The sequence below is a fragment of the Corylus avellana genome, chromosome ca5 (genome assembly GCF_901000735.1).
Source record: "Corylus avellana chromosome ca5, CavTom2PMs-1.0".
Lineage (NCBI taxonomy): Eukaryota > Viridiplantae > Streptophyta > Magnoliopsida > Fagales > Betulaceae > Corylus > Corylus avellana.
In genome coordinates this window covers 27935490-27995649 of record NC_081545.1, presented here as the reverse complement: position 1 = coordinate 27995649, position 60160 = coordinate 27935490, and the positions used below count along the sequence as shown (strand labels likewise).

At 37.2% G+C, this 60160-nt stretch overlaps 1 protein-coding gene and 1 pseudogene across 4 annotated transcripts; both read left to right on the top strand.

Moving 5' to 3' along the window:
- The first annotated feature begins 5878 nt into the window (after positions 1 to 5878).
- On the top strand, positions 5879 to 7639 carry LOC132182076 (very-long-chain aldehyde decarbonylase CER1-like; annotated as a pseudogene).
- A 21121-nt stretch (positions 7640 to 28760) lies between these two features.
- Positions 28761 to 58613, top strand: LOC132180277 (uncharacterized). 4 transcript variants are annotated; one of them, XM_059593036.1, is made up of 17 exons: positions 28763 to 28891; positions 29412 to 29712; positions 29831 to 29933; positions 30194 to 30301; positions 31470 to 31651; positions 34364 to 34559; positions 37498 to 37755; positions 41629 to 41775; positions 45835 to 45913; positions 50834 to 50947; positions 51047 to 51216; positions 52510 to 52628; positions 55910 to 56033; positions 56133 to 56204; positions 56284 to 56410; positions 56604 to 56718; positions 58269 to 58613. In XM_059593036.1, exons 2-17 carry the CDS (start codon positions 29441 to 29443, stop codon positions 58528 to 58530), a joined length of 2448 nt encoding a protein of 815 aa, XP_059449019.1. In that variant the 5' UTR covers positions 28763 to 28891; positions 29412 to 29440; the 3' UTR covers positions 58531 to 58613. The 4 variants fall into 4 exon arrangements, with proteins under 4 accessions (XP_059449021.1, XP_059449019.1, XP_059449018.1 ...); XM_059593035.1 differs by having other exon boundaries at positions 28763 to 29029; XM_059593038.1 differs by lacking the exon at positions 58269 to 58613 and having other exon boundaries at positions 28761 to 29029; positions 56378 to 56410; positions 56604 to 56695.
- The last annotated feature ends 1547 nt before the right edge of the window (positions 58614 to 60160 follow it).

The following is a 60160-nucleotide window of genomic DNA, read 5'->3' as shown; positions in this document are numbered from 1 at the left end:
GTGTTTAGTAAGTAAATGCATATACACATATTTTATGTTTTTTTTTAATTTATCAATGTTGAACTTGTGCAGGCATACTTTTACGTTCCACCCGAGTACAACTTGGAAGCAGTAAAAAATGAAGCATTTAAGGATATGGGCTCCAAGCTGCGGACTTGGAGGCACGATCTAAAAAAAATTTGTGCCATTACGGAGGAAGATACGCCGGACACTATACGGGCAAGATTGGGGGGACAGACGCTAGGCGAGTACAATGCCGTCGACCTGGATATCTTATTGGAGAGATGGTGTACCCAGGAAAATAGGGTAGGTCATGAGTTAAATTCTTAGTGTTGTGTACTGTCATTTATTGTAATTGTATTGGTATTAACATATTAAAAGTGTTAACTGTGTAGGAGTATGCGGCGAAAATGAAGAGCTTGCGAGCATTAAATGATTCACCACATTGCACCGGATCAATGAGCTATGCCAGGTTGACACATGAGGAGGTACGTGTGTAATTTATCCTATATATATCTAACATTATATCATTTGATATATTTAAAAATAAATGTATGTCCTATTTTAAATGCAGGCTGAACGTTTGGGCCATCAACCTACTCGTGCACAAAATTATGTCAAGTCACACACGAAGAAGGGCGGTGGATATCCGAATGATATTGTGAAGGAGAGATGTGTATGCTATTCACTTTTCATATGTTGTTTTGCTTGTATATTTGATAAATTATTTGCGATTAACAGTTGTGCGACCCACTGACTCAATAATTAATGTGACATTCAGGAAAAGATGAATGAGCTTATACCCACCGACCCTGCAGCATCGTCTAGCATCACAGAGGGAACGGTCAGGTGGGCGCCAAACGACGCATTCGCCCAGGCAATGGGAAATAAGCCTGAGTATGCCGGTAGGGTTCGGATGGCCGGACCAAATATTCTGCCTGTGCGGGGGACCATACACTCATACTATACACCGTCACAGGCACGGTCAGGAAACGTCAGGTACTCCACGATATCACAAGACACACTTGATAGAGCGCTTGACGCGGAGAGGGCGAAGCACAAGGAAGAGATGGATGCGTTGTTGGCCGAGAACAATGCGCGGGTAGCCCAGCAAGTGGCGGAGCAGATGGCTGAGAACAATGCGCGGGTAGCGCGACAGGCAGCTGAACAGGAGGCTGAACGTCAGGCAAGGTTTGACGCCCGTTTTCGCCAACTTGAGGAAATGATCCGGTTTCACACCCCACCAGACAATGCTTCCCCACCCTTTGCATGGTGCGATCGTCGGTCGACAGTGGATCAGGTACTGACTTTTTTTAATAGTCAATTTAGTTTTATAACTGTCCCTATATATATATTTAGAATTTGGATATGTTGTAGTCATTCTAAATAATTAATGATGTTGTAAATATTGCTTAAATTTGGTTTATATATCATGGTTGGTTTGGTGATGGATGTGGGTTAGGGTTTTGCATTTGAAGTGTTTATTTGTATTATGCTGCATGCATTATAAATATAATTCAAATTGTTGGCTTCAATTTGGTCTAGTATGAAATAGTGTTGGTTGAGATAATTATTTAGAGTTATTCATGCACGTATAAATGGATATAACTGCATGGCACGAAGCAATACATGCATATCAATATCATCAAGACCAGTTCTTCATAAACTTAATTTTGTAACTCTAAATATAAATAGATATAAATGCACTCAATGCTAGAGAGGGTGCTTTTCCTTTGTGTTTATCATCTCTTCCATTGAACCCCCAACATTAATAACTTATATGGAAGTTCTATAATTGCAATGGAAAAAAGAAGAAGATCATATGTCTCACATAATTGTCATGGGAAAAACGAAGTTCATTTTCTCATGTCTATATATTATTGATTGCTCTGTGACCATGCATATATATATTGACTTAATTTTTTTCAATTTTTTTTTTATATGAATTTTCTGCTAACTTCACCGTTTTACCTATTTTAGTTATATCATTTACTGTGGAATAATTAACAATTGAGTTAGGTGAATATTCGGACATTTTTCTTTCACTTTACCGACGTGATTGTTTGTATTCGGGCTCAACGATTGTTTGTATTATCATCTGCCGTTAGTGGATTTTATTTGTTTGGTGGTTGTTTTATTGGTGAATATTGTTTGTTTTATCATTTGCAGGTAATGGACATCGTCGAGAGGATGCTGTGGATGTCAATGATCGATAGTCTGGTTGAGAATTTGAGGCTATTCACAGTTGTGTATAAGTTGGTGTAATTGTATTTGTGATTGGTGTATATTATGTTAGTATGTGACATTTTTGGTGTGTTGAAGTTTGTTTTGGTGGATAGTTTGTTATTGGTGTATATTGTGTTAGTATGTGCCATTTTGTGTGTGTTAAAGTTAGTTTTGGTGGATAGTTTGTGATTGGTATATATTATGTTATTTGCGTCATTTTTGTGTGTTGAAGTTAGTTTTGGTGGATAGTTTGTGATTGGTGTATATTATGTTATTTGTGTCATTTTGGTGTGTTGAAGTTAGTTTTGGTAGATAGTTTGTGATTGGTGTATATATATTATGTTATTTGTGTCATTATGGTGTGTTGAAGTTAGTTTTGGTGGATAGTTTGTGATTGATGTTAATGGATATGATGTATGTTATTTGATGGAAAAATTGTATATTATTTGCATGGATTTGATGGATAGATTGAATATCAGGTGAACCGTAACACAAAATTCGGGTATAGTCCTGAAATAAATCACAAAAAATATAGAGGGGGAGGGAAAAAAAAATTCAAAACGAACCAAATTTGCCGACGTGTCAATTTCTGACACGTCAGTAATTACTGACGTGTCGTAATTTGACACGTAGGCAAATTTGGTTCGTTTTGAACCAAATTATTGACGTGTCAATTTTTGACACGTCAATAATTACTGACGTGTTAGTTATTGACACGTCAGTAATTCTTGACGTGCCAAAAATTGACACGTCAAGAATTACTGACGTGTCAACCACTAACACGTCAGTAATTCCTCACGTGTCAGTGGTTGACACGTGAGGAATTTCCTGACGTGTCAAAAATTGACACGTCAGTAATTCTTGACGTGCCAGTTTTTGACACATGAGGAATTTTCTGACTTGTCAATTTTGACACGTCAGAAAATTCCTCACGCGCCATTCTGGCACGTCAAAAAATTTCCTAACGTGTCAACAAATAACACGTCAGTAATTACTGACGTGTCAGCAATTGACACGTCAGGAATTATTTTTGACGTGTTAAATTGAACACGTCAAAATTTCTTGACGTGTTGTATTTAGCACGTCAGTAATTCCTGACGTGCCAAAAATGACACGTCAGGAATTCCCATTTCCTGACACCCACATTCTTCACGACCGAAACACATCAGGATAGCCCCGTCAGGAGGGTTTACTGACGTGTCAGACGACCTGACACGTCAGTAAACCTATGTCAATAAAAATTTTGTTTTTTGTAGTGTATTCCCCATCATTCTCTATTTTCCCTTTTTTAAAATCATCTATATATATAGAGAGAGTTGAACTTATATCAGGATGAGCCTTAAAACCCCATTTTTACTGCCCCCAATCAATAATTGACCGGCCATGCGTGTTTCTGTTCTTTTTCTCATTTTGATTTACTGTGTTCGTTCTTACTTTCATTTTTTTCATTTTTCTTAAATTGATGACGTGCAAATGGTGATTGGATGCTTTAAAATGGTTGGTTTACACAAGGACCTGATAGTAGGGGTTCTCATATATATACACTCTCTCTCTCTCTCTTTCTTAAATTGATGACGTGTCAAATGGTGATTGGATGCTTTAAAATGGCTGGTTTACACAAGGACCTGATAGTAGGGGTTCTCATATATATATATATATATATAGAGAGAGAGAGAGAGAGAGAGAGAGAGTGTATGTATATATATATATATATAGTATAGAGAGAGAGAGAGAGTGTATGTATATATATATATATATATATATAGAGTATAGAAAATATAGAGTGAGTGGGTAGAGAGCCAAACAAATGAACTTAGAAAAATTTTCAAATTGACGTGGCAGACCTTGAGTGGCAGACAATGAAGAAAGAATTGTATTTTTTTAAGGGGTAAATACTAAATAACCCCCTGGGATTTCACTTAATTTTTTTTTTCTCCATAGGGTTTATTTTTTATCACAGAAGGTCTTTCTAATTTTGATAAAAGACCAAATTTGTTCTTCCATCCATTAACCGTTAGTTGACCAAATGGAACTCCATGTGGACCAATTAGAAGCTAACATTTGGCATAAATGGCCACGTCATCAGTGATGACATGGCACCTAATGAAATTCTTTATTTTTTTTAAAAGTAAAATCAAAATTAAAAATATTTTTTCAAAATTTTTTTTTTATTATTATAAAATTTAATTTTAATTTATTTAAAAAAAAATAAAATTTTATTATAAAATATCACCGATGACGTAATACTTATGTCAAATGGTCGCCTTTTAATTGGTCCATCGCGGAAATTCGTTAGGTCAACTAACGGTCAATGGACCTAAAGAATGAATTTAGTCTTTTATTAAAACCAAGACTTTTATGATAAAAAAATAAACCCTAGGGAGGAAAAAAAATTATGAACCCCAAGGTTATTTAGTATTTAATCTTTTTTTAATTTAAAAACCTTTACCACCTAGTTTGAGACGCCTGATTAATTTGTTTCCGGCTCTTCTAGCATCTCTCATATATATATATATATATATATATATATAGTTTGTAATGTTAACATGAAATTTTTTTAACAAGGAGTAATTGAATAATTGGTTGACATGAACACGCATGAATGAAAGTTCATAGAATTTTATGAAATTTCCCCCCCCAAAAAAAAAAGAAAAAAAAAAAAAAACTATGCATGAAGCTTCTGTTTGAAGCTTCTTTACGAAGCTTATTCTTTGATTTTTTCTATAATTAGGAAAAACCCTTCTTTTCTTTTTTTTTTTCTTTCTTTTTTATTTATTTATTTTTTTTTTTAAGTGCGTTTTGAACTTTTTTAAACAAAAAAAAAATTAAAGAGCGGGTTTCTAATGTTTCAAGAGAGATCCCCGAAGTAGATTCAAAGTTCACTTTAGCACGTTTAACCCTTTTTTTCTAAAAAAAATTCTCTCTTTCTTTCACATATAGAAAAAAATGTAATGCTATAAGGAGGGACATAGTCCTCTTAAATGTGATCTGACTTTTAAAATCATCAATAGATCAAAATTCAATAATAATTATTTTAAATTCAATGGTAATTTTAAAAGTCAAATCACTGTTGAGAAATAGTCTCATATTGCTTGTGGACAAGATCTTGGTATGTTTATAAGGAATGAACAACTCTCTCTTATTGAACCAGTTTTCTGAGATGCATTAGGCTCATGAATATTCTTCATGGTATATCTTGGGCATGTTTATAAGGAATGAGCAACCCTCTCTTATTAAATCGGTTTTATGAGATGAGTTAGGCCCACGAATATTTTTCATGGTATTAGAGCCTACCACAAGACAAATGTGGGCCCACATTACTTACCCCATGACAAGGACCAGGAAAAATATCGGCCTGCACGTAAGGGTGTTGAGAAATAGTTTCACATTGTCTGTGGACAAGATTTTGGGCATGTTTATTAGAAATGTGCAACCATGTCTTATTGAATCGATTTTATGAGATGAATTATGCCCACAAATATTCTTCAATCACATTTGAGAGGACTATGACACAAATCCGTGCATGTAAGCATATGACAAATCAAAGCCATATCGTTGATCATATATTAATTATTAGAGATAAAATATTAACACACTATATAATTTGTACAAATGTTATAGTTTGTAAAGTTAGTAATATGGTCATGCATGCATGACAGCTGTGATCCATCCGTTTGCTGAACACATAGCGTATTTCACACTCTTCGTAATCCCATTGTTGACAGCAGTGCTCACCGGAACTGCCTCTATTGCATCCTTCTTCGGATACGTCACATATATTGATTTTATGAACAACTTGGGTCACTGCAATTACGAGCTCATTCCGATGTGGCTCTTCTCCATCTTTCCCCCTTTCAAGTACCTCATGTATACGTATCCGGCTTCTATGCGGTAGTGAAGGCTACCGCATAGATGCGGTTATTCAAACTATACGGATCCCATGTATACCCCCTCGTAAGTCTCCTCTCCCACCTATACTTTTTGTTCTAATCTATAATTTTTGTTATCTCTATTATTGTTGTTTTGTTTGTGTGAATTTCAAGAAATTATGATCTAGAATATTTGACTCAACAGGTATCATTCACTGCATCACACCCAATTCCGTATCAATTATTCTCTTTTCATGCCTATATATATATATATATGATTACTTGTATGGGACCATGGACAAGTCCTTAGATACTCTTTACGAGGCTTCACTAAAAAAACCTAAAGAGTCACCTGATGTGATACATTTAATGCATCTTACCATGCTAGAATCCATCTATCATCTACGGCTAGGATTTTCTTCCTTGGCCTCTAGGCCCACACATCCAAATGGTACATGTGGTTGATGTGGCTTGTGACATTATTATGGTCTTTGTTTCTAACCTGGAGCTATGGCCGTACGTTTGTTCTAGAGAACATGACCTTCCAAAAGCTGAAATGGCAGTCTTGGTTGGTACCAATATACATATACAAGTAAGAAAGATTCATTTCTATGACTACTGGATTTGGCTTGTGTTATGTTTTGATACATGCGTTTTAATTTCAACGAGTTCAGTTCTAGTTAAAATTGAGCCCAGACCAAACTAGATTATTTTTGGTCACATTCAATTTGATTCAGCTAGTTGTTTTTGTTTTTTAATTTAACTTCTTCCTTTGCTTTTATTATTATTATTATTATTATTATTATCTTCTAGTACATGTTACAATGGCGAAAGGAATCCCTCAACAACTTGATTGAAGAAGCTATACTAAATGCTGAAGTGAAGGGAGCTAAGGTGCTAAGTTTAGGTCTTCTAAATCAGGCAAGTAAATCTAACTTTCATAAAAACAGAAACTATACTTATCTTAGCCAAAAGTCTTATTTTTTATATTTTATGATCCCCATCATGAGCTCATCCTATTGGAAATATTGAAAAAAAAAAGAAAGAAAAAGAGACATTCATTCTTTATCATAGTATTTGATCGCCATTTATTTATGTAAATTTTTGTAGGGGGAGGAACTTAATAAAAATGGTGAGCTTTACATCCAAAAGAACCCTCAGCGTGGAATAAAGCTGGTGGATGGAAGTAGCTTAGCAGTGGCTGTGGTACTAAATAGCATTCCAAAAGGAACAACTCGGGTGTTTTTAAGGAGCAACCTAAGGTTGCTTATGCCATTGCCGATGCTCTATGTGAAAGGGGTATCCAGGTACGTTTTAACAGTAGAATTCTTGCTCAGCCTAGATTGCAATGTTTTTATTTTTTCTTTATTAAAATTTTTTTTTCTAATTGTATCAGGTGGGTACCATACAAGGATGAGCATGCGAAGCTTCAATTAAGGCTCACCACAAAGTCGAGAAATAACTTGATCCTTTCATCAAGTTATGCTGATGTGAAGGTAAAATGTGCAACCCATTTCATGATTGCTCGCGACAAATACAATTAGGGATACTATATCTTTTATTGTAAGTTTTGTATAAATTAACGTGACACATATGTTAGGTACTAAACAATTAAATTTGATTGACTTATGTGGCAGTGCCATGTGCATTGTCACGTCTGTTTGTAAGTCCACATGCCACTTACCACACCTGTTGTTAAATAATTAAATTTAATAAGTTGTTGACATAGTAGTGGCACGTGCACTGCCACATAATGAGTTTGTAACGAGATTATAGTAAATATTATAGCATCATATGACACTATATATATATATATATATATATAATAAATGACACTATATTTAATATGACATAATGAGAGATTTGCAAACATGGTTCGTGGGAGATAGATGGAAAGAAGAAGAACAACTGAAGGCATCAAAAGGAACAGTATTTATTCCTTTTTCCCAGTTCCCACCAAAGAAAATGCGGAAAGATTGCTTCTTCTACACCACACTTGGCGATGATCGCTCCCACATCTTTGATCAACATGCACTCACTACAACAATTTAATTTTTTAGTTACGATCCATTAGTAACGTGTTAACACGTTACTAAAGCGTAGTAACGTGTTAATAGTAACGTGTTTGACGTGTTGTGAAAGTAGTCGTGACTAAATTAAATTTAGTAACGTGTCAGATTCTGACACGTTACAATTTGGTAAAGTGTTAAACAATAACACGTTACAATAAATTTTGTAACGTGTATATTCTCGCACGTTACGAAATGGTAACGTGCTAGAACCTGCCACGTTACCATATATGGTAACGTGGCAGATTATGCCACGTTACCATGCTTAGTAACGTGGCAGATTATGCCACATTACCAAATGGTAACGTGGTGTAATCTTCACACGTTACCATACTTGGTAAGGTGGCAGATTCTGCAACATTACCATTTGATAACGTGGCAGAATCTCCCACGTTACCAAATTTGACTGGGGAAATTTTTATTTTTTTATTTTTATTTTTATTTTTTTTCAATTTTCTCCGCTCATACGTTGTATCCACAATTCTATTGGTAACCTGATATACGAGTCACATATACTACAATTCAAACTATCAATCCAACTATCACAAATACCACAATCCAAACTATATAGTTTGGATTCAAATAACAATTCAACTATCCAACTATCCACAATTCAATTCAACTATCCAACTATCCACAAATACCACAATTCAATTCAACTATCCACAATCCAACTACCACAAATAATCCAACATTAAATATATACACAAATACTCCAACATTAAATAATCCAACACTAAGGTTATGCACAAATACCAAATATCCTTAAACAAACACTGCTTCCCCCAAAGCCAAATTAACATCATGATGACCATTATCTTCCGACTTCTCCGCACTAACTGCAAATAATAAAACAAACAATCAATCAGTTAATTGACATTTGAAATATAATATTATGAACTCCTAATAGATAAGCAATGTCCAAGTAAGTGATAAAATTAACAATTGAATTATTGTCACTTAATAACCTCGACATACATATTTGCACGACATACATAAACACATACATATATATGTACATATACATTTAATTCAATGAGGCGACTTCAACAAATATAGTAAGATTAACTATATATGCAAAGCTCCAATCACAATCAAACTAACCAGGAACAGCAAAGTAGAGTATTTTGAGTTTATATATATATACTCACGGGGTGCCTGAACGACGGGTATATTGTTTAGACAAACAAGACTTCTGTCCAGCCTGTGTCTGGTGTAGGATTTCGTTCTGATCGTCGTCCTCAGCTTCTATTCTTACGTCATCTACACATGCAAATTACGTTGCAATTGTGTTAAATACAATTATGTTAGATATGACTACAATTTATTTAGCCCTTAAAATGATATTCATCTCGTAAGATAATCGTGTTACTCAAATAAAAACAATAAGAATATATTGTTACCTGATCGGCTATCAACTGAGGATCTCACAACCACTCGGGCTGGGGATTCTGCATCTTCCAGATTCCTGAAAGTCGTCACCTCCGGCTCGGACCCCATCTGTCTCGACCCCTCAAGGTTGCGAATCCGAGCCTCATACGCCGCCATCTGAGCAGCCATCTGGTCAGCCATCTGCACTAGCCTCGCATCCATTTGCTCTATGTGCTTTTCCCTCTCCGCTTGAATGGCTCTTTCCAGTTCTTCACGCGAGACCATCCCACCATGGTTCTGCGACCGTGTTTGGGACGGTGTATAGTACGAGTGGATGGTGCCACGTGTAGGCAAAATATTTTTACTAACCCCTCGTACACGACCCGCATACTCAGCCTTATTGTCGTGCGCCTGAGCATACGCGTCATCTGGTGTCCATTTAATCGTGTCCTGGGGCCCATCTACGACGTTCTCAGCAGGGTCATTTTCTGATAACTCTTCCATCCGTGCCTGTACGTGAGCATTGTTATATATATAATTGTTAAGACTCAATAAGTTAATACATAAATAAAAATTCATGACAATGTGCCTGCCACTTACAATTCGAGCTGCTGTCACCGGATTTGGGCAACTACCATCTTTCTTTTTATGAGTCTTGATATAAGTCTTGGCTCGCGTAGGAGCCTTACCCGTATTAAGTACCTGCAATAAGTTTAAACCATCAATGAAACGTTCATATATACACTACGCAGTATATGACATATATATATAGTTATGGTAAGTTATAGTAATACATCCTCATATGCCACCCTTGCATAGCTCTTCGATCCGGTGTAGTGTGGCGTTTCATTCAGTGCTCGTATTTCTTTCATGTGCGCACAAAAAGCCTACGAACACAATATGTAGACGTTATTTATAGCTAAACCACCGAACAATTACAACTAATAAAACACATATAGTTTGAAGTGACCTACTAGATAAGCGGGATTACACCATTTCACCACCAATATTTTCACGTCTATGGGGTTGTACTTTGTGGTGATCGCGCCCACCCTTGCCAACACGGTCGCAAGAGTGTCATCCACTTGAATCATAAGCTTTTGCCTTAACTTGTGCCTCAAAAGCTTCTGCTTCTCGCACATGTCTCTGAAAGCGTCTTTTTTAATTTCCTTCATATTCGACCCAGGCATGATGTAGAAGTAATTCTGCATTAATTAAAAAATAGGGTATCAAAACACTGATTGTTTTACCAAATTTAATATACAAATCCTAATTTAATATTAATATATGTTCATATCATAAATGAAGAACATCTAATCTACAATACTTACCATCAGTGAATCAAATAAATCCTCCTTGGATTGTCGTGGTACATCCTTCCAGTCGTCGGATAGCCTGATAAAAGACCCAGCCTTGCAAGTCTTGCCCATCATCCGTCTAAATTTTTTGCCACTTTGTCCTACGGGCTGCCACGCGCCATTATACTCCATGACGACCCTTTTTCCCTCAGGAATATCCCACAACTTGTGCGAGTCACTTACGGTCAGCACTTCAAAGTTATTCTCGCTATCTGCGATGATAAAGTATATATTAACACACAAATGGTTAAACATATATTATTTGAATTTGTAAACTTAATTACCACATGTACCATTATGCGTACAAATGTACATATTTATGGTTCAAAATAGCATACATACATACCAATTATGCGAACCTGATCGACAGTCAATGCTGGCCAAGCAGGGTCAGCTGTCCCATCATGCATGTCATCGGGGACTTGGGTCTCACTCTCGTCGGAGGCGCGAGGAGTAGGGTCATACCGATACCCGAACTGGGTAAGGCCTGTCGGAATGCCTGGGTATCCGAGACCACCTGTGAACGTATCACTCGAAGGGCCGGGAATGTCGGGGTCATAATCACCTGTCGCAGGTATATGTCCTTCCACATGCTGTGGAAGTATGGGTCGATACCCTGATTGCTGCATCATAAGCATAGCAACCTCCTGCGTCTCACTGTCAATCAGGGCATGATGCCCTCTCGACCCAGAAGCTTGTGTCCTCCGTCCTCTACTCGTCCCTCGAGTACTCATATCTACCTGCAAAATACATAACGCAACAAATTAGTTGTGTATAGTGTTAGAATTATTCACCGCTACTGTAAATAAAATTTGAAAATTAATGTACAAATAAATTACAAAAAACTAATCAATGTACAATATTTAATTCATATAGAATGACATATGCTTCGATTGGTGCGAAGCCGTGTCGGACGTATTGGATGTCATCATGCGGATCGTTTAGTTGATTATTGTTTAAAATGAGTGGCTCACTCTCGTGATAATTCGCATGATCATCATGAGTCACTTGACCCTGACCAACATCGTATATGTTCCTAGGTTTTGTCCTCACTGCGCAAACCCAATCTGGGTTCCTTTCATCTCCAACATAAAAAACTTGTTCCACTTGAGAAACTAGTACATACGGCTCATCACTAATCAGCTCCCCTTTATGGACAAGGTTTTTGAAGTTAACAAACGTTAGGCCATACTCGTCAACTTGGAATCCCCTGTCCCTTGTGGTGTCCGCCCAATCACACTTGAACATAATATACTTTGTCGTGTCGTAATACTCCACCTCAAGTATTTGAGTTACCTTCTCGTAGTATGTTTCGCCATCAACAGTCGGCACGCACACGCCACTATTCTGAGACCTCTTACCCACATCATGTGCGACGGTGTGAAAGAACTTGCCGTTGACCACATATCTATTATATTGGACTGCTGAGACCATTGGCCCTCTACAATGCATTACTAGTTTCTCACCCAACTCCTTCCTGCGTCGATCGTCCGAACAATCGACCTACGAAGCATATACAATGACGAAGTATAATTAGTGCAATTACGAAACATTATGGAATTCACCAGGTGTGCATGACATTAGACTTACAAAGTCACGGTACCAATCACAAAATTGATCAAAATGTTGGGTTTCCAACTGATCGTCCGTTGTTCGCCCCATGTTTGCAGTTTGTCTTATCGAATCCTTGTGCATCCTACATATCCGATATAAAATCAATTAAATTCAATTTACAACTGACGATGTTGTAGAATATGAGTATGCATATATTTATTACACAATACTCACGTCTGCAATTGGAGGAAGTCATCTGAGTTAAACAGAATGTAACGGTGAATCTGTATCAACATGAGTTGGTCGAGGACGACTCGGGTTCCAGCCCCTTTAGGCCCATCCAGGTTTCGTTGCGGCCTATTGTAAAATGTCGGTGCGTTCTTTAAATACATCGAACAGAACGTCACCAACTCGGTTGCTATGTAGCCCTCCGCAATGCATCCCTCAGGTGCCGCTTTATTACGCACACTAGATTTGAACACACCGAGACTCCTACATATCAAAACTAATCAATTATTACATCTAATAATTGTTTTTAAATAAATAAATGACAACGAAATTATAGTTTTAATTTTTTCAGGGAAATGTAACCTCTCTGCCGAATACATCCATCTATACTGTACCGGCCCACCGAGTTGGCATTCACGGACAAGATGCACCACAACATGAACCATGCTGGTGAAAAAACTAGGGGGGAATATCTGTTCCAACTTCCACAGAGTGATATAGATCCCAACCTCAAGTCGGGCCATATCCTCTTGGGTCAACACCGTTGAACATATGCCCCTGAAGAATGCAGACAACTCAACTAGCGGTCTAACCACGTTACCGGGCAGTGATCCACGCAATGCAATTGGGAGAAGCTGTTGCATCAATACGTGATTGTCATGACTGTTCAAACCCGATAATGTCCGGTCCTTAAGTTCTGCACATCTGGAAATGTTTGAGGCATATCCGTCTGGCACCCTTATATTTCGAAGCACTTTTAGGAAACTAATTTTATCCTCTTTCGACATCGTGTGGCAAGCATGAGGCATATAGATTCTTCCATTATCACCTGTAAAAGGATGAAGTGCTGGTCTCAAACCCATTTCTTGCAAGTCTTTACGGGCTTTAAGGTTGTCCTTCGTTTTTCCCTTAATGTCTAGTATTGTGCCAATTATATTGTCCATCACATTTTTTTCTATGTGCATGACATCAAGGTTGTGCCGCAATAAATTATCCTTCCAGTACGGAAAACGAAAAAAAATACTTTTCTTCTTCCACAATATATTATCAGTCCTCTTCCTCTTTGCATGTGAATTATCAATGTTAACTGACTTACCGGCACTCTCATCCCTAAATACCATCCCTTCTAACTGTTTTAAGATTTCATCTCCATCTGGAACATTGGGGGCACATTCTAGTTCTTGGTTACCGTCAAAGGTATTTCTATTCCGCCTCCACGGATGATCCATGGGCAAGTATCGCCTATGCCCCATAAAGCAAAACTTACTTCCATGTTTTAACCGTCTAGAACTTGTTGCATGCATACAGCAAGGGCATGCCTTTTCACCCCTTGTAGGCCGCCCAGACAAGTCCGCATATGCCGAAAAATCATTAATTGGCCACATGAGCTGCGCTCGGAGCATGAAATTCTTCTTCAAAGAAACATCAAATGTTCGTACCCCCACATTCCATAGTAACTGCAATTCCTCAATTAACGGTTGCATGTAGACATCTATATCCATTTCAGGTGAACTTGGGCCTGGAATAAGCAGGGATAATATGAAAGACGTTTGCTTCATGCATATCCAAGGAGGGAGGTTGTACGGTACAAGCATTACAGGCCAAGTACTGTGGGATGTGCTCATGTTCCCAAAAGGATTAAATCCATCCGAGGTTAGGCCAAGTCGTACGTTCCTACTGTCTGATGAGAAGTCCGGATATAAATTGTCGAATGACTTCCATGCTTCGCCATCGGCAGGATGCCTCAATACGCCGTCGTTAGTGCGGCCTTCTGCATGCCACCTCATATAGGGTGCAGTATGCTCTGACATAAAAAGCCTCTATAGTCGCGGTGTGATGGAAAACCACCGCAAAACCTTCACCGGACGTCTCTTACTAGACTCTATGGGGTGGCCATCCTCGTCCAAATGAATTTCATCCTTCCACTTAGATTTTCCACATTTAACACATGAATCTAAGTCCTTATTGCCCTTCCAGAACAACATACAATCATTGCGACAAGCTGGAATCTTCTCATACCCGAGACCTATGTCCCTTAGAAACTGTTTCGCCTCATATGTATTAACTGGCAGTGCTCCATCATCTGCAGGCAGCAATTGATTGATTAGCTCGAGGAAACACGAGAATATCGTATTACTAACTCCACCCACACACTTCAAATTGTACAGATGTACAGTAGCACTCAGCTTGCTATGTTTGGTCTTATCATGAAGCGGTTTGTCCGCATTTTTCAGCAATTCCTCGTACTTTCGTACGTCACCTCCATTGGATTCGTCATGCACAATGTCTTCTTCCTCTCCATGCACCTCAACCCGAGGCTCACTATTGTCATCTCTCACTTCGTGCATGCCGAATGCATCACGCAACATGGCGTGCATATTTCCAGCCTGTTCAGTGCTTGCACCCACAGCTGTTGCCGGACGCGATGAATTGGAGCCATCAACGGGAGCTCTAACAGGCCTCTCGCCATGATAAATCCAGTATGTGTATTGGGGCCACATTCCTTTCCCCCCTGTCAAGTGGTCGTATACCAAATCTGGGGGGTGTCTCCTGTTACAGCGACACGTCTTACAAGGGCACAAAATAAGTTTGTCTGGAGTGTCACAGTTCCTAACTGCGAAGTCCACAAACGCTCTGCATCCGTCTCTGTATTCCTTCGTACCCCTAGATTTCTTCATCCAACTCTTGTCCATAGTGTTACTACGTACATTATAAACATAAATATATAAGAATTACGCTAAACCTAATAACATGTACGTTCGTTGTTTTATTAATAACATGTACTCGATGTAATAAAAATTTGCAAAACCTAAACCAAACCAACCACAAAACAAATTGAAAAGCATAATTTGTTACGGGGACCTAAATAAAATCAAGCTCAATTATATATGTTTATGTCGCAATATTTTTAAAGAAATAAAGTTACATAATTTGTACTTCGTATGGAGACCGCACATTTAAAATTAATCTAATTAACCACATATGTAGGTTATATAACCGCATTATGTATTTTTAATTATTATATTTGTAATCATTTATATATATAGATGATTACAAAAATAAATTGATTTCCTATTTTTTTTATTTTTTACTATATAAATGATAATTTATATAATAAAGGATTGCAAAACCTACACAAAATAAAAAAAGTAACCTGATAGCAATTAGATTTCTAAAAAACGTAAATATAAATATTTTGCATGCATGCACATATTGAACAATCCCCTACATTCCTACGTACGTACCTATCATACAAACATGCATGGACCATAAAAATATTATATTTCAACCAAACTAATAAGTTAATTAGCTAACAAAAAAATTACATTATATATATATATACACAATGCTCACAAATTCGTTATAAATATATAAAATCATATTATAAATATATAAATATAGAATATATATATATATATACCTGCAGATCGATCGGTGATCGATGATGAGAGGGAGATGGCCGGAAAATGAGTGAGTGGTGCGTTGGCCGTCAGTTGCCGGTGAGTTGTCAGCCGGAGATGACGTCGCCGGCGGAGAGAGGAGGCGGCGGTGGCGGGTGCGGCTGATTTCGGATGAAGACCCGAGCGAGGAAGCTCTAAAATCGAAGTGGTGAAGCTATAGCTACTTGGTAAGAGATCAAAGGGGAGAAGAAGAGGAAAAAATGCAGAAGAAATGTTTAAGAAGAGGCCAGGCCGGTGCTGCGCGCGGGGGAGAGAAGAAGAAAAGAGGGAAAAAAAAAGAAAGAAAAGGAGAGGAAGAAGAAAGAGGATGTGCAGGCCTGCCACGCGGGTTCCCAACGTCGTGTAGTAACGTGCTATGCAGGCCACGTTACCCTTTTGTAACGTGCCATGTGGCACGTTACTCTTATTGTAACTACACAAAATTAAATATTAATTATATATATATATATTAATATTAATATATTTATTTTAATATATATACTCTTAATTAAGTAATTACTTAATACATTAATTCGTAATTATACTTAATATATATATATATATATCTTAATTAGTATAGTAATTATATATATATATATAATATGTAAAGTATATTTATACATGACAAAGAGCCGCTCTATTTAATTAATTCGTCCCTACTTGTATCTAATATTCATCAACAGTACTTGGCTCATTAATTAGCTAACTGGTAGTCGAATCGATCCAACATATTAAATATGCGTAATATTACGTATATGGCGTGCCTTGATCAAGGCTTGCATCGGTCAGTTCTCTTAATTTATTAGTTAATTAATTGATCAATTAAGTAGTGTTGTAATTTGCATGCTTGATGCACATAGGGCTATAATGCTAGTGCATATTCTAACTATGAAATAAAGCATGGTGTTAGTGTTTATAGAGCTGATAGCCTCAAGCGTGCTTGATACATAAGTAGTGATACGTGCCTATAGTGTTGTAAAACACAAGCGCTAATGCATATTCTTTTCTAGAGGCATATCTTAGCCATATCTTTTTTGGGTTCTGATATTTCCCTGGAGACTCACATGCAATCTAGATTATAATTTGCCTGCCCCAAAGTCTTAAGCTAGCCCCTATATTTTTTTCTCAAAGTTATTAATAATATAATGAATTAATGTCAACAAAATTGTATAATCATTTACAATTACACTTGTATAAAAAATACACTTCTCACCTAGCAAATGATGCAAAGAGTATTGCTTGAAAAAATCTTTTTATCATCAATAAATTAAAAAAAATTTATTTTTTAATTTATTTAAAATTGTAACCATATGGCAACGTGGCATAACAACACGTTACCATATGGTAACGTGTCATTTATACCATGTCACCATATGGTGACGGTTAAAAAAACATACGTTACAAAAAATAATAGTAACGTGTTATAGTTTAACACGTTACAATTCAGTGACGTGGCATAACTCAAATGAACAGTAGCGACGTCACTAAACCAATGATTTTTTGTAGTGTATGACGTGTGTCTATGTTTTATTTTTACTTTTTGGATGTTTTGAAAATTAAAATGGTTTCCAACTTTATTTACTGTATGTTGTATCTACTTACCGAGTATTTGACTCACCCTTTTTTTTTTTGTGTTTTAGAAACAACCCAGATGACTAATGGATGGTTTTGCATGTGATGGAAACTAGAGTTAGAAGCCTTCACCTAGAATATGACTTGAATAAACATTAGTTTGTTTTGTTCGATGATACTTTTTTATGTCAAGTTCAAGGGTTTAATGGTTTGGTTTAAATTGTAATAATAATAATACGATGGCTTAAGTTTAGCGTTTGGTTTGCATTGATTTTTTAGTTTATTGAATTCTTATATCCTTATGTTTTCGATTGAATGATGCGTAATATCGTCTTCCTAGGGGAATGGGATGTTACAGGGGTCTGGGAGTGAGCGATTTAAGACCCTTAAATTAAGCATTCCTTTAAAAAGCCCTTGGAATTTGAAATATATTGGATTGTTTATGGAAGTTGGTGGTTCATAAAGTTGGGGTATTGGGGATGGAGGGGTAGGGTGTGCTTTTCTTTTAGGAGTGTGTCTTTTTACATTATTGTTGGTTTTTGATAAGGAGTCTTTGGGAGATTAACTCCGATTTATATTATACTTGTTTGAATGGTATGGTACCTAGGCACTCCTAGTCACTTTATAATGTTGATGGGTGTGGTAGAGGAAGTTATATATTAAGAGGCTGCATGAGAATAGGAAATTTTAGATTATGGTTTTTCATTAGGCTTTATGTGCTAATTATTCCCCTGGAGGAGCATTTGGCATGAAGGAGTACCTTTAAGATGATATTTTTTTTTGGGTGGATTATAGCTTTGAATTGTATCCTTTCTGGCGAATGCTTTGGATGTTGAAAGGACGTTATCCGTTTGGTAAAGCATTTTTGCCTTAGATACTGTAGTTGATGTAGTATAAAATTTTGAATTTTTTGTAGTGGAAAGTGAAAAAAAATTATGTTATATAAAAAATGAAAAAAGTGAGAATGTTTTTATACTACTTTTTTTTGGGGGAAAAAGTTGTGTGGATAGTAAAAAATGGCAAAAAAGCTTTGCCAAACAAACGCAAGAGTTTGTAGTTGGGGGTGTTATGTGTAAAGGTGACTAGAGCTTTTTGGTCGTAGGTTTTTCTCGTGTTGGATCGATTTATCAAAAATCACATTGGGCAAAACTGAAGTACAAATGAAGTATACAATATAAATAGATTAATTGAGAATGAGAATGGAATAAGGGTAAACTTTGGTAGGTAGAGGAGTGGCTCCTCATTCATGATCTGAATAATACTAGTATTTAGTAGACTTTTGTATAACTATTATACGGTTGGATGGCATAACAGTAAAAATCAACATTTTGATTAGTATTTGTAAAAAAAATAATAATAATAAAATAAAATGTTGATAATTTTTAGGGTTAAATACCTTTTAGCTCCCTGTGGTTTAGCTACTTTATTTTTTGCCCCTTCGGTTTTAAATTGTATCACAAGTGGTACCTGAGTTATGAATAAAAACTGAAATAGTACTTCTGTTAGTTTGCCGTTAAAAAAATTAATAGAAAATCACGTCACTGCCAAATAGACATGTCTGATTGGACAAAATAATTGCCACATAATAAAAAACAAAATAATTGCCCAACTTATTTCCTACCTGTCAATTAAAAAAAAAAAAGAAAAAAAGAAGGAAATCTAATACAGTGGTTTTCCCCAAACTCAAGACCATTCAGAATCTCTTAAAAAAAAAAAGAAAAAAAAAAGAAAAGAAAAAACCCTTCAGAAACCTAATTTTCTCTCCTGCTGCTCTCCTTCCCTCGCTCACCCTCTCTCACTCACTCCGGCACGTCTCCAGCCACCGGCGAAGCTCTCCCTCCCTCCCTCGCTCCTGTATCTGTCACTCCGGCGCAAGGTTTCGACCACTCTCTCTTGCCGCTGCTTTTCCTCCACCGGCGAAGCTCTCCTAATGCTGATAATGTTAATGTTTTAAGTAGTCGAAGTTCATTCTCTAAAGCAAAAGAGGTATGTCCAGTGTCCTTTTTTCGAGCCTCTAAAGAATAAAGTTATTGAAGGTTGGGGGGAAAGTACTGATTTTGAGCCACTTATATATCGTTGATAGGGAGAGAGATGTTAGCTGTATATGGATGATTTTGTAGTAATCTACTGCACGTGATATTGTCGGTTGTTAGGCAAACAATAAAGTGTCTACTTCCTTCCCCTAGAATACTTTATTGGATTTTTGTTTAGTTGGTTGTCCACATCCACTAATATTGAACTTTTATAAATAATTTATTCCATGTGTCTTTTTTTTTTTCTTTAAAGGAATTTATTCCATGTGTCATAAGTGTTAAAAACTTTTGTTGTTATCTTGAATTTTGGGTTTAGTGTTGTCAGGTTTTTAGTTGGTTTTCAATTGGTTTTCAGTTGTTAATAATTGCTCCCTTTGATGCTGCATTTAGTCGCGGATCCCCATGATACTTGGGTTGATGTTAACTATGTCACCGTGGCTGCAATTTAGGGTTTTTGGGTGCCCAAAAATACTCTTTATATATATATATATATATATATATATATATATACCCAATTAATCATAACAGTAATGGCTGCAACTACACATGTATTTTGTGTTGTGTTAATACATGCATTTGTCTAAACGACACATATTTATTGTCATTATACAGAAAATGGCTGCAACTCTTATTGATCTCGCCATATATATATATATATATATATATACCCAATTTATCATAACAGTAATGGCTGCAACTACATATGTATTTTGTGGGGTATTTTGTGTTTTTGTTAATACATGCATTTGTCTAAACTACACATGTTTATTGTCATTATACAGAAATGACTGCAACTCTTATTGATCTCGCTATTTACCATCATGGATCCTTGAGTGGACCGCGAATGGAATATCTAGGAGGTGAAGTGATGATTGTAGAAGAGTTGGATGCGGACCTACTATGCTTTTCAGATATTGCCAACATATTGGAATTATACTTGGGGTACAAATACAACAATCTTCCTACTTTGTACTACAAGTTTGATGACGAGAGCAATGAGTATGTACATATATTTAGTGAAGACGAAGATATCGTCACCAGGCTAAAACAAGTGGGTAACGGTAGGAGAAACAAATTGCACATATTTGTCGACCATGTTGAACCAGCCCCGATTGAAGTGTTAGAACCCTTGCTGATGCTTTCTCAGTCACCTACTCAAAAAGATGTTGAACAAGAGACTCCACAAGAGGCTGCCCAGCAAGCTGCACAAGAGCCTTCACAAGAGGCTACAAAGGTGCATGATGCAGATAAAAAGGTGAACACGCAAAAGGTGAACAAGGAAAAGGTGAAAAGGAAAAAGGTGACTAAAAAAAAAAAGCAGCATAATGAGGAGGAAGATGATATTGTACAAGATGAGGTAGAGAAGAGTGAACTAAGTGATTTTGAAGTAACTGATGGTGAGGAGGAAGACATTTTCTTACATAAGTATGATGAATGTATACGTGATGCTAGAGAAGCATCAACGAAATGGTTTCAAACATGGGATGAATCATCCAAATCTAAGGTGGTGGGGGATAATATGTACGATCCAGATGAGGACCCTGCAGAGAGTGATGGCTTTTGGAGCCTAGATAGTGAGGGTGACGACAGTGAAGGTGAACCACGACGTGTTAGGAGGAGGTATCCAGAATGGAGGGAAATTACTGACTTGAAAGAGAAGGTAGAGTTAAAAATTGGGATGAAGTTTGTTGACCCCACTCAGTTTAAGGAAGTATTGAAACTGTTCGCAGTTCAAAATGGTTTCGACTATATTTACTTGCGAAACGAGAAAGCGCGGGTAACCGCCGCTTGTAAGACAAAGTGTGGGTGGAGAATACATGCATCTTGGATGAATGCTATTAAATATTTCAAGATCAAGACTTTCATTGAAGAGCATAATTGTGGCAGTCACTACTACAACAAGAGGGCAACAATAAAGTGGACTGCACACCGATACATGGACAATGTTCGGGACCAACCGGATTTGAAAGCAAGTGCATTAAAGGAAATGATCCGTAGGGATTATAATGTTGAGCTAAGTTTGCTAAGTTGTCACCGAGCGAAGAAGATGGCATTGGATATTCTGTTAGGAAGACAAGGTGAACAATATAAACATATACAAGAGTTTGCAGGTGCGTTAATCGAATGGAATCCTGGCACATCAGCTTATATAGCACGTGATGGAATGTTCTTTCAACGGATGTATGTTTCACTGGCAGCTTGTAAGCGGGGCTTCTTGGATGGGTGTAGGCCCATGATTTGTGTAGATGTTTGTTTTTTAAAGAGCCGGTATGGTGGCCAGCTGCATGCAGCCATTGCAAGAGATGCAAATGATGACATTTACCCAATAGCATTTGCTGTATGTGAGTGCGAAGATAGACATACATGGACATGGTTTCTAAAACTTTTGTTGGATGATATTGGTTATCCGCGAGAACACATGTGGTCATTCATGTCCGATCGACAAAAGGTACAAATTAATGGAAATTATATTTCCCAATGGTGTAATAAAGTTGTTCAGTTTTATGATTACAACTATGATGAATTTTAACATGTTTTTTTTATTTGTTTTGTTATTGATACAGGGGCTGCTTGAAGCCATGGAGAATTTGATGCCTGACCTGGAGCATAGATTTTGCTTGAGACACTTACATGCAAACTTCAAAAGAATAGGGTACAAGGGTAAGGCCTTCAAGGATGCTTTGTGGGGTGCAGCTCAGGCAGCTAATGTGTTACAATTCAACCACTACCTGTCGGTCATTAGAGATATGGATGAAGGTGCATTCAATTACATTAACAAAATAGACCCTCGGATGTGGTCAAGGCATGCCTTCAGAGATAATAGTTGCAGTGATATTTTACTTAACAATACTGCTGAGTGTTTTAATGCATGGGTCTTGGAAGCAAGAGATAAGCCTATTATGACCTGTATGGATACAATAAGGCGGCTACTAATGCATAGGTTCAATCAAAAAAGGGCTGGAGCAGAAACTTCAAAAAATGTGATTTGCCCTAAGATTATGAAGAAATTGGACAGAACAAGTCAGCTGCAAGAAACTATATTTCTCGATGGAGTAATAAGTTACAATTTGAGGTAGATCATAGTCATGAACCTAGGAGGGTAGTAGATCTGGGGAGGAAAACATGGGATGTGGTAGGTGGCAACTCAATGGAATTCCATGCCCTCATGCATGTTGTGCAATTTATGCACATAGGCATGTCCCTGAGAGTTATGTTAGTAAGTGGTATCTAATGGACACTTATAAGAAGTCATATGCCCCAGATATTATTCCGATACCCGGAGCTAATGCGTGGCCTGTTGACCATGATGTGGAGCCTATACTACCACCTATACCAAAGAAACAACGTGGTACGCCAAAAAAGCTGAGAAGAAGAGGAGAGGATGAAAATGAACCTAACGAAAGCATCAAAGTGACTCATCAGGGATATGATGTACGTTGTGGAAACTGTGGTCAGAAGGGTCACAATGCTAGGAGCTGCCGCCAACCTGACAATCCAAATAAAAAGAAGTGGCCAAAAAGGATTGTGAAGAAAGAACCTAACATAACTAATGTGGTGAGTTGTTTAATAAAATATTAATTTAATACTTCATGCGGTGAGTCATTTTTTTATTTATTTATGAAATTGTTTGTTTATATGGTGTGGTAGGGGGGATCGTCGGAGGCGGGACAACCCGCAACCACAGTTCACAACACACGCCCAATTAGCCAACCAACCGGGTGAGTAATTATATTAACTCGATTCTTTTGATACTTAAATATATAATGTAAATTACACGTACAACTTGATGCTTTTGTGCCTTGAACAGACAGCATTAGGCTTAATGGACATCCCTCAATCATTTACACAACCAAGCAAAAATAGGAAAAGGTCTACTAAGAAACAATCTGGGGCTAATGCTTCAAGTTGATTGTATTTTTTTTTTTTTTTTTTCGTGTAGTTTTTATGTTTTGAGGATGAATGTGAATGAAATTAGTGGTATTCTTCTTCTGTGTTGCAGGTTGGAGGAACAGGATCACGTTTAGGGTAATATAGTGCAACTCCGTAGGGTTATGAAAACCATCCAAAAGTCATCCTAAATCATATTTTGGAATGTTTAAAAGGGACTTAGAAACAAACAATGTTGAATTTTTTGGATCATTATGGATGTAAGGGTTTACTGTTGCAATGATACTTTTACTATTACTTTTAGATGTAATTTTTGGATTAATGTTATAATTACTTAGTTTGTCTTCAATTACATGATGTCTACAATTACATGATGTATATGTGTTGCTTATGATTTTAGTTTTTGGGTAATGAGCAACTCTAAAGGGTTGTTTGAGGCAGTAAAGTAATGTATTTTATGTAGTTAAGTAATGTATAATTACAAATGCCTTTTGCTGTCAGAATGAGAAAGTTGGTGGGACAAAAATGCAACCCTTAGCAAGGCATGCTATTAACCTTACATAAGTTGGTGGGACAAAAGTCACTCTTCGACTTCAGAAAATTCCTCAGTATTTAGTGGTGTTCTTTGTCTTTCTTTGTTTGAAGGTGTTTCTTTTCAAAATTATTTCTAGTTTGCTGACTTATGCGGTTGTCTTTTGGCAATTGTATCTTAAATCTATATAATCTTTTGTAGTTGTCATATGCGGGCTCGCTAGCAGTTGCAAGCATCATTGTGATGGAAGTGTTCTAAATGGCTATAAACAAGTGACCCAATAGAGATAATTCTTTGCGTGGTTTTTAGTATATAATTCCATTACATATGTCAAAGTACATAATTATACAATGGTCATTTAGTAAGTGCAACACAAATAACAAACAACACCAAAAACCATGAAAACAACAAAAGATTATTGTATCTTATTCACAAAGGAGTACATGATATATATACATGAAGGAGACGTTAAATGTCTACAAGTAATGTGCTGTCAATTACAGATTTTACAGACACAAAGTTCTAGTCTAATTTTCTTACAGAGTGTGAGTTGCCTTCCTTGTTTGTGTCACAGTCCTATTTTACAGACACAAAATTCTAGTCTAATTTTCTTGCAGAGTGTGAGTTGCCTTCCTTGTTTGTGTCACAGTCCTTTGCTAAGATGATTTCCTTCTTAGTAATGGATCTTTCCTTGCAAGGCTTATTTAATTTGTATGTGATTTGATCTCTGGGTGGCAGCATCGTATCTTTCAAATCCTTGCTACGAATCCTTGGGTTGCAAATGATAATGCAAAATTATAGTAAATTGCACCTGAAAATTGATAAGCTAATTTCTCATGGAAATTTCATCAAACATATAGAATGCAAAAACATAAACACAAAGAATCAACTTTTTTTTTTTTTTTTTTTTTTGCATCCAAACACCATCTAAACCAAAGAAAAATTTCTTCCACTTCCACAACACCCACCAAAAGTATAGAAAAAACAAAAAATGAAAAATCAATAAAAGAGAAATCGATCATAACAAAATCTTACAATGACACACCCAAAGCAATCAATCCCACATCCAAAATGGCAAAACCCATTCAAACACCAAAAATTCCAAAAGGGCAGTCAATGTATCATCCAAAGAAAGCAGAAATAACAAAAAACCGACTCACAGGAAGGAAAAGCAGAATTTGGAGAGCTTCGCCGGTGGAGGAAAAGCAGCGGCAAGAGAGAGTGGTCGAAACCTTGTGCTGGAGTGATAGATACAGGAGCGAGGGAGGGAGGGAGAGCTTCGCTGGTGGCCGGAGACGTTGCCGGAGTGAGTGAGAGAGGGTGAGCGAGGGATGGAGAGCAGCGGGAGAGAAATTCTGAATGGGTCTTGCATTTGGGGAAAACCAGTGTATTAGATTTCCATTTTTTTTTTTTAATAATAAAAAAATTGACATGTAGGAAATAAGTTGGACAATTATTTTGTTTTTTATTACGTGGCAATTATTTTGTCCAGTCAGACGTGTCTATTTGGCAGTGACGTGATTTTCTGTTAATTTTTTTAACGGCAGACTAACGGAAGTACTATTTCAGTTTTTGTCCATAACTCAGGTACCATTTGTGATACGATTTAAAACCAAGGGAGCAAAAAATAAAGTAGCTAAACCACAGGGAGCTAAAAGGTATTTAACCCTAATTTTTACAATATCATTTAGTTGTATAATAGTCATATAAGACTTAATTAAATAGATAAAATTACTTTTCAGTTTTCACGATCCACCAATTTCCTTCCATTTCAATTGAAGAAAAGGAAGCGTGCTTAAAAAAAAAAAAAAAAAAAATCAATGACTACTTTTTTGGGTGCATCACTACTGGTAAATTAATCGAACCTAACCTTAATTTAAGAATGTTTAAAATGGGATAGACTCATCTTTAAATTCCGTTAATGAAGTTAGGTATGATTGATTTACTAGAGGCTAAAAAGAGGGATCTGGATTCCGGGAATTCTAGGATCTGAAATTAAATGATCTTGGCCTTCCATTTTATTTGAAGGTCCAAAATAAGCCACGTGACTAAAACCCACTTCCCTCCCAAAACCTGGATACCAAGAAATTCCCACCCAAAACCCACTTCTTCCTCACGTCTGAAAAAAATCCCAACTTTATCCTTCTTCTTCCTTTACCTCTTTTTCCTCACATCTACATTCTTTATCTGCATAGGGTGTGTTTGGGAGTGCATTTTTTAAAAAATAATCTGCGATTTTAAACCAAATCGCAATTTTAGAGTGTTTGGGATTGGGATTTTAAAAACGCAAATTTTAAAATCGCAAAAAAAATCTGCGATTTCCATAAGCTGATTAGAGTGTGCTTATTTGAAAAAGTGCGAATTTAAAACAAAATCACGATTTCTATTAAAAAGATATTTGGCGCAATAGTTACTTTTTTTTTTGAACGGGAATAAAAAAAATACTAAGAATAGCCACCTAAAATATATTAAAACCCTTATTTTCTCTTTTTTTTTTTCTTCATCCTTTCTGTCTCGTTCATCCTTTCTCCACCCTGTAGCAGTGTATGTCGTTGTTGTTCATCTCTCTGCCCCTCTACCATGTAATAATCTCACCTTAATATTTTTTTTTCTCTCCATATAATTCCTTTGCTTTTGTAAAACTTTCTACTGTTTGGTGTTATTTTATGTGGTTTGTATGATTACTGTGCCTTTTCTGCGAGCTCCTTTCGAGTTGCTACTCCTTCCACAGCTACAATAACATTAGAACTACCAAGAAATCCTTTTAGCACAACTTCAAAGGCATTTCCTTCTCCGTTTGCATAAGTGAATGTCTTCTTCCGGTGAGTGTTCCCAATTTTTGCAGAATTTGTTGATGTATTGGCTGCTTTCGCTTCTATTCTATTTGTTGTGTTTAGGTGATGTGTAAAAGTGGTGTTTTACAGATGACCGGATAGAAGAGGCTTCGGCAAAAAGAAATAGAAGATTGAGAGCAGCTGCTATACGGTTGGGGCAGAAAACATGGGTTTTTTGCCCACCAATCACCACATGACACATCAGCATTTTAAGAAAAATGTAAAAACTTAAAATAAGAACAAAACACCAAAACAAAGAACAAAATAAGGGCAGCCACAAGGAGGACCACCATCCCCATCTGGGGTGGCTGGCGCGGCCATCCCCAAGCCACGGGGTGGCCGCGTCGGCCACCCCTAGGCCATTTGGGGTGGCCGTACGGCCACCCCAGATCAGGCTAGGGGTGGCTGGGGTGGCCGCGCGCCACCCCAGACAAATCTGGGGGTGGCGCGTAGCCACCCCTAAGCCTCGGGGGTGGCGCACGAGCCACCCCCAGCAAGATTTGGAGTGGCTGCGAGCCACCCCATAGGCCTTGGGGTGGCCCGCGAGCCGCTCCCCGTGGTGGCGGGGGTTGCCGCGGCCACCCCAGATCTTGTTGGGGTGGCACGCCGGCCACCCCAACAACAGTTTGGGATGGCCCGCGCCACCCTATGTGGCTGACGAAGAGATAAAGGGAGAGAGGTGGCGGCGGTTTTGGCGGAGGCAAGGTGGCTCGGGCTGTGAGGGGAGAAAAATCAGGTACATGTGTTCTCATTTTATTTTGTTGCTCCAAGCTGATTTGGCATTCAGCTATTGGAGGGCAAAAAACCCACCTTGTTTGCCACGACCGAAGTGAAGTTATTCCCTAGAAGATTTGGTTAAGTTCTTGAGAGCCTCTTAGGTGAGGTTGTGCATAAACGATGGCTTTTGTGCAACTAACCTGAAGGTGACACATTAGCCTATCATCCCAAACTTACATTTATGAAAAACATTCAACTACACCAGATTATACCAAATTTAAGTTAAAAAATAAATTTTTTTTTTTTTTCTAAACAAAATTAAAAAGCCAGGCAAGGAGGAGGCTCCCATAGGAGTGGTCGGTGCAGCCTCCCCAGGTCTGGGGATGGCCAAACAAAATTAAAAAGCCAAGTGAGGAGGAGCCTCTTCTAGGGGTGGCCGACCCCTAGGGGGAGGGGGTGGCCAGCAAGCCACCCCTTATTTTATTTTATTTTTTTAAAATTTAATTAGTTTTTTAAGTTTTATTTCTAATATTTGGTAAATAATCAGGTGTTTTGGTTTTTTTTTTTTTTTTTTTTCATGTTTTTTGATGATGTGTCATACATTGATTGGTGGACACAAAAGTGGCATTTTGTGCAACCTTCCTATATAAGTTATTCTCTAAGTTTTGTAAAAAAGTGTTTGTAATATTAGGAAAATGTTAAGTGTTCTTCTAATGTTTTTCTGATTATTGTTGAATTTGAGATTATCATTATTGATTTTAAATCTATTGGTGATTTTAAAAGCCACGTTATAATTGGGAGGACACTAGGAGAACACTAGAGGAACACCTAGCATTTTTCGTAATCATTATTTTAGAAAGTGTGTCACTAACTCATGGAATTGTGACATATTAGCTGAGAACCAACTTTGAGAAGAAAATTTAGGACGTTTAAACGGTTTAGTATTTCCCTTTTTTAAATGGTAAGATTTAATTAATTTTTTAATTTTTTTAAAATTAAAATTTTTATAGTCCAAATTGGATTTATTTTTAAACACGTGTCCTTAATTCCAATCGAAACGGAAGGAAATTGGTGGATCGTGAATGGGAGGGGAGCCCCTCCCTGAGGTAGTGTATATATACTAATTTCTCGTTGGTACTTTCAGACGGTGGTCGTATCGTAGTCGGCGTCGTCTTCGTCTTCGTCATCAAACGGTGCCAGGTGTTTTCTTTTCTTTTCTGCTGTTGTGGTTTCTTCTTTCCCCATTCTCGCAGTCAAAAAGCAACAAGAATTTTGAAGAGTTGTTTGGCTGCTGAGACAAGGCAGGAAAAACAAAAGAAATTTAACATCAAAGTCCTGGTACTTCCAGACTTCCCGCACGAAGCTCTTTCCGTCGTCTTTATTTGTTTTTCCCTTTTCCATTGATTATCTAATTCAGATTATGAGAGTTGCATAGAGCAACTCTCCTAGTAATCTAATTCTGTTTGGTTGCTGAGAAAAAGAAGGAAAATTCAAAGTATAATCTTATACAATCATGTTGGAACGGCATTGCGTCCTGTGCCGTACGTGGCCTTGTTGCTTTGTTTGCTTCCTTTTTTATTTTTTATTTTAATTTTATTACCGGACTTGTTTATGTTGACTCTAAATGTGGTTGGTGGAGATTGCTAAGTTTTTGGTATCTATCTTCCTTTGTTTGGATTTTGTTAGTCATTTTATTAATTATTTAATGGAATTCGTGAAGTTGAAGAGGCTTTGGACTGTTTTCTTACTATGGACACTGAAGACAGCATTGTTGAGGAAGAGAATGAACGAGAACAAGAAGTAGAAGTAGAAGAAGAAGAAGGAGAAGGAGAAGGAGAAGAAGAAGGAGAAGAAGAAGAAGATGAAGGTGAGTATACATTCAGGTTTGAAGAAGGGATAAACCCTTTGGATTTTGTGGAAGACAATGCTGCTTCTGGTATCCAACCTTATGAGCAATTCGAGCGCCTCGAGTATGAAGCTCTGGCAGAAAAAAAGCGAAAATTACTTGCCGATTTTCAGCGGTATAAACTCCATCTCTTTGCTGGAAAGTTCTTGTTTCTATGTTTTATTTCTTATTGCTTTCGTGTGAGGTTAGAATTAGTGATATTTGGATTTATTATATCAACTTCTTCTGAATAGTGAAAGGCCTGCGAAGAAGGCCAGACAAGAGGATATAGCTGGGGCAAGCTTTGATGAAATAATGGAAGCCATGAATATTGGTGGTCGAAGGAAATCAAGGAAGGTGTGCAATGTGCTAATGATAACTGTTAACTACGTTTCGTGAATCTCACATTGAAAAAATAGGCTTGAAATTCACATTACTGGATGGGTAAATAGACTGTTGCCTCACGTTATTTGCTGATGTCCTGGAAAACTTCTTTTACATCGTTGTCATTTGTATATCTTGTCTAATTATTGCTATTTCCTCCTCCCACCTCCCCAACAGAGAAAAAGAAAAAGAAATGTGTGATGCATGTTATTTTTATTCTGTTCCTTGTGCAGCTTAAGAAAAGAGGTAGGCGGAAAGGATCAAAGAATAAAGTCAGCCCTGAGATTGAACAAATGGTTGGTGATGCTAATCTTCATTATGCACAAGGTTGTTATGATAAGGTAAAATGCTTGGTGAATTTTATTGTTAAGTATTAATTTTTGGATCAGTCACTGAAATTGCTTGTGTGGTTCTAAGATAAGCATCTTTTCAGCTCAGAAAGACATGCTTGCTGGAGTCTACTAAGAGCCATATGTTTTAGATTCGTTTTTCTTCACTATTTGTGCTACCAGGAACTCTTATGGGCTGTTGCCATGAGCCTCACTGAAACTAATCTGGGTCGCTGCTGCTGTGTATGGCTTATGGTGTTGTCATGTAACTGATCTTTCCACTGGGTTTGGGCTCCACCACGTGGGTCTGTAGCTCCATGAAGTTATCTTTTCTTCTTCTTTAATAAGAAAGTTGTTAAATGGAAGTGTGTGTGTGTATATATATATATATAATGTTTGTGTATGTATATGTATATGTATATGTATATGTATACATGTAACATACACACTTGTTTGTGTGTATGGATGTGACTGTGTGTGTGTGGCCTTTGTTTATCTGGTTAATGGGCACCTCACCTGTCTTGAATAAATGAGTTGGATTTGGTATGGGTACTATTATTTAATTAAATAGACAAGGCAAATGGGTATTTGTATAAACAGCTTATTTATAACCCGTCTATACCACTCTGACACCCTCTTCACCCATATTTTTTTTTTTAGCTATTTTAAATTACTTTAAATATTTTTCAAGAATAAAATTTGAAAGGCTGAGTCTCACTCAGGCCCTGGCATTAGGAAGAGTAAAGCACCTTGTTATATGCTTTTGCCTTTAAACACTATGGTTGAAGGTGAGAAACTTGGGTTCCTTTGATGCTAACAATGACTTTGAGGCACTTTTTATACATTCTTTCGACAACGTGTAATGAAAATATATCTAGTCAATCCATTTTCTGATCTGGAAGATCTTGGTGTGGTTAGATTATGTTTTGAAAGGCTTCTATGTATTCTGCTTGTCATCTTTCAAAAAGCTTTGTGTTGTGAAACATTGCATTTTATACTGGTTATAATTATATGGTGCAGTGATCACCATTCTAAGCAGAAATTTCTATTTTAGGGATGGGCTCTTTGGCATGGCATTTTTAGTTGTATTCAATTTAGTACAGGTTCAAGGGGGTTCTATCTGAACCTTTATAATTCAATAGTTTTCATCTGCTAACACCTCTAAGATATTTTGTTGCAGGTCATACCATTGTTGCATGAGGTTATTAGGCTAGCACCAAATTTGCCCGAACCGTATCATGTACTTGGACTTGCCCATGATGCACTTGGTGATTATAAGAAAGCCTTAAATTTCTACATGTTTGCCGCACGTTTAAAACCAAAAGATCCAACTCTATGGAAGACAGTTTTGACCTGGTCCATGTAAGGTTCCTCATGGCCGTGATTCATTGTTTTCTGCACGTTGATCTTTATGCATTGAACAGCCATTCTTTCTGATTATGGTCGTAGTTATATTGTAATAGCTGGTATATCTTGAGTACATATGATACTTATGCAGAAATTTATAATTTTAAGCTCAAGGGTTTGATATTTAGCTATGTCATTTGGTCTTAGATATGCTTTTCAGTTCAAGTATAGTATTGCCCTATTGGAATCTCAAACACCTAAAATTTATGCAAGCTCTTTAGGCTTCGGCGGCATGTGTTGGTGCATTCGTTGATTATTGTTGTTGGAGTTTCGTTTTTGTGTTTTCGTTTGTCATGCTTGTCAAGCCCAACATGAGTTAGTACTACTCAACAATGGGATTCTTCGGTTTTTCTATGTCGAAGCAAATTCATTTGAGATATGGTTGAGGTTGGGAATGGAGGATTTCGGTTAGCTGAGAGAAGCAAAGGCATCTATTGAGTGGTGGTTTTGGGCAAATGGAGCGTGGTATGGTTGTTGAAAATGATGGAGGAACTGCTCTTCAATGATGAAAATGTAAGAGAATGTTAACAGAACTTTTTGAGATGGCAGTTTCGTGTGTGTTGTGTAACAGCGGGTGAACAGTTATGGCAGATTTTTGGAGTTGTTGGAGTGCGGAGTAGGTGGGTGGCGTACTTTCATTATCATCCCGGAGGGGCGCTATGGCAGTGGGTGGAGCAATTGCGTGGCTTAGTTGAGGAAGGTGGTGAATTATTTTGGAAAGAATGATGTTGTTAAGTGCCGAAACAGTGAGGAGGTTGTTGCAAACCAGGAAATGTTGCGGACGGTGGAGCATGGACAGCGTTCAATCAGGGATGCCCTGGCAGGGAAGGGTAGTGCTCGGGAAATAGAGATTTGGAGCAGGGGTACAATTGGTAATTCTGGGATACACATGGAGAAAAAATTGGTAAGTTTTGCAAGGAAGATGATGCAAACAATGTTTGGAAATGACGCTGGACAGGCTAGAGATGACGGCACGAAGAAGACATTGGTTGATTTGGAGGATTTATTGGATTTGCAGCTGTTGAAAAATTTATTCTTTACTTTTAAAAATAAAGTGGAATGACGTTTGGAGCGATTTGAGATGGGCTTGGATTTGGAGGGGACCCAAAATCTCGAAGGCCCAATGAGGGAGGGTCATGGTAATTTTTAGTTGGGTTGTCGAGTCTCTGGGTCAGTGAATTTTAATGAATTGGATCACTTTGGTGGGCCTAAAGGAGTGAATAAGAGTAAAATGAAGGGCGTGGAGATAGGTGTGTGGGTGTGCATGGTTCTAATAATAATTACGATAGGAAATTGCTTTGGGATGAGTTGGGTTGAGTCATGACCTGGTGGGAGAAGCCATGGTGCATCGGGGGAGATTTCAATGCTATTTGATATTCGAGTGAGAGATCAGGAGTTACTCGTTTTTCTCTAGCTATGAGTGAGTTTTCAGATTTCATTTTTGATCAGGGTCTCATGGACATTCCTCTTATGGGCGGAAAATTCACTTGGTCTAACAATTGTGATGATCAATGCTGGTCAAGAATTTGTAGATTTTTACTTTCTCATTATTGGGAAGAACATTTTCCTAGTGGACTTCTATCGGATCATTTCCTCTTGATGCTAGATTGTGGGGTTTTGAGTAGGAGAAGTAGTATTTCAAGTTTGAAAAAATGTGGCTGAAGTTTGAGGGCTTTGTGGATCAAGTGAAAGTATGGTGGAAGTCTTATCAGTTTCCAGGCTCCCTTAGTTTTGTGTTGGCAAGCAAATTGAAGGCTTTGAAAGGAGATTTGAAAAATGGAATGAAGAAATTTTTGGCAATGTAGGGAAGTTAAAAAAAGATTTAATGGATGGTATTTTGAGAGCTTGACGTCATTGAAGAAGGGTGAACATTGATAGAGGAGGAAAGGGTGAAAAAGGAGGAATTGTCTAGGGAGTTGAAGAGGGTGATTCTCTATGAAGAAGTAAGCTAGGGATAGAAATATAAAACTATGTTAACCTTAAGCAATTTATACTTAATGTTAATATAGGTTCTGTTTCAATCAAATATTGCATTATAGCCCAACACATGAAAAGCTCTTAAGCTGTCCAAACTGAAAGTCACTTTAAAGGCTACAACTTGATCTTTCTTCCATTGCTGCATGGTGGATTATCTTCAATGAGCCTAGTCTTGTTTTTGAACTTTTTGCTTGTTGAAGGATGAATTTTGTTAAGGGGGGAGTCGTATATCTTGGAGAACATTGTCCCCTTGCTTGAATTGGAGAGTCTGGTTGGAAAGGAGTAATAAGGGCTTCGGAAGGCATGGAGAAATTCCTAGGAGAGCTAAAATGAGCTTCCTTAAGGCATTGTAATCTTGGTTTTCGAGTAATACATCCTTTGATATCTGGTTCACAAGTATTTTTTCCTTCTAAGCAACATAGTGATGATTCTATATATAAGGGTATGTTTGTTATGTGTTATGAGGGACAGTGGTGTTTAGAGTGTTTTATGTTTTGAGTTGTTTATTTGTTCAGAGAATAGAAAGCAAAAGACATAAAACAAATAAACAAGCGAACATGGCCTAAATTGCCTGATTGATAGCATAGTTTTTGACACGTATTAACTATTTTTATGGATGTATTTAGTCACCTCGTTGCTTGTAAATGTAGAACAAGAATGGATTGATAAATAATGGAGATTTTAATGCAGTGAACATCGAAACAATGGTCAAACTAATTATTGCCTTTCTAAAGCAATAGCGGCAGAACCTACGAATATTACTCTAAGATTTTATCATGCATCGTTCCATGAGCATCTTGGGGATTATCAGAAAGCAGCAGAGTCATATGAACAAATATATCGCCTTATTCCTGAGAACATTGAAGCAATCACAAAAAGTGCAAAGGTTTTACCTCTTTCCTTGTGAATAAAAGCCCTTATGAATTTTATTTGAATTTGCATTGCAGTTGTGTTATTATATGCTTTGTTTTAGTTTGCTAAATTAATTACCATGTGCTTTTTTCTTTAAATACTATATGGAGATTGCTCTTTTTTCTTGTTAGAAGAGTTTGTTGGGATTTTGTTATATGGGTATTTTGGTTTGTTTGGTGTACATGGGTATTTTGGTCAGTTTGATATACTTTTCAACATATATAATAAAATGTGTGAGGTAGGTTACTATAATTGAAAACAAGCGTAGTTTTCTCCATATTTCCTCATGCTAACCCATTCATGGTATCAGAACCTAGGGTTTTATCCCTCTTCTCTCTCTCTCTCTCTCTCCCTTTTTGGTGTTGTGATTACATAAGGAGGAACGTCACAATTCCTTCAGAGATTAACTCAGATTAGACTGTTGAGCCTCCCCACTATAAGAACACTCAAATCTATAATTGAATTTGTAATCACCGTAATGTTTATTCACGGTGTGCTTTGCTATATATAAAGATTTACAAGATTTAGAGATTGCATAGAACTCCTAACTCCTATCCTATAATACATTGGATAACTATTCTAGAGATTAGATAGAACTCCTAACTCCTATCATATTATCCATTGGATAACTATCTCTAGAGTTTAGATAGACCTAAACTACTAGTAACCGGAATGCATTGGATAACTATCTCTAGAGTTTTGAGAAATCTAAACTACTAGTAACCGGATAGGAATGTGCTTCAACACCCAGCCACATACAATCCCCCTTTGTGCAACCACGTCGATCGTGAATGAAAGGTTTCGATTGGCACAAGTTAGCCGGTGATGTTGATGGCACAGACTCACCCAAAACGCTTAAGGCTTTCCCGAAGAATCTTGAGCGTTGGTCTTTGGTGGCAACCAGCGCAGACTGAACGTGTGTCTGCCCAATTTGTGCAACATAGGCACAAAACGAAAACCAACCACAACTGCTTTGATACCAAGTTGAAAGAGAAAGACTAAAAGATTTGGAGAAAGGAGTATTGTCTTATTCCACTATACTGCTTCGTACATGTACACGTTTAAATAGAAAAGTCCTACAACCTATTATGGAAATACACTAATTGCATATTACAATAATAGATATGAAAGCAGGTGTAATCAAATCAGGTAATAAACACTTATCATAAGTTTCCTCCTTCAACACTCCTAGCCTTGTGTTTCGTGATAACCAAGTTGTGTTACATATTGTGTCTAACTGGGTTTTTCTTGAAAGAACCAAACACAAGTTGATTGCCATTTCATTCGAGAGAAGATACTCAATAGAGATATATCTACACTATTCATGAAGTTAGAAGACCAGTTAGCTCATATGTTTACAAAATCTTTTTGTCGTAATCGGTTAGATTTTATTCGTTCCAAACTGAGTTTGTATGATATATATGCTTTAGCATGAGGGGGAGTGTTTGAAGAGTTATATGGGTATTTTGGTCAGTTTAGAGTATATGGGTATTTTAGTAAGCCTGATATAGTTTTTGACATATATAATAAAATTTGTGAGGTAGGCTACGTTTCATTGAAAATGAGCCTCCTCTTTGTCTCCATATTTTCTCATGCAAACTGATTCACATCCCTAATTCTATTTTATGTATTTATTTACAGGCATTTCTTTTTTGTAAAGTACTTCTACTTTTCTAACAGTTGTTTTCCCTGAGCATGTTGGCCAAGTATGACAAAATATATTGTCCTAAAAGTCCCTGAGTTTTGGCATTCTGATAGCTAACCTAAGATTTTAATTTTGACAATTATCTGAGTTTTGATCAACTTGGTCATTCTGTTTTATTTTCCACCTAATTTATAACAAGAAGAGATCCGGTTTGCATTTTTTAACATAAGTCCAAAAAGAATTTGGCACGTGTATCGAGAGCGATGTCATTATGCCACATATGCAAGTTATGCCCTAAAAAAAAAAAGAAAGGAAGAAAGAAGGAACTGAATAGAGGAGTTGTGGAGGTGGTCCTCCACCCCTTTGCAGCCCCTCTGCTGGGTGGACCTCCACCCTTCCACCCCTACAGAGGTGGGTGTTGTTGGAGTCCCTCCCTGTCCCTCCCTGCCCCTAACCTTTGTAGGGATGGCAAACTGCCCCACAGAGGAACGGCGGTGGTTCTCCATCTTTGCAGAGGCTTGCTCACCTCTGTGGGCGTGGAGAACTAGCTCCATAGAAGGGCAAGGGTGGATCTTCACTCCAGCGGAGGCCTGTCCACCTCTGTTGGGGTGGCGAAGCACCCCACATAGGGGCAAGGGTGGTTTATTTCGCCACTCTCCCACCACACCCGCATAGGTGGGAGATGGGAAGTGGCTGCACCCCAACCCCCTTTTGTGGGGGTGGAGGGGTGGAGGTCCACCCTGCAGAGGGAAGGTGCTCCATTTTGTTTTTTCGTTCCTTTTTTTTTTTTTTTTTTAAATTTTTTTTAATTTAATATTATTATTATTATTTTAAATTTATTTTCTTAATTTCTTCTTCTAGCTAGTCGTTTCCCTTGTATACCCCCTGTGTACTAGGGTTGTGCCCCTCTGCGCTTTTGATATATAAACATTACTTATCAAAAAAAAAAAAAAATTATTTTCTTAATTTTTTAGGCATAACTTGCACGTGGTATGATGACATGGCTCTTGATACTCGCGGCAAATTCTTATTAGACTTAGCTGGAAAAATGCCAGCGGACATTTTTGCCATTAAATATTGGACATAAAATATAATGGAAGTACATATTTGTTGCTTGGCCAAAACTCAGATCCTTAATTATCAAAATAAAAAAAATCTTAGGTTTTTATCTGTCAAAACTCAGGAATTTTTGGAACAATTTCCTTTAATTTTCTCATATAAATTGTTTGTTCTGTTGATATTAGTTTTTGTCTTGCTTTCCATTCAGTTGTACCAGGAATGTGGTCAGCTTGAACATTCTATCCACCTTCTTGAGGATTATGTTAAAACTCATCCAAGTGAAGCTGATTTGAGTGTGATTGATCTGCTAGCTGCCATATTCATGAAAAGTAATGCACATGACAAAGCTCTCCAACTTATTGAGCATGCAAACCTGGCTTACTGTTCAGGAAAAGAGCTGCCTTTGAATTTGACAATAAAAGAAGGAATCTGTCACGCTCAGCTTAAAAATATGGAGAAGGCAGAGGTCTGTTGCATGGCTATTTTTATTTACTGTTATTGACTGTAATTCATAGGTGCTCCCTCATTCTCTTAACATGCTTTACTCATGGACATGGTAAAAGGGATTTAAAAAGAATGCCTTTGATATCATCATTTTCTATAAGTGCCAAAATCACTTATTTCTTTCTATTTAAAGAGTTGTACATCAATATTTATTTGAGGCATTTCATACAGTTTCAGCTAGCCTCATGGTAATACCAAATTACCAATATGAAACTTACTTTTTGATATTTAGCTTGTTGTGCATGAAACATGAACAAAGCAGTTTATTTTTTCATCATAATTGTTTATGGATGTTTTGCTCATTGTTCTTGGGGGCATGGGCTAGAAATTATTTAAGCTAGGGTCATTAACCAGTGCTGGTCACATCTTAGTGGGGTTTGGGGAGTGATACTTGGTGATGCCCCTACCTATAGCATTTTTAACATGAATCGGCCACCCTCATGATTTGGACCTGCGTACTTGCATGTGGAAACTTAAGACTTTACCACCAAATAGTGGCGCCTATCATATTGAGTGGTCTGGTGCCTGTTAAAACATTGTCTAGAAAGATAGAATAAGCTATAGGTATCTTAGGAAGAGCAAAAGACCCAGGCATATATACCTTTTTAAATCTAAAAGATGCTGAAACTGAATACTTTGGTCCACCACAAAATACCCCTCTAATATGTAGGATCTATGGAAGGATCTATTAGTGAATCCTTTGTTGGCTTTGCAAATCTTCAAGTTTGCCTTCCATGTCAGGTTGTTTGTCCTTTAGAACTGTAGTCATTATTGCAGATGCCTGACCAAAATTGTGGTTCAAAGTTTCAAGAGCATGTTGACTAGGGAACACTCTATTGTTGTCTCTTTGCTTGGGTGGCTGATGTTCCTAGCGGCATGGTTATTTTATTAAGTTTTTTGTAACATGCATAACCACTAACAAGTATTACTAGTTTCTTCTGCCTTCACTATCAAAACCTCTTCACAAGTGACTTTCTCCTTGGTTGTCATTTGCATTTTGTGGATATATTTGACTTATGATCTAGCTGTGATTACCCGTAACATCTTGAATATTATCTTTCTTATTGGCCATGTGCCCCGCCCTTGTCTCCCTCCATTCAGGATTCTTTGCTTTCAGTTGCAATCTATCCATGAGAGTTAGATTTTAGGCTCGCAGACTTTGTTTGAATGCTATTTGAGTTGCAAAATTGATAGGCTTCATTTAACCAAAGATGGTTAGAACATTCTGTTGAATAGGTATCCTTGTTACCATACAATCACTTGATCTTCCATATCCATTTGTGTCATCAGCCTGTGTAGCTTAGTTGCAAAAGTAAAACCATTTTACCATTGCTGATGTGGTAAAACTTAATGAGCAGGTCCTAAAGATAATCAGGTGTAAGGACCTTTCGGCCCTTCTCTCATCATCTCCTAGTTCTCAATTTTCCCTTTTGCCTTTCTCTCCCACATGTTCTTAACTCCCATCTACCAGGTTAATTCACATCCGGGCAGCTTTATTGCAACATATTTGATTTTGTTTTGATTGTGTAAATCCTTCTAATGAAAGAACTACTGAGAAGAAGGTACGTTGTTAGGTTTTGTATTTGTGTTGGCAAATCCCTATATCAAAACATGGGTCATTTGAGTGTGTAATTGATAATAGTAGAGTTAGAGTTGAGTTTTGTGTGAAATTTGGTTCAAGACTTGTACTTTATGAAGACTTGCTCAACCCTCACTTGAGCAGGCAAGTTTCATGTAGAACCCGAAATGTCGCTCAACCCACGCTTGAGCGTGCAAGTTTTATGAAGAACCCGAGACTTTCCTTAACCCCTTGTGCACTTGTCGTTGGAGTGAGCCCAAATAGAAACTTAGCCCGACCCTTGCTCGACAGTCGCTCGAGTGAGTTTACGGCAATTTTAATTAGGATTTATTGATTAACCCAAATGATTTCCCTACCTATGAATACTTTGCTTTGCACGAATTTTCATAGTTCAGTGGTAATAGAGAGGAAACCTGAAAACTTTAGAGAGAGAGAGAGCCCCTACATCTGTCTTGAGCTTAAACTACCTTGCTTCTCTCCTTATTACCAAACCACCATGAAATTCTTTATTGTCTTTGAGTGTTGGGGTTTGGTGAGTTCTCAGAGTTGGATTTCCAGATATCGAATGAGTTTGTTCATGGCGAGTCACTGTAGAAAACGGTCAGAGTTATAGAGTTGCTTTGGAGTGAAGATTAAGTGCGTCAGTCATGGGATTAAAAGCCTAGCTTTGAGTCTACAAATGTTTTATAAGTACTTAACCAGGTTGTAAAACTTTTCTTCTATAGTGAAATTTCCCAGTGGCCTACTGCTCCCTGTGTGGTTTTTCTTTCGAAGAGTTATTCAAAAGGTTTCTACTTTGTCAACAAAAGTCCCTGTGCAATTTTTTTTATTTTTTTATTTACTGCACTTAGTTTTGGATTTTTGTTGATTGATAATGTTTGGCTTGTGCTTCTTTTGATTTTAATTGGAAAAGTCTGTCAAGGAACACCTATTCACCCTCTTCTGGGTGTTTTATTTGGGTCTAAACCGTTTTTCATAGCTGATTAAAGAATTCCTCCAGGTGTATCAAAAGCATCGAATTCTGAAACTTAAAACTTTTTTAAACCTTGATCTTAACCTTGATGTTAATATCTCTTCCTTTGACTAGAATATGTTAACCTTGCAGGAGTTGCAGGCTTTACAAAATCATTTTGAGAAGGAACATAACCTGGCAATTGGTTGGCCATCTCTAGCACTAAAGTAGAATTAGAATTAATCTAATCTACTATAACTCTCAACTTCTATTCCTAAAGTTCCTAGAAACGGAACTATGCCATTATATTATTCTTTTCCCAAGTTTGATCTTTTAATACTTTAGAGTTCTCAAACTTCATGAAAGCTTTACAGCTGCACATTCAATGCATTATTCCCTTTTTGTTGGACTCTTGGGACTGCCAGGTTTACTTTACTGAATCTACCAAACTATTTGACCCACTTTCTGCATCAAACATCTCTTTTTACAGTGAGATCCCTCAAAATCCTATAGTGTAATTCCATTAATTTGAGTGCTTAAATGCCTCAGCTATGTACTTGTCTCCTATTTTCTCCTCTATTTCTTATCTTTTAGCCCATGCAGACTCATATATTCACCCTATATCCATAATAACTAATTTCCTTGCCAAAGGACCAAGTCCAATTTGTTCTCAAATTGGATATGTTGCAGCTTTATTCTTGATTTTGAGGTGCTCTCCTGCTTTTAGTCTGATGTAGGGATTATCCTAAGGCAATTTGATGCTAAATTTCTCCTACATCTGATTGGGACAGATGTTTCTGATTTCAGGGCTTTCCTATATAGATCTGTAGCTCCTTGTTTTATTGATGCTCAGACAATTAAAAAGGGGTTTTTTGGTTTGGTTTCCTTCATTTGCATGCTTGCCTTAGCCCTAAATCCTTTCCCATCCTAGGCATTCTCATTAAGGGTTCTACGTAGTCTTGGTTTGCTTACAATTATTTTGTTATGATTAAATTATTGTTAGATCATTTACCTATGTTTTTATCTATATTGTAACTAGTGATTCATGTGATGTTGCTCGTATCTTGTTAATAACTATTTAGTGTCCACATTATTAGTGTTGGGTTTAAAGATAACTATCTTGTTCTTTTATCGTACAGGCGCTGATGCTTAATGTGATGTCGCATTGATTTTCTTTCTAGACGATAATTTAAAATTGTTTTGCACAGTGTTAGGAGTCAATTTGTGTAAATATTATGAATGCTTTCTCACTTTTGAATTTAAATCATTAGTCTTGTTACTTAAGATCTTTGTATCGTTTGTAGATTCGCTTCAGTGTTCTGCAGCCTGAGGGTATTGCTTATCATGCTGACTTGATCACTGAAGCTGCAGACTCACTAATGAATCTTGAGCATTATCGTTCTGCATTGAAGTACTATTTGATGTTGGAAGGAGGTGCTAAAGTTGACCATGTAAGTAAAATGATGCCTGATATAAGAACTATATGAATCTATGATACTGCATCTGAAGTGGTCTGCCAATAATGTACACGAATAAAAACTGGTGTGGTTCTCAATTGGACTCTGCTGTATTACAAAATAAGTCAGGTGGTTACAAGATATTGAACAGATGGTAGAAATTTTGTCGATTCGCTCATATCAAGTCCTCTTTGTGCCAAGTCGTTCATATCAAGTCCTCTTTGTTGAGTTGTTCAGATCAAGTCTTTTAGCAAGTTGTCATACATGAATTTGCTGCCGGCATTTAGCTTTTGATAATTGGTTAGTCTCACTATTCTTGACATTTTGCATCAGGGGCCTGATCAAAGCCATACATCACCTGTGCCTTTTTCCTTGTAGAGCACTTGTCATATTTTAAAATGCCTCTGTAGCGCCCTTCACTGTTAATGAATTGTTCCATGCTATCTTACCCAAATGCGGCACGACTGGCCGGGGTACCCATGTCGATGATTAGTTGTATGGGTATGAAAATAAATATAATACTTTGCAAGTCAAACGCTAAAAAATTCTTGTAGAATAATAACACAGAACAGAAAATAACAACGAACTGGTGGTTTTCATTTGTAATTTTATCTCAAATTTCTCTTCTTAGTAAAATTGAGATGGCATCTAAGGATATGCTATTGTGTTGGGGGAAAACTTGAAAATTAACATTGTGAATTTTTCTTTTTTGGGTAAGTAATCAAATTTCATTAAAACCAAAGGGTACACCCAAGTACACGGGGGACAGATACAAGAGAAACACCTAACCAAAAAAAGAAAAAAGATAAAAAAAAAGTCATGTAAACTAGAAATGTGGAAAAAAATCATGTGCAGCCATCCAAAGGATAAGGTGGTTAAAGAAGAAGGCCTTTAACTTTGGCACCATCCTTTCTTTGACTTCAAAGCTTCGCTCAATCTCTCCAAATACACTACATCAAAGCTTCGCTCATTTATCTCTCCAAATACACTACAGTCTACATCAAGTGTAGCAGAATCATCTTCCAAACAGCTTTACTCAGAGGGCTACCGAACTTCCCTCTCAAACAAGCGAAGAGATCTCACTCCACGAGGCATGATCCACGCTAAACCGAACAATCCAAAGATAAGAGTTCCATAATGCACTAGCTAACTCACAATAGAGTAAAAAGATGGTCGGCGGTTTATCCACTCTTCTTACACAAACAGCTCCATTCAACCACAATGGTATGCCGCTTACTTAAGTAAGTAACTTAAGTAAGCTATCCAATGCCACTTCTTGATTTCATGTTTTGGAAACTTTAGATGTAATTAGTATAGTGAAAAATTCTTTGTAGAGTCTTAATTCATATCTAGGAACTTATAAAAGTAGTTAATGCCTGTGTGCTAAGAACATTAAATTTTGGTTGGACTTATATTCTCTACAAGTTAAGAATGAAAATATTAGAATATTCACTATTTTGATAGAAATCTCATCTTATGTTTGAGAATTACTCCATTTTCTGTCTCTTTAGCTCTTTTCTGCTGTTTTGCAACAAATATCATTTGTGCCGCATTATCTAGAAATCGGTCAATGGCTTCAGATCGAAAGAGATTGCAAGCATTGGAGGATATTAAACTGCAACTTTAGTGTATATCTCAGAGACTTGGTGAGTTAGAAGCTTATATGGGGATTTTTGAAGGGGATCTCTTTGATTCTAGTGTTTTTCAAGAAGAGGCAGAGGTGAAGAGCATAAAATACTACTGTTCAAGTTTCTGAACTAATGGTATTTTGAAATTCATCTTCATCCCCTGATGTAGAGATTGATTGGGATTCACCTCCAATTTTTCATTATTGCTCAGATGAGTGATGTTTGATTGCAAGTAAGAATAGAGCTGCTGTACCTATATGTTTTGAAAATGTGAGAAATGACTAATTGGAATTCATTATGAATGATGGATTTTTTGAATTATATATTCTGGGTGACAGGCACGTAAAGAAAACCAACCTCAACCTCCCTCTGATACAGTTGAAAAAGAAAGACAAGAAATAGTTGAATTTGTGGATTTTTGCCCTTCTTTTAGCATTTAGGGGGGACTTTCTTTGTATACATCTTTTGTACTAGAGTTGTGCTCCTTTGGACTTATCAATGAAATGAGTTATTTATAAAACAAAAAAAAGTTGAAAAAGAAAGATGAAAGATTTGGAGAAAGCAGAATATGGGGAATATTGTCTCATTTAATTACTTCCTTTTCTGACTCCATAGGTTTTATCTGTTCTACAGCAGGCATATCATCTTTTCAGCATTATCTAGTTGCGTCAGTTTGCCAAGTCTTGTCCATGCTTAATGGTATTAGGAAGCTGAAGCTAGCACTTGCTTATTTTCTTTCTTTTTAGGGGTGAAGCTGTAAGATACGGTGCTTTGGCTGGTGTTGCACATATTACAAAGGCTTGGGTTGCATCTGTTTTTTTTGGGAAGGGCTTTTTGCACACTATGTGCCTATTTGCAGTAGGGCAGTTTTTTGCATACAACTACTCTTTGACAAATTGTTTTGATTGGGTAACTTTTTAAAGGGAAATAGGCTTTATACGAATTGGTGCTATATGTGTAAAGGTTCTGGGCTGTTTGTGTATTTGCATTAGCCAGTAACTAGGGAACTCTGCATTCCAGCATGTAGATTGTTTAGAAATTGGAGTTCATTGGCGGTGCTAGATACTGTTTAAAGTTTTTTAGCACTTGGAGTGGCAGATCTGCAGTTGAGTTTTGTTTGATGTGGTGTGTATGGAAGGAGAGGATGTGCCTAGAAGGCATTGGGTGAATGTTTAGACTTTGGAGTTCATTGGCTGTGCTAGATACTGTTTTAAGGTTATTTAGCACTTGGTATGGCAGATGGTGTGCTAATTGAAGGAGTGGATGTGCCTTGAAGGCATTGGGCTGTGACTGCAACAAAGAGCTTGTATTCTGTTTCCCCTTTGAGCCTCTTTTTGAACAAATTCGTACATATTAAGGAAGATTTATGGCTTGTAAAACTTTTTTTGATAAATAATCAAGAATATCATTGCAAAGCTCAGAGTGGCGCAACCCAAGTACACATGAAATATATAAAGACACCCCTTTAAAGATAAAAAGAAGAACATAAATCTACAAATTGATGCAACGAAGAAACTTGAGGAATGCTCAAAACACCTGCCCAATGGAAAAACAAATTGAGAAACCTATTGCTAAGTTCCGCCATTGTCAATTCCTTATCTTTGAAACATCGAGCATTCCTCTCCCTCCAAATAGTCCACATAAGGCACAAAGGGGCCATTCTCCAAACCTCCATCACCATTTTATTACCTCTTTGGCCTTTCCAGCAAGCAAGGAGATCACTAATCCTACCATTCATGACCCACTTCACATCAAAAAGGGAAAAAAGAACACTCTATAGAGCACAAGCCACGTCACAATGGAGGAGGAGATGATCAATGGACTCTTCACTCCTTTTACACATACTACACCAATCCACCACGATCAAACCTCTCTTCCGAAGGTTATCCAAAGTGAGAATCCTTCCAAGGGTAGCCGTCCACACAAAGAAACTAAGTCTGAGCGGGACTTTAACCTTCCAAATACCCTTCCACGGGAAAGAATAGCTTCCCACCTCGTGCCTCTCCGCAGGAGAAGGAACCACACCGAAGAAAGAATGTACCTCAAAAAGCTTCCTCTTTGAGGGGATCCACCAAATGCGATCCACCCTGCCATCATTACGCCGCGTCTCATACAATTTCGCATAGAAAGTCACCACCACCTCCACTTCTCAATCCTGAGCCGCTCGACAAAAAGGAACATTCCAATGCACTTCCTCATTCAAAATCTGCATATTATCACTTACCCAAGCCTCTTTGTTTCTTGCAATACGAAATAATTCAGGGAAAGACTCCTTCAAAGGTTGATCACCACACCAAATATCATGCCAAAACCTAATTTGGGAGCCATCACCACCAGTTTCTTGTGAGGTTATCTTGTATATTTCTTTTGAACATCTACTTATTATCAGCTGCCAATATGTTTATGTTGCATTTGTTTCATGCAGGGATTTTTATATCTGAAAATTGCTCAGTGTTACTCATTCTTGAAAGAAAGGGTGCAAGCAATTCTCTTCTTGTACAAAGGTAAGGTGGATTTTATTAGTAGTTGGGAGGGAATCAATTTTCATTCGTAGACTTTTTTAATTGGTACTTTTGAAGGGGCATTGATGTGTCTCCAATGTGATGATTGTGATACCTAATGGGTTTTTGATCTAATAATCTGCAGGGTTGGATTATATATGTGTGTGTGTTTCATTTGCTAGATTTTGATTGAATAACATGAAAAGAGAAATTAAAATACGATGAGTATTTTTCCAAGTCTTTAATTGTGATTGTTAAATTACCAGTTATCCCAAAAGCTTAAGCTGATAGGAATAGGTAAATATAATCACTTAATCAATACTTTAACACTCTCCCTCATATGTGAGCTCAAACTCCAATTTTAATAGGTGAGGTCCAACACGTGAAATATTTAATTTAAATGGAGAGTGATTTGATGGAGTCAAGGTTTGATCCCATGATCTTTGACTTTGATACCATACTAAATTACCAGTTATCCCAACAACTTAAGCTTATAGGAAGAGGTAAATTTAATTAGTTAATCAACACTTTAACAGTGATAAAAGTGGTGAGAGAAAGACGAGGGAAGAGAAAAAAGATATGAGAGGGGTTGTGATAGCCATTGATGAGTGATGAAAAAACAAAAATAATTGAATAACAAATAAACAAGTCTTGTATACTATGCCTAATAATTTTTTTTTTTTGATAAGTAATGATGCATTAAAGAGCGCAGAGGGGCGCAACCCAAGTACACAGGAAGTATACAAGAAAGCGACAAGTAGAGGAGAAAGAAGAAGAGAACATAAAAAGAAAACCAAGGAAATTGACCTCTAGGGGTGCAAGCCAGCTTGCAGCCCACATAAAGAGCGTGTACAAAAAGAAATGAACAAGGTCCTCAAGGTTTCTCGACAAATCCTCGAAGCATCTAGTGTTCCTTTCCTTCCATAAGCACCACATAAGACACAAGGGAGCCATCTTCCACACCACCGCATTTCGGGATTAGAGAGGGAAGAGAAAATGGATCGAACTAAAGTTGGGAAAGGAACATTAGAGAGGGAAGAGAAAATGGAGAACACTACCTAGTATGGGTTTGTTTGTATACTTGTTATGTACATAGGTTGCGCCGCTCTGCGCGTTCTTAATAGATGTTCTTATATAAAAAAAGAAGAAGAGAAAATGGAGAATATTAAGACAGGAGGGGAGTCGTGTTAAATTGCTTTGTATATTATGCTAATAGTAAGGGTGTATTTGGCATTGCGATTTCATAAACAAAAAGTGCGATTTTAAACCAAATCACAGAAAATTGATTGTTTAGTATTGTGTTTTTCAAAAATCGCAATTTGAAAATGAAGAAAATCAGTGTTTTCAAGTCGTAAGTAAAAAGGTGTTTTTTTTTAAAAAAAAAAGCGAAAAATTTTTAAGGATCAACTGCGATTTTAAAGACCAAACCACAATTTTTCCAAACACTTAATTGTGCTGTTAAAAATCACGTTTTCAAATCGCATATTTTAAAATAGCTATTTTTAATTGCACTTTTTGAAATTGCAAACCCAAACGAATCCTAGGTTCTGGTCATTGAGCTAAAGTCTAGTGTTCATTCAACTTTTTCTGTAGTGGAAGTCTAACATGTGGTAATGGAAGAAAAAATAGATTTCTAGAGGGAATTGCTATTGGGAGCATTGACATAGCGTTGACCTAGATTTCTGTTTGTATCAACCTTAAAATTTATTGGGGACGTTGACATAGTGTCAAGTAAATTATGCTTTCTGAACTTGAATCATCTGGAGCACATACTAGAAATTGTATGGAAGAGGGAAATTCTAACAAGCTGTTTGAATATTTCTCTTTCTTTGAAACAGTCATGAATCATGATTAAGCATAGCTACCAAAGATATACACTATCAACTGCAAATAGAAAATATTAAGACTCCTTTTGGTGACGAAAAAACATAAATTGATAGTTTTAACAATTGATTAAGTGATGTCAGTAGGCTGACAATCTTGACTTCTTGATTGTATGACGTGGTGTGAATTGGGTCCCATTGGCGCCACCGGCGGCACCCCAATGGCATCAATGACTATGGAGAGAACTGGGCCCTTGCTTTCATGATTGCCAAGTGTCCATCAGGTACTAGTTTCTTGGATCCGCACTAATGGAAATGGTACACTCACAGAAACCTGAACCCTAGCAAATAATGATGAAACAAAAAGGGCTTCAATATGAGAAACTTGAGGTGGCTGTGGTTTGGTGCCAGGTGTAGAGGCTGAGCTGGGGCTTGTCATTGTGGAAGGGGACAAAACGACTCGTTGTGAGTTGGATCAAAGCGGGGTGACCTGTGACCTTGTTGCTGCTGTTATAGCCTTCAATGTACTCCACTGGAAGAAAAGCATGCCCAAACAAAGGCGGTCATCCATTGTCAAGATAATCATTTAGGGAGAAATGTAATATATATATTAAAAGAAATGTAAAAAATTTTCAAGATCCACAGAAATGTTATAGAATAAAAAGGGAAAGTATCTCAAAGAAGCTTACATGCAACTGGAGAGTAGGAAAGGATTGGAGTGAAGATGGTGGTACAGATGCCCTGCTTGATGGTTAAGTGAGTTTGAAGGGTGGGTGCCGGTGGTGCTGATGGGTTCTTTCGAACTACATATTACTAGTATTATTTATTATTTAGTTTTTTGTTACTTGTTATTTGACTTATTATTATCACTATTTTTTGTGTGGAAAAGGAAATATGAAAAAGTGCGACTCACAAAATGTGTTTCTTGTTAGACAAATGGAAGTAAAGCTTCACATGTTAAATTATTAGTTACCTCAAAAGCTTAAGTTGATGGAAAAAGATGAATTTAATAATTTAACTAGTATTAACACTCTTCTTCAAGTGTGAACTCAAACTCTCATTTTACAAGTGAAACTCAACACATGAAAAATTTAATTTAAATGAGAGATAAGTTACAGAGTCAAGGTTCAAACACAATATAATTACTCTGTTTTCATGTCAAAATTGCTAGCTATTTCTTTTTTGATGAATAATCGAGATAGCAATTAAAGCGTAAGGCGCTCATGTACACATGAACTATACAAGAGAAGCCACCTAACTACTAGGGGCAAAAAGAATAAGAAAATCATGATAACTAATCACTAAAGGAGAAACATAAGTAGCTTTCTATAGATATAAAGTGTTGAAAAATAAAGACTTAATTTACTCCATAGTCCTCTTGCATCCTCAAAACTTCTATAATTCTTTTCTTCCATAGACACCACAAAAGGCACGGAGGTACTATCTTTCACATAGTCGCACTCCGAGTGTTGCCAGCAATCCATTAACAAGCATACAAATCGACTACTCGTCTAGACATAAGCCAAGAAAATCTAAATCGATTGAGGAAAACATTCCAAATGGTACAAACAACCTCACAATGAGGAAGATGGTCCACAGACTCCTCATTTCTTTTCCACATACAAGACCTATCAACCACAATGACATGTTGCTTCTGGAGATTGTTCATGGTAAGAATCATTCCTAGGGCCACCACCCACACAAAAAGGCCACTTTCAACGGAAGCTTTGTCTGCCAAACACTGTTCCATGGGAAATAGAAACCATCATGACAACCCATGACATTATAGAAGGAATTAACACCAAACAACCCTTTTTTGGATGGGACTCACCACCACTTGTCTTCCCCTTATCGACTCATTCTTGCTAAATACACCACCCAGAAGAACAAGGCAAAGGCATTCACCTCCTAATCATGAGCCACTCTAGCTAAGCTAACGTTCCGCTGAATGGCACCTCTAGAAAATTCGATGTGAGCCACAATAGGAGCATCCTTTGAAATACCAAATAAAATTGGAAAGACATCCTTAAGGGCCATATCCCCACACCAAAGATCATGTCAGAATCTAATTTTAGAGCCATCTCCCACCCCAAATTTGGTGTTGACTACAAAACTTCTCCCAACCCTCTTAATATTCTTCCATAAATCCACCCCATACGCCCTATAGGCTCAATAGAACACCATCCTCCCCAAGAACTTCCATATTAAAAGTCCACCATTCTCCACCAAGCCTCTCTCTCAAACTCATAGGGCTATAGCATTAAAGCCATTTACCTAAGAGAGCATGAGTGAACCTCTGCATGGGGCGTACAGAGTGGGTCTATAGATCAAAAGCTTAAGTTGATAGGAAATGATGAATTTAATATTCTAATAAACAGAGGAGGTCTAACAAGAATTATAGGTACCACATGAGGTGTCCGTAACACATTTGAAAACTAAGGGGGTGTTTAAAAAAATAGGTCTAACCACAGGAAGTGTTCCATACAATTTACCTTTCCTAGAAATCTTGTGTCAGTTATCTTCATGTATCATTTGGAATGGGGATTTCGCTTTGTCATTCTAGATGATGTATTTATAGCTTTGATTCTAAGAAAAATAATGGAGTCATCAGTTAGCATGGGACATCCAATTTTACTCTATATGACGCTATTCCTAGATGGATTGGCAGAAGAAAAAAAAAGAAGGTCAAAAAAGGATATTCTTAACAATCCAATTGGTGCTGTTATAGTACAGTGCAAAAATCAATTTGCTAGCATACAGTGATCATTAGTGTGGCTACATCGGAACAATGACTATTAAGGTTTTCTGTTTGCTCCATTAGAAAGCTTAGATGAATTTATGTCATTAAGTATGGTAATCCTATTATTGCAGGAATGTTGAGAAGTCGTTTTTGTCTTTCTTGATGGTGAAGTTATATGTGTGGTTTATTAGATAAATTTGACATTATGTTATTGATAATATAGATCTCTCTCTCTCTCCGCATTTTCTGCAGAGATGGTCAATGAGCCAGTCTCTTATATAATAATTCACCTTTTCTCCTTTGAATTATTTTATAAACAATTATACTTTGTTCTACAGCTGATTAATTTTTCCAATTCAGCGCTACAAATGCTTGAGGATAATGTTGATGCCCGATTAACTCTCGCTTTCCTTCTTCTAGAAGAAGCTAAGGAAGATGAAGCAATTTCATTGCTAACTCCTCCAAAAGATTTAGGTGTTTTAGTTTTGAGCTGTTCTATTCCTTATAAATTTTGTTAGTTTGCAACAATACTTATTAACTTTTCTTATGTGGTCTTGTGGGTTATATTTACAGACTCTATTGATCGACTACTGCCTGAAAAATCTAAACCATGGTGGCTAAATGAAAAGGTGAAATTGAAGCTTGCTCTCATATATAGAGCTAAAGGGATGCTTCAGGACTTTGTGGATGCAATCTTCCCTTTGGTTCGTGAGTCATTATATGTTGAAACTCTTCATCCTAAGGTAATTATGAGATGACACTCAAATTACACACTCTCTCTCCATCCCTCTCTATCTCTGTCTCTGTTTCTCTCTCTCTCTTTCTCAGACACACACACACACACACACACACTCTCATAGAGTCAGCTACATGCATAGACCCACCAAGATACAGAGAATGCTGCAAAATAAAGAGTTACTCCAAATCATTGTCAACTTGTTGGAAAATCGATTCTCTTAAAAGCTTAAGCTGCCAAGAAATGGGCCAACAATGTGTATTAAGCAAAAATACCCCTTTACTTTCATGCTTAGAAACTACATGTAGATCTGGAAAGGGAAATGGAGATGTAAAAAACACAAACTGAAACTGAAAAAAGTTGGGGATCGCAATAGTCAAACATAACATTTTTAGATAAAAGAAGCTGAGGCCTGGGTGGAGAGCATTGGACATACTTGTCAACTTCATAAATACCACTCTAAGCTTGATTCATGATGAGTATGAGGAAAGGGATGATCAAGAGAGCGAATTGAGTCGTTTTCTGGATGGATGATTTTAAGTCCTTTGAACTTCATTAAGATGGTTGGAGACATGATTCCTTTCAAATTGAGATGGGCAGAGGCTTCATGTATTTGTGTTGAGAAAGCCAAAACTTTATTTTCGAATGTTGAGGACCACCTACTTTGGTATCTGATGTATCTTTTGTGTACTGTCCTAATAGTAGATGAACCTTTAATTGGTGTCAAAGGGGGTGTACCTCAAGTAAATGCCAGTGTAGAGCAAATGCTGCAGAATAAGAACAAAAATAAAAATAAAAAAGGAAACAACTGAAATCAACCTGAATTCATATCTGAAAAAAATTGAATCTGCTCGTGAATAAATATTTATAATCCCACTTAATTTCTTTTTTTGGTTTATTAATAATAAGTTCCCTGTTTAGAGGTACTCGCTTTTTATGCTCCAGCATTCTTATTTTTATTACTCTTAGTGAAGCATTTGACTAGTACTTAGTTCCTAGTATTCAGTAACACAACTTTGGCATTTTATTCTGTGCATTTTAATAGTGTCTATAGAAAGAAAACATTTTTGTGTTAGCACGTTAAAAGCCAGCTCTCCAGATGAAGCATGTAATCATTTCTGTGATTTTTAGCTTAATGTATCAGTTATTTGCTCGATCCTGTAATTTGACACACAAAGAATTATCTGAACTCATTTATTCCCATGATTCATTTTGAAAAACCCACAATCATTAAGAATTTTTGATTTAGTGTCATTTGCCATTTGCCTCATCTCTTTTTCATTATTGATGCTTTATTTAGGTTAAAGTGAAAAAGAGGCTCTCGAGAAGAGTTCTGTTTGAAAGAGTTAAAGTACTGGAAGATCATGGAACTGAGAACTTATTTTCTAGATTTAGACCAGTAGCTCCTTCATCGGACCTGTGAGTAGTGAACTTTTTCTTGTTTCGTCTTGACTACATATGTGTACTTGTGCGTGTAGGACTACCACTACAGGCTATTGTTGTTTCTTAATGAATTATTACTTTTTCAAAATTTCAGGTATATATCATATACATATACGACATAATAGTGTAGCCTGCCCCCTTCCAAATCTCTTTCCTCACATGGGTTCCTTCTATATATACCTAGTTGAGTTGAGTTGAGTTTAAAGAGGTCCCAAACATAAATTCAGAGTTGAGTTGAGTTGAGTGGGGAAAAATGTCTTTCCCAAACAAGCCCTTATATTCTAGATTTTACATATGCCACAATTGCTTTTTCTATAGCTTTTGTCTTGGTGATTTCCACTGCATTGTTTGAAATATGTTGAATTCACCATTAAGCATGTAGCATAATTAACCCTTTGTACTATTCTGATCATCTTATGAATTATTTGTTGTCTACATTTGGTATGAATCTCAGGTTCAATTTTATTGTATTTTGAATAGACTTTGGTGTATAAATGCCATTACACCTCCTTTAATTTTGTCTACTAGATGACTGTCAGGTTAATTTTGGCCCAATCTCAGATGTATATATTTTAAAAGTGCACTAAACAAATTAGAATATGTCTTTAATGAAGCCCCTAACCAGCAAGCTAGCTGAAATTGAAAAAGAGAGCATATCATGTGTCTGTCTCAGGAAGAAACTTGAGTTTCGACAGATTTTTATTTTTATTTTTTTAACTCAGCTCTCTATGCATTACACTTTCTAGGAATGTGCTAAAATCTCTCTTCTTGAGATCTTTGTATGTTTAGAACATTACTCTTGCAAGCATTACTATTTCTTTTTTTTAGGACTTTCTTGATCTATCGTATTTACTATTTTAGTGTGTAACTATTAGGACTTTTTGTATGCGTCCTATATTCATGAGGTCTCTACTCTTTGTAATTGCACTTCTTTGTTACTTGTCAGTTAAAATATTGTTTTACTGAGCACTTATTAAACCCCTTTTCAGCTCTTCCAAGAAATTTGAGCCTGAATGCGTGGGCATTTAGCTGACTCATTGCAATTTTTACAGGCTTGCAAGATAGGAAAAATTATCTGTAATTTGCAGTAGTTATTCATCTACGGACTCATATTTTATATTTTTTATATAGTTGTCTTTAGTAGGAAATAATAATAAATATCTGCTATACAAGAAGGAACCATCAGACTAGTTCCTAAAGTTTAGGAGTTCAATGAGCGCTGAAAAATTTAAAAGGTAAAAGAAATTGAAAATATCGTCCAATAAAAAATTCCTCTTAGAAACTTAAATTTGAGCTTCACTTGTGATGTCTTAGACTTCAAAAATCGAAGCATTTCACTTGACGTAGGAGAGATTTACAATAATCTATTTACATTTTTTTGGTGGGTTTTATTTAGCTTTTGAGGGTAGGGATTATAGAACAATGTCTTTGGGGTTTCTAAAAAGAATTGGTAGGGATTATAGAACAATGTCTTTGGGCTTTGTAAAAAGAGTTAGGTTAAAAAAGATAGGGTTTAAGAGTGAAGATGACTGTTTATTGAATGAAGCTCACAGCTTCCTGGGATTCTTTTGGTAGCAAGAAGATATGATATTTTGGGGTTTTTGTTTTTAAGGATTTATTTCATGGATTAGGCCTGTTAGGGTATGGAAACCTTAAGGGTTTAAGGGTTCAACTTTCCAGGAAATGGTTTGAAGATTTAAGATCAAAGGATTACAAGAAAGAAGATTATTTTATTTTTTTGATAAGTAGAAAGAAGAATATTTAAAGCTGTGAACAGTATTGTGAATAGTAACATGCACCAAAGAAGAAGAAGAAGAAGAGAGAGAGACAGAGAGAAGAGCACTCTAGGCACCTTTGCCATAAAACTCAAATTTCTAATAATATTCGATTAATTAAGTCTCTCCCAAATCTGAGTACCATAAAATATATTTAGATAGACACGTTCAGGCTTATGTAACCTAGACTCCTAATTTGACAGTATATATACTCATGCCCACAAAAACCAATAAAATACTAAAAAAGCGTAATGGAAATTCCTGAATAATCTAGACCAAACATAACAAAGAATAACCCTGAAAATACAATCATGCGCAGCAAGTTTTTGAAACTCAGCTGGGCAAGGATCAACTTGATGCCAAGCAGAGGTCCACTGCTCGAGGCAACAAATCTTGCCATGTTGTTGCAGACAAGGGGGAGGGTTTGCAGCAAGGAGAGAAGATAATGCATTCTCTCGTTTGGGCGTGGAAGGGCCAGTTTGTGAGATTAAAAGCAGAGGTTGACCGGGCCTTGGGGGATGTTTTGGAAGGGTTGAAGCAGTTTGGGCCTTCTCGGAAGCCCAGTGTAATGGGCTCCCAACCATAGGCCCAAGATTCAATCCAAAATAACAAGCTACCACTTAGCTTAGAAACACAAAGACACCGGAATTTCACCAATTTCAATATTTCATTCTCAAAACTTGTTTTTGCAATACATCCATTGGTCTTTTTATAACAAGAACCTAGTGCTCCTAAAGATAGAAACTAAAGACAATAAAATCAACTAAAGATGGAGTTTTCAAATAAACGGCAAAATCAGCTGGGATCATGATTCTATGTCAAAAAATCGTTTCCTTGTATGTTTCAGTCGCTTCAGGTGTGTCTCGGTCGCAACTCGTTCGACCAGGCTGTGACCGAACTTCTTGGCAATTACTCTAGAGACTCCTGTCTGCACCCAACCCCTCCCCTCCGATCCTGTCCGAATGAGATTGCGACCGGATCCTCGGGTTGAAGGGCCAAAATTTGACATCAAATTGGGGATAAAAAGTGGCTGGGTCTTGAAATTTAAGGAAAATCCTTCCTTTTATACTTCCATTGCATGCACCCCAAGGGGTTGCCGTCCTACATCAAAACATAATCTTCGAATTCAAACATGTCTTTTTGGCTTATGGCTTATGGCTTTTCAATAACCATTAAATCTTGAGGTTGAGTTCTTCCCTAGTCCAGTAAATCTGTATTGATACTCTATTTTCCAATGGGTCCACACTGGTTTAATTTCTGAATCCTATTCATGAAACTATTCAGTATTATTGTCTTTAAAAGAAGGCTATTTTATTTACCTTTCATATTTTTGATCTATTCTATTATAGTTTGAGTTGTTAAGACTTTTGGTTTATTGTTTTGTTAATGCTTGTGAATGCTAGGTTCATAGACTATTTTCTCCTGTACCATATCTACCCTGATCTGACTTCATCTAATTTTTTGGTCAATGCTTTGAATTAGGTCAAAAGCTGCTAGAGCAAAGCGGTTACTTCAGAAGAAGGAAACATTAAGGGAGAAAAAGAAAGCCGAGGCACTGGCTTCAGGGGCTGATTGGCAAAGTGATTATTCAGATGATGAGCAACCGGTAAATTGTTTTTGTTATGTTGTGAGTTGCTTAATGACTCAATATCTAAGTAATAAATTGTAAGATCTTCTCCTGACAAACTGTCTGGGATGCTTTCAGCAAGAAGTGCTCCGAGAACCTCCCCTGCCTAATCTTCTAAAAGATGAAGAGCATCATAGCCTTATAATAGATGTTAGTAATTATTGAACCCTTTCTTTTACTTTAGGTTGCTTTATTATTGCTCTTGACATATTTATTGTCTTATTTATAGTTGTGTAAATCACTGGCTTCCTTGAGAAGGTATTGGGAAGCATTGGAGATTATTAATCTCACTCTAAGATTAGCTCATAACATGCTGTCTGCAGAGAAGAAGGAGGAGCTTCGATCTCTTGGAGCTCGTAAGTCCTCTACTATGAAGAACTTGTACTTTCTTAATATCTACTATCTACTATTAGTCGAAATACCAATTTAAAATTCTGTTTAGTAGGATACCCTCATCGAAAGACAGTTTGATTTAATGCTTCTTTGAAGGAAGATATGGCATATATTTTCACACTTGCTAAGGTGGGTACTTTCTGTAATATTCTACAGAGATAGCATACAATACAACGGATCCTAAGCATGGATTTGACTGTGTAAAATACATTGTTCAGCAGCATTCATACAGCCTCTCGGCCTGGAATTGCTATTACAAAGTAGTTTCAAGGTATTTGATCTTTATATGTGGAAAATATGTTGTTAATAATTTTTCTTGTTATTAAATAGCTTTGTATACTAGTAAGCACCCCACTTTGTTTTGTTATTTTTCTGTCAGGTTTTTACTGAGAAACACCATGAAATTATGGGATAGAGTGCTTGAGTATAGCTTAAAACAAAAAACAGGGTGGTTGTCAAATCCAATTTGGTTAGATGCCATGACAATGAGTCAGGGAAACTATTGCCTTGATAAGGCAATTTCTAGAAAAATATTGATAAGGAGTAAAGATCTTCATATGATTTTTATCGACTCAGGAAAATATGATTGCAACGGTCTATCTGACTTCTGAAAAGATGCCATTTCACATCTGTATGATTGATTATGAAATCATCAGAGGGGGTTTTACTCCAGCCACTACTGAAGGTACTTCTATCAGGTTGTCACCAGCTGCTATCGTTTCCACTCCCAATTCACCATTTTGAAGACTGCGTTGTAGGAGTAGGGCTGTGTTATTTCTTAAGAGCCTGGAAAGGATATCTAGGAAGTTAGTTTGTTGGGTTTTTAGGAAAGAGAAAAAGGTTCCACTAAAGTATTATTCATGTGATAGAGATGTTTAAGATGGACAGTGACTATTGTAAGAACTAGTAGAGAAATCAAAGGGAGTTCCCATCTATAATAGGTTTACATCAAAGATAAGCATCAAGTCCTTATTTTTTTAGAACCGTTTATGAATGAACTCACTGGATGGATCCAGAATAAGGTCCTGTGGTGTATGCTATTTGCAGATGATATTAAACCAGATTGGAACTTAAATCTGAATTGTATGGAAGGATACTTTAGAAGCTTAAGTTTCTAGCCTAAGTAGGACTGAGCGGGAGCATATGATGTGTAAATTTTGTGAAATACCCAATATCAAGAGAAAGACCCGGTATGGGGAGAATGACTTAGTGCTTTACATGAAAGTTTCAGTACTAAAAACATAATTTCCCTGTTAGTAGTCCTTGTCAATCTTTCTAGACTGAATATGTCCTATATAACTCTTCAAACTTCAATTATTCATCCCACTACTAGTTCTACTTCGCATGTCTGACTTTCTTTAGGACTTCAGGCTTTCATTAAAAGCATGAATTTACAGATTAAATGTATTTTCTTCCTTTATACCTTTTTCGTTAAATTAATAGGTTTGTGAATATATTGACTTTTCATGTTTTGAAGTGAATATGTTTGATGAAACTCAAAAAGTTGTAATTAGCAATCCCTAGTTGCTAAACCTTGTTAGATGACCTTGGCAACTATCTTGTTGCCTTCCATGCATTCATAAGCTGTGTTATAACTAGTATATCTGTCTAAAATAACGTGTTGTTCCCTTTCTTTCACTTTCTTTTGTGGGTAATTGGAAGGACTGAATTGCATCAACTAGAACACAAGACCTTTTTCTTAACGTTCATAAAAAATCAATTAGGACCATGGTGGTTTTGTTTAGACCATGGTGGTTTTGTTTATACTTGGAATTTTCAACATTAAATTATCCTTTGGTGGGTGTTTGTACTGTATTGTAGACTGGAGAATCGTGATTCAAGGCATTGCAAGTTTCTCCGTGCTATGTTAGGCAAACTTCTAGATTGTGTACCTCCCATTATCATATATGGGCATCAGTTTACCATGGCCAGCAACCATCAACATGCTGCGAGTAAATACCTTGAAGCTTATAAACTGCTGCCAGAGAATCCCTTAATTAATCTGTGTGTCGGTAAGACCCTTTATTTTTCTTTATTGTTGGTTGAGCAGTTATATATATATTTTTTTTTGATAAGTAAGTAGCTGACTTTATTAAAAGCGTAGGCGCCCCGAAGTACACTGGAAGTATACAAGGAGGATCACCTAACTAGAAAGGGAAAAACGTACAAGGAAATCATTATAGCTAATCGAAACCGGAAAAACAAACGCTACAGTCCAAAGATACAGAGCATGAAAACAATAGGATAAAAAGTCCTCGAAAGACCTCTCCACGTCCTCGAAGCACCTATTATTTCTCTCTCTCCATAAACACCAAAAAAAGCAAGTGGGCACCATCTTCCAGACTGCAGCACTCCCCCCCCTTCCTGCAGACCACCAACATGCTAGCAACTCGACAACCCGACCAGGCATCACCCATGATAACCCAAAACGGCCAAAAAAGGCACTCCACAAAGCAGACGCTACCTCACAATGAATAAGAAGATGATCCACCGTCTCCTCACTCTTCTTACACATCCAACATCTGTTTACCACAATCACATTTCTCTTTCTGAGGTTATCTAAGGTCAGAATTTTCCCCCAAGCCGCCGACCACGCAAAAAAAGCTGCCCTTGGAGGAGCCTGTGTCCGCCACACACTCTTCCAGGGGAATCTCCTCCCTTCCGAGCATGCCAAGGATAGAAAGAGAGACTTGACCTTGAAGGTACCTCTTTTGGAAGGGTTCCACCATAATCTATCTTCCGACCCTCTTCTCACTCCTGTAGAATGTAACACCTGGAAAAAAGAGGCAAAGGCCTCCACCTCCCAATCATGAGCCGCCCTCAAGAAACTCACGTTCCACTGGTTGGATCCCCTTAGCATCTCCACGTTATCCGCAACGGAGGCCTCCTTTGCACAAGCAATACTATAAAGGATCGGAAAAGCTATCTTGAGAGCTGAATCTCCACACCACCAATCATGCCAAAAGCTAATCCTAGACCCATCCCCCACTACAAATCTCGTAAAGCCTTTGAAAGTTTCCCACCCTTTCCTAATATTCTTCCAAAATCCTACCCCAAGCGTGCCTCCAGGCTCAACTGAACACCATCCTCCCCATAAACTTCCAAACTTCGCATCTATAACAACTCTCCACCAAGCATCTCTTTCCGAGCCATAACGCCACAACCATTTCCCTAAAAGAGCGCGGTTGAAGACCAATAAATTCCTGATCCCCAACCCTCCCTCCTTGATCGGAGTGCAAACCTGCGACCACTTCACCAAGTGGTATTTGAACTCTTCGCCTATCCCTCCCCAAAGAAAATTGCGTTGAAGCTTCTCAATGCGCTTAGCAACACTCACCGGAATAGGGAAAAGAGACAAGTAATAAGTGGGCATGTTAGCAAGAGTGCTCTTAATAAGGGTGACCCTACCCCCTTTCGACAAAAACACCCTTTTCCAGCTGGCCAACCGGTATTCAATCTTCTCGATCACTCCATCCCAAATATGCTTGGACCTACAAGAGCCTCCCAACGGGAGACCAAGGTACTTCACTGGCAAAGTAGCTGCCTCACACCCTAAAATGCCGGCTAACGAAGCCACTTGCTCCACATTCCCCACCGGGATAAGCATCGATTTAGCCAAATTAACCTTCAATCCGGAAACAGCTTCAAACAACAAGAACAAACTCCGCAAGTAGCGTAACTGGGCAGGCCTAGCATTGCAGAAAATCAAGGTG

What these genes read in the sequence shown, in the direction of transcription:
- LOC132180277 (XM_059593036.1), top strand. Translation starts at nt 29,441, where the DNA reads ATGGACACTGAAGACAGCATTGTTGAGGAAGAGAATGAACGAGAACAA. An exon ending in AATTCTCTTCTTGTACAAAG is followed by an intron (nt 45,914 to 50,833) that starts GTAAGGTGGATT and finishes TTTCCAATTCAG; the next exon opens with CGCTACAAATGCTTGAGGAT. An exon ending in ATTCAGATGATGAGCAACCG is followed by an intron (nt 56,034 to 56,132) that starts GTAAATTGTTTT and finishes GGATGCTTTCAG; the next exon opens with CAAGAAGTGCTCCGAGAACC.